The sequence below is a fragment of the Arachis ipaensis genome, chromosome B1 (assembly GCF_059453495.1).
Source record: "Arachis ipaensis isolate K30076 ecotype BB chromosome B1, ASM5945349v1, whole genome shotgun sequence".
NCBI lineage: Eukaryota > Viridiplantae > Streptophyta > Magnoliopsida > Fabales > Fabaceae > Arachis > Arachis ipaensis.
Window position 1 is genome coordinate 75,579,088 of NC_142436.1, and position 72,089 is coordinate 75,651,176.

The 72,089-nt window shown below is 33.1% G+C and overlaps 1 protein-coding gene across 1 annotated transcript; it reads left to right on the top strand.

Moving 5' to 3' along the window:
* Positions 1 to 37,012: 37,012 nt before the first annotated feature.
* Positions 37,013 to 40,732, top strand: LOC107631613 (SWI/SNF complex component SNF12 homolog). The gene is made up of 3 exons (XM_016335106.3): positions 37,013 to 38,988; positions 39,602 to 39,692; positions 40,043 to 40,732. The coding sequence occupies exons 1-2, from the start codon at positions 37,382 to 37,384 to the stop codon at positions 39,669 to 39,671; spliced, it is 1,677 nt and encodes a 558-aa protein (XP_016190592.1). The 5' UTR covers positions 37,013 to 37,381; the 3' UTR covers positions 39,672 to 39,692; positions 40,043 to 40,732.
* Positions 40,733 to 72,089: the final 31,357 nt, after the last annotated feature.

The following is a 72,089-nucleotide window of genomic DNA, read 5'->3' on the forward strand; positions in this document are numbered from 1 at the left end:
AATTATTATTTAAAGAAATTAGAGAATTAAATTTTATTAATCCAAAGAGGTAAAAATGTTAAAAGTACGAATTTCGACACTATTTTAAAGATTTTGGTCCAAAATTGGGCCAACGTCTCGAACCGGTTGAACCGAACCACATTGGGCCCAAGGCCCAATCCAATTCACCTAAAACTTAATAAATTCAGCCTTCTTTCCCCTTCCTCATATGATTCATGCTGAAAATCAAAAAGGGGGAGAACAAATTGTGTTGAGATTTTGTTAAATTTTGGTGTTTAGGATCAAATTAGCTTTGTGGGCTTGCTGGGTCTTATCCCAAGGTTCCGTCGGTAAGGTGAAAATACTCTTACTCTTGTGAAATTATTGGTATATCAAACCCTATGTTTATTTAGTAATATTTATATGGTATTAGATTAAGTTATGAGTTTTTGAGGAAAATTAGTGGTGTTGGGAGCTTGAATTTGGATCTTGGAGGCTAGGTTTCTGTTTGGTGAGCATTTGGTGCTTAGGACATTGGTGGAACGGTGATAGTTGTGGCATTCCAGGCTTAGGAAGAAATTGGCCAAGGTATGATTTTTGTTTCTCGTAGATAATATATAATGTAACGTGAAAACTTAGGCTAGATAATCGTAGGATAGGTTGAACTATGTGAACCTGATAAGGTTTAGTGATATTTGGTAAAAATGTTGAGTTGTCATGAGCCTTTGATGATGATTGATGAGAATGATGATTTTGAGTTGTAAATGTTGATGTGTTGATGAATTGTATGATTTTGATTGAGGATAGTTGGCATAGAATTGCTAAAATTAAGAATTGTTATGTTGTGAAAGGTATTGAATGAACATGAAACTGTGTTAAACATGTTTAATGTTGTTTTGGGGAGAAAAACATTGGGTTGGATTGAGGTTGTTGGTAAAAATAGAGGTTTGGTGATTTTGGTAAAAACTTGATTAACTTGGCTTCCGGACCCTCAAATTTTTTCAAACTTATTTCAAATAAAAATTGGGTCTGTGAAGTTTATGACGTTTGTAGAACGAACTAAAAATAATTTTTAACAAAAAAGTTATGTGCGTTGGAAGTTTGGTGTCCAAAAGTGATTTTTGCATAAATTAACAGCTTTTTACCATTTTTGATGGGCATGCGTACGTGAACACACATGCGATGCGGACCCTGGGATATGTCCAAACGTCCCGCATACGTAGGAGTGTACATACGTAAGTGATAAACCCCATTTTTAGGGTTTATCTTGCGTTGAATTTGGAGCATTTTATATACCTTTTCTCATATTTATTCAATGAAATAGCATGGTTTTGTGATTTTTCCTTAATTTGTGCTTAAGTGTGAAAACATGCTTTTAGACTTTAAATTGGCTAATTTTGATTCACCATTGATTCCACTAGATACCTTGATGTGTTTGCTAGTGATTTCAGGTTGAAAAGGCTAGGAATGGATCAAAGGAGTGAAGAGGAAAGCATGCAAAGTGGAGAACACATGGAAAAGCCAAAGATTTGAGAAGCACCACCCACGCGCACGCGCAGTGTACGCGCACACGTGGATCGCAAAAACTTCAGGGACGCACACGCATGCTGTACGTGTACGCGTCGGTGCTGGCACGTGATTTTTTATTGAAAATGTGCCCAGCGAATTCGGAGAATCTGTGGGGTCCAATCCAAACCAACTTTGGTGCCAAAATACTTAAAAGGACCAAGGATTGAAGGGGAGAGGCATCTTTTGCATCATCATTCACATTAGGAATCATTAGGATTAGTTTTAGAGAGAGAAGCTCTCACTTCTCTCTAGGATTAGAATTAGGCTTAGGATAATAAGTTTAGATCTAGATTTTAATTCATGCTCTCTTCTACCTCTAGCTCTCAATTCTTTGTTGTTACATCTTATTCTTCTATTCTTTTGCTGTAATTTCTTCCATTTTGTTTCCGTACCTTGTTGTTGATCTACTCTTATTCATTTTATTTTCTTTCAATTCAATTTGAGGTAATTCATGTCAATAATATTCTTTTTTGATTGATGTTGTTAATTCTTTGCAATAATTATTGTTAGATTTCATTCTTGTTGTCAATTTACTATGCTTCCCTTTTGTGCCTTCCAAGTGTTTGTCAAAATTCCTGAGAGGATGTTAGAGTAGAATTTTATGCTCTTGGCTTAGGAAGGTAACTTAGGAATTCTTGAGTTACTAATGTCCAAGTGATTGATAGTTGGTAGCCATTGACTCTAGCTCTCATTAACTCAATTAGTGAATAGCTAGGACTTATGGACTTGGATTGATATAGCTCATTTGACTTTCTTTTACTTGTTAGAGGATGACTTAATGGGATTGATCCTTACAATTATCATATTGTGGTTAGTGATAAGGATAGAGATCCTTGACCACCAAACCTTGCCAAGACCTTTTTGTCATTTGATTTCCATTGTCGTTTACTTTTCTTGTTTCTTATCCAAAACCCCAAAATATACATATCCATAGCCAATAACAAAACACTACCCTGCAATTCCTTTAAGAGATGACTCGAGGTTTAAATACTTCAGTTTATAATTTTAGGGGTCTGTACTTGTGACAAACAAATTTTTGTATGAAAGGATTAGTGTTGGTTTAGAAACTATACTTCAACAAGATTTCATTTGAGAATTCTAAACCGTCAAAAATCAATTCATCAAAATAGCGCCGTTGCCGGGGAGTTACAATAGTGTTATGTTATTGGTTATTGTATATATGTGAATAGTGTGAATACCTTGATTTTTGGATTGCTTGTTAGTTTTTGCTAGTTTTAGGACTTTGTTTCATTAATTCTTATTAGCTTTTGTTTCTTATTTTCTCTTTTCACCATGAATTCTCACCCTCTTGGTTATGAGTTTGGTTCTAATTGTGTTGTAGGAAATGTGAACTTCAATGAACACATGTATCAAGGATGGAGCCAACAAAGATGGAAGGAGTCTCAAGGAATTGATCATTCCTATTGGCAACAACCTCCGGATACTCACAGGTATAATCACCATCCTAATGCATGTCAATTCCATGGCTATGGTGAAACTTTTTGTGAAAATCAATTATCACCATCATATGCCTATGACTTTTATCCTCAACATGAACCTCAACCATACTCAAAAGCCTTTCCATACCAAGCACCTTCCTATGACCCATATCCATCATATGACCGATCACCCATACCATATCCTTATGACCATTATGAGCAAGAACCTTTAGAACCGCCACGACCTTATCATGATTACTTCCAAGAACCACCTCAATACACACCATCTTCATACCCTTCTCAAGAAGAACCACCTTCCTATTATGAACCTTTTCTCTAAAATGATGAACCCTCTTATCCACCCCAAGCCCCAATAGACGATCCTCTCACCTTGCTACTTCAAGGACAAGCGGATATGCAAAGGAATACCCTAGAATTTGTTACTAACTTGACCAAGGTAGTGCACACTTTGGCCTACCAATGCTTGAACACTCAAGGTGCTTCTGTGACCACGTGTGAAAGACCAAAAGAAGAGCAAAGCATGAAGAAGAGATTGGAAAATCCGGTAAAAAAGGAGGAGTTGTGTTTTGTGTTAGAACAATTAGAGGAACCTACAATTATTGAAGAAAAGGAAGACGTGGTTGAAGATTTCGGAGATGTGGAACCACCATGGGAGTCTCAACAACCTCCGAAACATGTCAAAATTGAAGAATATGAAGAGGTTGATCAAGAAATGGAGTCAATCATCAACGAATTCCTATCAAAAGTTGAACCATCTCCCATTAGGTGTGAAATTGATGTTATTGAAGACAACTCCACACCAAGTGATATTGGTATCCTTGTTGAAGAAGTTGACAAGCAAGAAAAAATTGAAAGAAGTTGTCAAGAGGTGGAAACAACTAAGGAAGAGCCTAAGGGAATAGACCTCGCATTGTCTAAGTGTGGGGAAGTCTCCCCCTCCCCCAAGTCGCCATCCAACACAACATTCAAGTGGGTAAAATTCTTTCCCTTAAGCTTCACTTTCTCACTTGAATATGGCTTGATTGAAACGGATGGGCAACTTAGAGCTCTTTGCAGAGTTAATAGTAAGAGAGAGTTGTGTAGTAATTGGAGGTCTAGAATTACGCTCATTAGAGTCGAAGCTTTAAGGCATAGGGACCGTGATTGGATGAATGCTATTTTGTGTGGGTCTAGAAGGATGATTTGGCGCACTAAAGAGAATTCAATGTGTCGACCACCCGAATGGAAGAATCATAATAATCAACTTGAAGACGGGTGCGAAAATAAGATATGGAATCTCGGATCGTATTTCGAAGACCAACTTTGGGAACTCATATCTTGGGTTGAACTTCACACAAGCTTGGTGAAGATGGTTGGAATTTCTGTCAACCATTTGAGGAGCAAAGACCCTTGGAGATTCAAGGATGAGTACAAACACAAGCCACCATGACAAAGAGCTTCCCAAATGTCCAACTTAAGGACTTAAACTAAAAGTGCTAGGTAGGAGATACCCCACCATGGTAAACTCTTTCCACTCTCTTGTAGCTTTGATTAATAATTGATTGAGTTACCATTGTAGGTAGTCTTTCTATTCATATAGGCTTGTTTTAATAATTTGGTTGTTAGTTTCTTAACATGCAAGTTATGCTTGTTAGTAGTTGAAAAAGTGTCAACACCAAAAAGATTTTTTGCTAATGTTGCATTTGTATTTTGATGAATTGATTTTTGACGGTTTAGAATTCTCAAATGAAATCTCGTTGCAATATAGTTTCTAAACCAACACTAATCCTTTCATACAAAAATTTGTTTGTCACAAGTACAAACCCCTAAAATTATAAACCGAAGTATTTAAACCTCGAGTCGTCTCTCAAAGGAATTGCAGGGTAGTGTTCTTGTTATTGGCTATGGACATGTATATTTTGGGGTTTTGGATAAGGAACAAGAAAAGTAAACGGCAATGGAAATCAAATGACAAAAAGGTCTTGGCAAGGTTTGGTGGTCAAGGATCTCTATCCTTATCACTAACCACAATATGATAATTGCAAGGATCAATCCCAATAAGTCATCCTCTAACAAGTAGAAGAAAGTCAAATGAGCTATATCAATCCAAATCCATAAGTCCTAGCTATTCACTAATTGAGTTAATGAGAGCTAGAGTCAATGGCTACCAACTATCAATCACTTAGACATTAGTAACTCAAGAATTCCTAAGTTACCTTCCCAAGCCAAGAGCATAAAATTCTACTCTAACATCCTCTTAAGCATTTTGACAAACACTTGGAAGGCACAAAAGGGAAGCATAGTAAATTGACAACAAGAATGAAATCTAACAACAATTATTGCAAAGAATTAACAACATCAATAAAAAAAGAACATTATTGACATGAATTACCTCAAATTAAATTGAAAAAAAATAGAATGAACAAGAGTAGATCAACAACAAGGTACGGAAACAAAATGGAAGAAATTACAACAAAAGAATAGAAGAATAAGATGTAACAACAAAGAATTGAGAGCTAGAGGTAGAAGAGAGCATGAATTAAAACCTAGATCTAAACTTATTATCCTAAATCTAATCCTAATCCTAGAGAGAAGTGAGAGCTTCTCTCTCTAAAACTAATCCTAATGTGAATGATGATGCAAAATATGCCTCTCCCCTTCAATCCTTGGTCCTTTTAAGTGTTTTGGCGCCAAAGTTGGTTTGGATTGGACCCCACAGCTTCTCAGAATTTGCTGGGTACATTTTCACTAAAAAATCACGTGCCAGCACCGACGCGTACGCGTACAGCACGCGTGCACGTCCCTGAAGTTTTTGCAATCCACGTGTGCGCGTACACTGCGCGTGGGTGGTGCTTCTCAAATCTTTGGCTTTTCCATGTGTTCTCCACTTTGCATGCTTTCCTCTTCACTCCTTTGATCCATTCCTAGCCTTTTCAACCTGAAATCACTAGCAAACACATCAAGACATCTAGTGGAATCAATGGTGAATCAAAATTAGCCAATTTAATGTCTAAAAGCATGTTTTCACACTTAAGCACAAATTAAGGAAAAATCACAAAACCATGTTATTTCATTAAATAAATGTGAGAAAAGGTTGATAAAATGCTCCAAATTCAACACAAGATAAACTCTAAAAATTGGGTTTATCAACCTCCCCACACTTAAACCATAGCATGTTCTCATGCTATACCAAGAATGAAGTAAGGGGTATAACATTTATTTAATGCACTAAACTATATGCAAACTATCTAAATGCAACTACCTACATGAATGTAAGTGCTTGGTCAAAACAAATCAACTTCCAAGAGATATATACAAGCACAAGGGCTAAAGTAATAGGAACCAATATCCAACCCACAATTGTATTGAATCATCAAAAAGATTTACAAACTTGCATGAATAAGAATGATTATGGTGAATACATGTAATTGAGCAATCGAACCCTCACCGGATGTGTATCCACTCTAGTCACTCAAGTGTTTAGGGGTTGATTCACTCAATTCCCTCCTAATCATGCTTTCCAAAATTTGTTCTTCATCTAACAATCAACAATTATTCAATGCATGCATACAATTATCATGAGGTCTTTCTCAAAGGTTGTAATGGGGCTAGGGTCAAGGTAGGGTCATTTATGGTTAAGTGGACAAGTATTTGAATCTTTGATTAGCCTAGACTTTTGGTGCATGGAATTGTGATCACACTTTTCACAACTCCGGTACAACTAACCAGCAAGTGCACTGGGTCGTCCAAGTAATAAAACCTTACACGAGTAAGGGTCGAATCCACGGAGATTGTCGGCTTGAAGCAAGCTATGGTTATCCTGTAAATCTTAGTCAGGCGGATTCAAATGGTTATAAGGTTTTGATAATTAAAAGATAAATAAAACATAAAATAAAATAAGATACTTATGTAATTCATTGGTGGGAATTTCAGATAAGCGTTTGGAGATGCTTTGTTGCTTCTGAACCTCTGCTTTCCTATTGTCTTCATCCAATCATGCGTGCTCCCTTCCATGGCAAGCTGTATGATCCTCTCAGTAAAAATGGTCCAAGTACGGTTTCTGCACGGCTAATCAACTGTCAGATTTCTCGTCTCGGATGAAAAATACCAGGTACAGCTACCGCACAGCTAATCATCTGTCGGTTCTCACTTGTGTTGGAATAGGATCTCTCTATCCTTTTGCACACTATCACTGCGCCCAACATTCGCGAGTTTGAAGCTCGTCACAGTCATCCCTTCCCAGATCCTACTCGGAATACCACAGACAAGGTTTAGACTTTTCGGATCTCAGGAATGCTGCCAATTGGTTCTAGCCTCTACCACGAAGGTTCTAATCTCACGGACTCAGTCCGTGGATTAGAGACCCAAGAGATTATACTCCGGCTGTCATCTAATGACTACGTTGAACATCATGTAGACCGCTTGTGGTTGTCAGGCACGCAGATCTTGGCTAAGCGAGTAACGAAGATAGTGGGTGATTGTCACGGGTCACCCCTTCATTCTGACTTAACTAAATTAAGTACGAGAGTATATCTTGGAGAAAAAGTAAGCGTGAATTGAAAGAAAAATAACAGTACTTGCATTAATTCATGAAGAACAGCAGAGCTCCGCACCTTAATCTATGAGGTGTAGAAACTCCACCATAGAAAATACATAAGAGAAAAAGGTCTAGGCATGGCCGAATGGCCAGCCTCCCAATGTGTAACATAAAAGTCAAAAGATCAGGTTTCCAAGTGATGCGAATACAATAGTAAAAAGTGTTATTTATACTAAACTAGTTACTAAGGATTACAGAAAATAAGTAACTAAGTGCAGATAGTGCAGAAATCCATTTCCAGGGACCACTTGGTGTGTGCTTGGGCTAAGCATTGAGCATTACACGTGCATAGGCCTTTTCTAGAGTTAAACGCCAGCTTGGATGCCAGTTTGGGCGTTTAACTTCAGTTCTGGTGCCAGTTCCGGCATTTTATGCCAGAAAAGGGTCTTTGGCTGGATTTTAAACGCCAGTTTGGACCATCAAATATCGGAAAAAATATGGTCTATTATACATTGCTGGAAATCCCAAGATGTCTACTTTCCAACGCAATTGAGAGCGCGCCAATTGGGTTTTTGTAGCTCTAGAAAATCTACTTCGAGTGCAGGAGGGTCAGAATCCAACAGCATCTACAGTCCTTTCTCAGCCTCTGAATCTGACTTTTGCTCAGGTCCCTTAATTTCAGCCAAAATATACCTGAAATTACAGAAAAATACACAAACTTATAGTAAATTCCAGAAATATTATTTTTGCATAAAAACTAATAAAAATATAATAAAAAGTAACTAAAACATACTAAAAACTACCTAAAAACAATACCAAAAAGCGTATAAATTATCCGCTCATCAACTTTCCCACCTAACCTATGATAACCTATACAATTAAGTTCTAACCTAACTACCCATTCTTCATTTTTTTTCACATACTCATGCGTTCCTTTTCAATTCACAACACTTATACATTGATCCTTATTGAACTTCATTTTGGGGCATTTTGTCCCCTTTTTATTTCTTTTTTTTCTTCTTTTTTTTCTCTTTCTTCTTCTATATTTTTTTTTCTTTTTCTTTTATTTTCCAATTTTTTTCTTTTGTTTTTCCCATTCTTTTCATTTCTTTCCAAGAGCATTGATGAGCGGATAATTTATACCTTTTTTGGCATTATTTTTATATAGTTTTTAGTATGATTTCGTTACTTTTTATTATATTTTTATTAGTTTTTATTCAAAAATCATATTTCTGGACTTTATTATGAGTTTGTGTGTTTTTCTGTGATTTCATATATTTTCTGCCTGAAATTGAGGGACCTGAGCAAAAATCTGATTCAGAGGCTGAAAAAGGACTGCAGATGCTGTTGGATTCTGACCCTCCTGCACTCGAAGTAGAGTTTCTGGAGTTACAGAAGTCCAATTGGCACGCTCTCAATTGCGTTGGAAAGTAGACATCTTGGGCTTTCCAGAAATATATAATAGTCCATACTTTTCCCGATATTTGATGGCCCAAACTGGCGTTGAAAGCCAGCCAAAAACTTTCTGGCGTAAAACGCCAGAACTGGCATAATTCTTGGCGTTAAACGCCTATTTTGGCACCCAGGGTGGCGTTTAACTCCAACTTGAGGCATATGCATGTGAAAGCTTGAAAGATCAGCCCAAACACTCACCAAGTGGGTCCTGGAAGTGGATTTTTGCACTATCTGCACTTAGTTACTCATTTCTGTAAACCTAAGTTACGAGTTTAGTATAAAAACTACTTTTAGAGATTCATTTTGTAACTCGTGACATTTTACATCTCATATTGTATCTTCTACGGCATGAGTCTCTAAACCCCATAGGTGGGGGTGAGGAGCTCTGCTGTGTTTCAATGGATTAATGCAATTACTACTGTTTTCTATTCAATCACGCTTGATTCTATTCTAAGATACTTACTCGTACTTCACTATAGAGAATATGATGATCCGTGACACTCATTATTATCCTCAAATTCATGAATGCGTGCCTGACAACCACTCTTGTTCTATCTGAGCTCAACGTAGTCATTGGGCGATAGCTTGAGTGCGTATCTCTTGGGTCTCTAATCTACGAACCGAATCTGTGAGATTAGAACCTTCGTGGTAGAGGCTAGAACCAATTGGCAGCATTCCTGGGATCCAGAAAGTCTAAACCTTGTCTATGGTATTCTGAGTAGGATCTGGGAGGGGATGACTGTGACGAGCTTCAAACTCACGAATATTGGGCGCAGTGACAGTGTGCAAAAGGATAGAGAGATCCTATTCTGACGATAGTGAGAACCGACAGATGATTAGCCGCGCGGTAGCTGTACCTGGTATTTTTTATCCGAGACGAGAAACCTGACAGTTGATTAGCCGTGCAGAGACCGTACCTGGTATTTTTCATCCGAGAGGATCATACAGCTTGCCATTGAAGGAAGCCATGCGTATTTGGAGAAGAAGACATTAGGAAAGTAGAGATTCAGGCGATAGAGCATCTCCGGAACCTCAACCTGTTCCTCATTACTGAATCACAAGTACCATTTATTTCATGTTATTTAATTTTCATAAACAAAATCAATTATATCATTTGAATATCCTGACTAAGAATTGCAAGATAACCATAGCTTGCTTCAAGCCAACAATCTCCGTAGGATCGACCCTTACTCACGTAAGGTATTACTTGGACGACCCAGTGCACTTGTTGGTTAGTTGTGCGGAGTTGTAAAAAGTGTGAATCACAATTTCGTGCACCAAACATCAATGCATCAGGTCTAACATTTGATTAATACATGAGTATGTACCCAATTCCCAAATATAAAAATATAAAGCACTCTTTCATCCCCACTAATGTTCCCAAATCTCCCCAAACTTGAATAATGAACACTCTCACTAGCCTAAACCAATCAAAGATCCAAACAAGGGACTTTTATTATTTTTTTCACTTCAAGGCTTGTAATTTGCTAAAATAAAGAACAATTGGGTTAAGCATAGGCTCAAAATTGGCTAACAATGGAAGGTAAAAGGTAGGCTATTTGGGTAAGTGAGCTAATGAAACAATGGCCTCAATCATATAAATGCAAGAATACAAGGAATAATGGACATATAGAATTAAATAAATCAAGGATCACAATCATAGAAAGAGAACAATTGCACATAAGAAGGAAAATAAGTGGTTATAAGATGTAACCACATCATTAGGCTCAAATCTCACAAGCTTGTGCTCTTAGCTCAAAACATGCTTCACAAAATACATAATTCAAGCAAGTTCCACAAAAATTTTCTCAATCAATTGGGGTGGTGCCCTATAAGTAAATTCTTTTAGAAAATTTTATTGTTTGACTAAACTTATCCTAAATGCAATGTCGTGATTTATAAATTTTAAAATTTCCTTAGTTTATCCCATCTTTTTCCAAATCAAACCAAATTTCTTATGTAAAAAGGGTAAACCAAGCTCTAATAATCCCCAATTTTTAAATCACAACCAAAAACTAAAACAACTACATAAAGCAAATCTAACTAAAAGTATGAAATATCTACTAACTAAGGTGAAAAATGCAACAACTAAAATAAAAGTATCCAAAATAACAAATATATACAACAATCCCAAAAGTGCAGTAAAAATAAAGTGCAAAGTACTAAAAAAATGACATAAAACAAGTGATAAATGTCCGAACTCATCACCCAAATGGCAACTCCACCGACAGCGACAACGGTGACCTCCCCACACTTAGAATGGAGCATCGTCCTCGATGCTACTGCTCGGGCTCGGAGTGAGGGTCGACTGTCGTATCTGGCTGCTGGGGCTGAGGCTGAGCCTCTTCGAGGGGTTGCTGCGCCTCCGGAGTAGCCTGTGTCTGTAGTGGTGTCTCCTGCTCCGCCTCGTGCTCCTCCTCCTCTGAAGAAGAAGGATCAGCAATAGGGGGCAACTCGACGCCCAGTGCGACAAACATCTGATCCACTCTATCAAGAGCTCGCATGATGCGGCGCTCACTGTGCTCCATGAAGCGGAACAGACGTTGTACTAACAGATAGATCGGCTGGGGTGCTGGTGGTGGTATCGATGCTGCTGGTGCTGATGGACTTGCTGCGGCTGAGGAAGAAGACGGGCCAGGTGTCGCTGCTGCTCTGGCTATAGAGCGGCGCCGAGATGGGGTTTCTCATGCACCCATGTCCCCCACGAAATCACTTCCTCCTTTCCATGGTCGGGGGGCGGTGTCTCATCATCTGCTTCCCATGGGGCGCCAGCCAGCTGAATCAACTCGGTGACCAAAGTGGGAAATGGAAGTATGCCACGTACATGTGCTCGCCACATGTATCTCCTGGTCAACCGGGGAAAGTATACCTCCTTCCCCTCCATAACACATCCGATCAGGACGAGCATGTCCACCGGAATTTCAGTAAAGTGGGTGGTCGGCATGACGTAATGGGCAAAGATCTACTTCCACGTCCTAGCCTCCCTCGAAAGATGAGTAAACAGCATCCCCTTGGACTTCCTATTGTCACCATCCATCACCCAAGGGGTATCCAGGGTGGCAATAACATCCCTCAGAGCATCATAATCAAAGGTCATACAATGTATCGCCACCTCTGCCTGCTCAATGGCATCTGTGCCACCGGTCCTAGGTGGACAGCGGAGTCTATCCTCAATGGCAGTCTCTGTAACCAATATCTGACCACCTCGTAGGTAGACTGAATCAAGGGTGTGTCTGAAGGAGTTGCAGTAAAATTCCTTAACCCAGGATGAGTTCACCCTACCTAGCTCCCTATCAATAAAGCCTAGGCCCATCCCCTGAATACGTGTCTGAATGTCTCGCCTCAAGTCAGTTGGGATGACCAGTTTCTTTTCTATATTCAGATTCTTCTTCCGGTATGTCGGGAAGTGGAGCTCGCAGTATAGGTTAGAGAACCTATATCCATCCATAGGTGGCAGCTGCTGGTTAGCTTTATCCTCCTCATTAAGAAGGTTCTTGGCATAGTCGTGGTACGGAGAAAGGGTAGAGGCCTGAGGTTTCTTGCGCTTTCTGGAGGTAACCTTAGATTTTCCTCTATCGGCCATTCTGAAAAACAGAGATACAGGATACAAATAGTTAAGCCACGTAGAGGAAAACAAAGCAAGGCATTAAGCATATACAGAAGGCAAGAGGATTGTCTTATTCATGAAGTGAAGCAAAAAGAATGAAAGCTTGGAATGCAAGCAACCAAAATACAGCATTCAAACCAAACTGCAACCAGGAAATCACGCAATGAGAACAGAATACTTGTTTGTTAGGCAACCATAGTCATCATGCCCAAAAGAATATAAGTGTTAGTGAGAAAACTAAAAAGAGAGTTAGAATGTTAACAAGGTCAAAAGTTAGAAAACTAAGTCATATACTAGTAGCATGACAATTATAAAATTTAACCAAGAGAAGCTCAAATAAGTATATAAAAAACAAGCATGCCCACAATCATGAGGATGATGCAGTCATTGATGATGAAATATGAGTTTGCATAGAAGCATATAATAGGAAAGCAAGTCATCAACAATGCCCATGGTCACCAAATTTGCAATAATTGGCGAGAAAAGATTAGGACATGCACTAGTGTAACCAAAGGCAAGTTGAAAACCGTTTTGAATTAAAGGGTTACACAAGTGGAATGCGCCAATTATTGTAAAAGAATGAACCATATGCAAGAAAAATGCAAGTTAAGAGTGAAAACACATGAAGGTTCAAATAGATTTGCTAGGCAAGGGATTGTTTGACATTAGAAGTCCGACAAACAATTCCTTGAACTAACTATTTCAATGCATGCCACGGGAAACAAAATAAACACGAAAATGCCAGCCAAAATAACCAGTGAATTGAACTTGATGTGAGTCAAGCAAATCTCAATTTCAAAGGTGTCAAGTTCAGTTCTAGGTGGCAGGTCAAAAGCAAAATAATTTCTTGCAATTTGGGCAGTATTTCGGCAGTAAATTGGGTGTTCTCAGATAGCAAGAAGCAGCAAAAACAGGGTATATGAGTCCATCAAACAGGTAGCAAACAAGATGTAAACACGGATTGCATATACAAGTAAACGACACAAATGAAATCAGCAGGGCAGCAGTGAAACAAATCTTAAGAAGCAGAAGCAGCATAGCAGTTACAAGAGTGCATAGAGCATCACACCACATCATTCAGCAAAGTGACAATATTAAGCCAATCAGATAACAGGAACAGAGCACTTATCAGGCCTAAAATCTTCTAACCACATCCTATCTACCTAACAGTATACATATCTATCTAACCTAACAAACAGAATCAATCACTATTCTAACTAAAATAACAACAATAAAATGAATAAAAGAAAATCGAGAAACAGGGAAGAAAGCAGGAGCATAGTGAACCTAGAATGGAGAGCAGACATAATTGAGGAATGGAAGGGGAAGACGATAGCAGCGCCGCCCAAAAATGGTGGCGGCGGTGGGTCTCGCGGGGCGCAGGGAGCAGCGCGGGCAGAGGAGCAGAGTAGATGCGCGAATACAGGGCAGAGGTTCAGTAAGGAAGAGGGGTGAGAAGAAAGGGACGGAGGGAAGAAGAGGAAGAGGAAAAGAGGGAGAGAAGGAGTGGCGGTGGCGGCGGTGAGTCGCCGGTCTGGTGGTTGGCAGTGACGGTTGTGGACAGAGAAGAGATGGAGAAGAAATGGAACATTGGAGGGAGCGAAAGAAATGAGGGACGCGATGTTAGAGTTCTCGCGTTGATGGGTTATTGTTTTTGAATCCACGCGTACACGTCCTGTTCGCGTCCGCGTAGATGGGCAAAAAAGGAATAGATGCGCAAGCGTCATGTACGCTTAGGCGTGGATGGAGAGATTTCGCGTTGATGCGTATGCGTACCGTACGCGTCTGCATGGGTTGGGAGTTGGGCCAGAGGCATAGTGTTGGCCCCATATTTGCGTGACTCTCGGGTTATCAGTATGGGGGCTGCACCAACGCATCGACGCGTACGTGTACCGTACGCATCCGCATGGGTTGCAACTTGTGCGAGAAGCCCAATGTTTGCGCCAAAGCGACACAACTCTCTGGAAAATGTAGGGAGCTGCGCTCAACGATCGACGCGTGCGCGTATAGTGTGCGCACGTGTCCCTGCCCCTTTTTTTTTCAGAAGTACTAAAAACAGCTTAAACTCTCCCTAACACTACCTACAACTCAAAACCAATTAGTACGCAGAATGGGAGGATTTACGGGCTCGGGTACGCGGATAGTACCACGTAATGTAGGAAGGCTTCCCTGTCCAAGGGGTTCATGTACGCGGACAAAAATCGCGTACGCGAGATGGACAAATTACACCTCCGTGTACGCGAAACATGGCGTACGTACACGGAACCCCTGTTTTGAAAAAAGTTATATTTTTATCAACTAAACATATTTTCTACCTTCTAAACCTATATATTTACCTTCTAAGCTCCTGTACGTAGTCCCTAATCATAGGAATAGGGGTAAACTTAGAGAAGGAGTTAACTTGGCAATGAAAAAAGATATTTGAAGTAATGATTTATTTTTAATAAGTGCAGAAATGCTGAATATGTGATGAATGACGGCCGTAATGATAATGATTAATTGAATTTGAATGATTATATGGCTTGCTGCACTTCTGTTATCTGAGATACGAGTTTTCCTAGGTAGATGCAGTGATTAGCCACCACTCACTCCAAGTTGAGACTCGATACTCTATTGACCCTAAGTTGTAAGATGTGACCGGATACTTTAACTCCCCAGAAGTTCTCCTAATGAGATGAAAATTGAATAATTGAGAATTATATGCATAGACTCTTGGGGATGCGTGCACGAAGGGACTGTCTAGGGTTAGCTACTGGACATATCGGGTTTAGCTATATAATCGAAAGATGAGACTCATTAGCCACAGGGCAGGCATACATCATATGCATTTGTCTATTTTGTTTGAGTGTGCATTACTTGGGTTTGCCTATTTGATTAACTATGCCTATATGCTATATGTTGTACCTACTATAACTACAATCTATCTGTATTTTCTTTGTCTGTATTGTATGTCTATGCAACTGGGAGATCCCTTGTCTGGTGAAGGAGTGACGAGAGTAGTTCCACTGGTGTTTCGGAGGATTGGAGGAGGCGAAAAGTGAAGTGTTAAGTTTGGTTAGGCTTAAAACGTAAATATCTTAGATAACCTACCCAATTTATGGATTAGAATATTTCTTTAAGTTTAGTTCTGAGTGTCAGAGTTCTAGATTGCCTCTGGCTTTTTCGGGATCTTATATATTACCTATGTTGGCACCATTACCATGCTGAGAACCCTGGTTCTCATTCCATACATATATTGTTGCTTTTCAGATGCAGGTCGAGAGGCACCTCAATGAGCGTCTGGAGTTCTTGCTGCAAGCAAAGTTGGGATGCTGTATTTTGTTTTGTATATATATATATATTTATAGTTTCTTCTCCGTTTGTGCTTATGTTTGATCCTCCTAGAGGCTATAGAGAAATAGGTGCTTGCTTTATGTATTTTGGAATATTTGGGATGTATATATATGTATGTAAATATTCTCTAGCTGGCTTTGACTTTGCAAGTCGAGCCTAGAGCTTGATATCTTGTATCTTTTAATATTCTTCTCTTTATGTATATATATCTTTACTTTTCTTCCTATCCAAGTTTCTGTTTACATGAGCGATGCGCTTTTCTTTTTGCGACTCTTTGGCTTAAGTTTTTCTTCAAGACTCCTCGATATGAATTTCTTTCAACTATTTATATATTTTGTTTTAGAGGTCATAATACCTCACCACCTCTGTTTTATGACTTGAGCGTAAAGCTCTGTGTGGTAGGGTGTTACAATGAGGCATATGCATAATTGCATAAGGAGTGACAAGAATGTTCTCTTCCTTACAACATGTTTTTAACTTGCATTCTTGAATCATTTGGTGTTGACCTAACCAATGAGACATTTGAAAACAGAAGCTCTTACCTAAAAAGGGGAGGTGTAGTGAAATAGCAAAAGAAAGGACCTACAAGAACTAAAAAAGTGGTCATTAATGATGATGAAGATGAACTTGAACTTGATGACATCCTCCCTCATTCAACCTCTGGAGCATCTGTCTCTATTGGTCACAAATCTCTCCTTTATGGAGTTATTAAAGATATTTTGCAGGAGTTTGTGAATCTGTCTAACCATCTCATTTTCATAAGCCACAAGAACGAAAGCTTGCAGTAAGGAATGAAAATGCCTTGAGGAAATCAAGAGATGGAGTTGTTGTTTTTCTTAAATATGTGGACAATATACATGAGGATGACACCATGGCCACATATCAAGAAGAACCACTGGACTCTAAAGAGGATGGCTCAGATGCCTAGAACTGTCTCTTGATGAAGACTTCTATTTTATTGCTCTTTGTTTCATAAAATAATTTAGTTTTAGACCCTGTTTTATTTTTGGATGACTGTATAACTTAACTTTTTACTTATTTTAAATTCCACTTATGTGAACTTTAAGGATTAACAGCTTTTGTGCAAGCCTGAACTGGAAGCTATTTCCTCCCTTGATGACAAAATAGGGAGTAGTATAAATAGATGATGTGTTGTTGTGGTCTGAACTAAAATAGTGTTGCTTTAGTTTTGAACTTGTGTTTGTCATACACTTGTGTTAAGTGTTATCTTAGTTGTTGATAATGTTTTGTGCTGATATGTCTATTTTGAATATATTGAATCACATTTGCTTGAGCTGCTGACAATGTTGTTATTCAAGATAATTCAATGCAACATATAGCTGTGTTCTCTATGAGTGCAAATAGAAAATTGTAGAAAAGCATACATTAAGGGGGAGCAATCATTATGAAAGAAAGGAAGAGCACACCAAGATTACATGGTATCATCAAAGGGAAGTTTTAAAACTTGTCTATGTTAATTCCTTTGATTATCACCTTAAATATTATGTTTGTCATTAAAGGGGAGATTGTTGAGTTTAGTAAATGAATAATAAAAATGATGATGACAAATATGTTGAATTTGGGTTAATAACCCAAGTGGGTTTGATGATATTGTTAGTATGTAGGCCCAAGTCAAAATCATTAGTGCAACCTAATATGAAGACAAGTAGCCTAAATACAAAAACAAAGTGATTCCAAGTCTATTGAATGAAAATTAAATCATCAATCCAACCCAATGCTAATCAAGCCAAAAGGAAAGAAATCCTAAGCTTTAGCTAAGTTCACTTCGGGTAAAGAATAGAGAAGAAAGGGAGCTTCACTTTTCCATTCAAACACCAAAGTAGAAGAAAGGGAACGCTAATCAGGAAAGCTAATGTCAAATCAAGTTAAGCAAAAGTAAGCTAAGCAGAGTTCAGAAAAGTTAAAAGTAATTTGTTTCCTTTAACATGCAAGTCAATTGCTTCACATTTTCTCTTACTCTCTGCACCACCATTTTGGAAAAAATAAAGAAAGTGGTGGCTAAGTTTCTCTGCTGTGAATCAATAGTTGAAATATTTCTTGGAGTCAAAGCACAAATCTAAGGGTTATGATTTGAAAACCTCACTGATCAAGCAAGTTGCTACTGCACATACCTCCTCAGTTAAGCCCAAAGTTAGACTTCAAATCCTTAATTTTGTGGTCTGAATGAAGAAAAAAAAGGATTACAGCTAGTTCAAAGACCAAGAAGTTGACCTTAGAGAAGGAAATCCTAGCCATGGCTCAAGGAAGATACAAAAAGGAAAATACTTTTCATTTGAAGACAAAGAGAAAGAACCAGAATCTGAGTTTCATTGAGAGCTTCCCTATGAGAGTTCAATATTTTGGACAATATTTCTACATAAAAGAAACATTCCGCCAAGTTGGAGAGTTTCATCAGAGAAAGTTAAATCCAGTTCAACTTATAGCATAAAGGCTGTGAATCATCATCTCCTTCATAGTTTACTATTTATATTTCTGTTTCAATGTTGTATCTTTTTTTGTATTCATTCAGTGGTAAAAGGCAAGAAAGAGAGGTAATGAGAAAAATTCATTGAGAGAAAAGGTTGAGAGAAATACTTGGAGAAAAAAGCCAAGAGTGATTTTAGATTTCTTTTGGTTATAATTCTGTTTTGTATCATGTACCTAAGAGGTATCCCTTGCTAAGTTGGGGAAGCACTTAGGGTGTGTGTAGTTGGAGGAAATACAAGTGTATTTTCAGAAATTTTGAGATGGGAATATCTTATTCCCATGTTTGGTTCAAGATGTAAAAAATTATTCCCGGGTATATTTTATTCCCTAGAATCAAAATCCCACCCATTTCATTCTCATATCTCCCCCGGTTATCTTTAATTCCAATAGGAATGGAATGTGTATAATAAGGTAAAGAAACCAAAATACCCTTGTTAATTTCACTCCAACCCTTCTTTTCAGATTTTTCCCAATTCATTTCAAACAAAACGAAACCCTAGCAGAAACCCCTCCTCCATGAAAACCAATCCCTAGCGAGGCTTTTCTTCAAATTCACAGAGGCTCCACCGGCGTCGGCGCCGCCTCGCCGCCGATTTCGATTTGCACGACCACCGCGCTCCTTATTCTAGAAGGAAATTGTTCGCGTTCGTGTCATCATCACAGCTCACGGTTCCTATTCGTGCTTCCTGTTCGTGTTCATCATCTCGAGTGGTGTTTCCTGTTCGTGTCGTCTCCCTCGCCTCTCTCCCTCCTCACGTCTCAGCAATAACCATCAAAGAGAGTTTAATGTATCTTCTACAACCTTGTTCATATATTTCAAGTACAGAATCTTCTTCTTTAGGTAAAGATCTTTTATTTGTTATTTATTTATTTTTCCTGAACTATGTTTGTGCTATAATTTATTGGCATGAAGGTTTGTGCTAGGTTTAAAAAATTTTGTCAAATAGTTGATTCATTGCTGTTAATCTTATTGTTGATTGGTTTGTGATACTGAATAGAATATATGGTTCTTTGAAATGCAATGCATTAAGGAAGCATAACAAGAGGTTCTTTGATGATTACTGCAACACTCAAAGCCCTTTGAAAAATAAAAGCAATTCTTTTTTGAAATTGGAAAAGGCTTCTTTTACCTTTTGATCAATGTATATATAAGACAAAGGCTATGGTGGATTGAATCAAAGGTTGAATGCTGAGGTTATAAAATAGAGTTGTGTTTTTTTTTTTCTGTTGACTCTGTTTTCAGTCATATGCTATAACTTAAAATTGTTATTGTTTTTAGGTCTGCATTATGAAATTTTGGGTTAGATTCTTGTGGCATAAGGATTCATAAGGACTGTGGAGTAAACACGCCAGTCCTTTTGCTTTGTATTCTCATAGCTTGTTCATAGAACAGAGCAGGATGTGGAGGAACATGAATTGCTCCAGAGAAAGACTAAAAAAGTAGTAGTTACAAGCTAACATGTTAGAAACAAATAATAATTATATAACCTCTTTTCAATATGACATATTTTAGGGTAATTAAAAACTAAAAAGGGTTTGAATAAAAAGTAATAGTTTCGAGCCATTAGGTGGTGATGCCATATATATCTCTATCTATTTGAATTTTGTTAATTGGTGCATGGATATATACATGTTTTAACTTTTTTTTATGTCTGCCTTTGCAACAATTGAAGAGAGAGAGTATTGTATGGCTGCATTGTTTAATTGATTTTCTTGAATACAAAATTCCAGTAGTAAGTAGTTCATCTCTTTATGGTTTGACCAACAACACTATGGAGAGAACGATTAATGTGCCTTAAACAGAACCATTTTATTATTTTAGTCTTCTTGAAACTGCCAAACTGCTTCTGTATCTATATATGTGTGTATGTCCTTATCCCTTCATGAAACTGAAGTATTTGATGATAAAGTTGCCTTCATTTTTTTTAGATAGTTCTTAGACAGAACCATTTTAACTTTTACTACTTATTAATAAAGGCAGAAAAATAAAATATAAAAAATTTTAACATAATAATAAGTCAAATTGAAATTCTAAAATCAAATTAAAGGGAAGTTAAGTGCTGTATGTTTCGTATGATAGTGCAAATTTGTTCAATTATTCGATCTGCATGTTTACAGATTTTGGCATATAACAAGAAGCCCTTTAAGTTTTCCTTCGATGCTTCTTCAACTTATTTCTTCCATTTTACTTGTTTGTTGATATATTTTAGATTGTATTGCTAAGTTTCCATACTTCTATTACTAAATTTGATATGTGATCACCAGTTCTTTTCTTTCTTATTAAGAGTAACTCGGGAGTGGAATGACTCTTGTATGATTCCTATGTGCAGTTAATATTTTGATTCAAGTGATTTGAATAAAGTCTTGAATGAGATTGAAGGATAACTAGGTGAATGAGCATTAGTGCATTACCATTAATGTGCATGTAAAATTCTCTAAACCACCATGAACTTTGATTTATTTTTTCTTGATTTGATAAATCTTAATGTTAGTTTATATATAAAAAAATGAATTCAAAAAGGAAAAATATAAATTTTGGTACTACAATCAATTTCAATGCATTAATCTTTTAGTTGATTGACTTTGGATAAAAAAGAAAATGTAAGGTGATTCTCTTATAATTATACTCTTCATTAAGTGAAGTCTTGAAAGGGTACAAGAGTAAATAGATTAACCAACAAGTTTGTTGTACAAGTAACAAAATTAGGTACATTCCATTTTGTATTAACTGTATGACCCTGTCTTGTCATGTATATATATAGATCAGTGTAAGTTTATGTGAAGATTATATCAATAGTATTCATTCCTCTCTCTTTTATTCATTCTTTCCTTCTTACTCTCTCAAAATTATTAGTTCCACTCTTTCAAGTCTCTTTTTTCTTGTTAGTTAATGAACTTAAATTGTTCAATTATTAAGCTGTTGTCTGATGTTAGAGTTCGATGAAAAAATGTTGAACAGGGGCATCTTTGATTATCAATACTTCATGAAAAAATCTTTTTGGTGAATGGCATATTGGTTACAAATTTGTTTATGAGCTTTTTATAGAAGAATTGACTTCTCGTTTGAAGATAGAATCTTAAAAAATATTGAGTTTTCCTTTTGGTTTTTTACCCTTGATAAATGGATCTAATTTCACTTTTCTTCTTATGAAATATTCACTGGTAGAAAGAAAGAAAGAAAAAGTGAAACAAGAAAAACCAGAAAAAAATTGCTAAGGCTGTAAAACAGCTTCAAGATTTTGATCAGGTTAATCTTCTTACACACGCTAGAATGGTAGAATCTGAATTACATATGATCTACTCATAGCATTGGGTTTAGTAGGTATCACAAGAATACAGTTCATGAGTTGTGTGAAGATTTTCTTATTTCATTTTATGAGCTTAATATATTTTTCTTGAATTCCATTGTATTTGAATTTTGAAAAATATAAAGTGGTAATTCTTACCTTTATTCTTTCCACATTTTAGCCTGCTATAGTAATCATTATATAGAATAAATAAATAGTAAAATTTTTTGGCTAAATATTTTAATATTTTTTTACAGAATAGATTCCAAACAGAAGATGAGAGTTATTACCTGCTTGATTTTATATTTCGAATTAATGAATGACCTTATAGTTAAGTTGTTGATGATTTGTTATGTTTTGATTATATTGGAATTAAGAAAAAAAAAACAAAATGGAATGACAGTTACAGTAGGCAAGTAATAAGGGATGTTAGTGTCGATAGAATTATTTATTTTAGCGATCTAGCATGTATAGAAAACACAAGAATGGATAGGCGTGTCTTTCATGCATTGTGTAACATGCTTAAAGTGGTTGGAAAGTTAGAACCAAGTAGGAATATGGGTGTGGAAGAAATGGTTGCCATATTTTTATATATTATAGCACATGACGTCAAAATTAGAGTAATAAAGAGACAATTTGTGAGATCTGAAGAAACAATTAGTAGGCGATTTAATGATGTATTGCTTGCTATTTTGAGATGTCATAATCTCTTATTGAAGAAACCTCAACCATTTAGTCAGGATAGAATGGATGAACGATGGAAATGGTTCAAGGTAATTTATCTTGCTAATGTTATTAAACCTAATATGCTTGGTGTGCTTTAAGATTGAGTTAATTGATCTCTTTTTTTGGATTTTAGAATTGCCTAGGAGCCTTAGATGGTACTCATATCAAAGTCAATGTCCTTGAGGCTGATAAGCTTAGATATCGAAACAGAAAAAGTGACATAACAACTAATGTGCTTGGAGTGGTTGCTCCCGATATGCAATTTATCTACGTACTGGCGGGTTGGGAGGGTTCAGCTGCGGATTCTAGGGTATTGCGAGATGCACTATTTCGCAATGGGTTTAGTGTTCCCCGAGGTATTTTTATTGAGACTTTAGTATCTTATCAAAGTAATTTGATCTTTCATTAATTTTGTACAATTTTATAGGTCACACTAGGTCATTACTACTTATGTGATGCTGGATACATCAATTGTGAAGGATTTTTGGCACCTTATAGAGGACAAAAATATCATTTGAGTGAGTTTAATCCATATAATCAACCCAGTACAACTCAAGAGTTTTTTAATATGAAACACTCACAAGCTAAGAATGTCTTTGAAAGGACATTTGGAGTATTGAAAGCAAGATGAAAAATTTTAAAGGGAAGATCATTTTATCCTATTAAGACTCAAGGAAGAATTATAACTGCTTGTTGCCTTTTGCATAATCATATTAGAAGAGTGATGGTTGTGGATCCTATTGATGAGATAGAAGATCAAAATACACTCGGAGTAGATGATGAGACGATCCACCATATTGAGACGAGTGATGCTTGCGGTAGATGGAGAGATCAACTTGTACAAGAAATGTGAAACCAATGGAGGAGAAGACATCACACTCGATAATTGTAATAAATTTTCTATGTGTGAGGCTGTCTGTCATAATATTGATTTCTTTTTGTTGATGTGTTTGTGTTCTTGTATAAGAGTTGTGCATGTATGCTTATTAGTGCTAGTAATTTTTTACTTTTGAGACTTCTTTGTAACTTTTATTTGGATAATAGTAATGCTTTTTTTGTAAATTTAATTATGATAATGTTAATTTTAATTAAAGATATTTGTTATTAGGGGTATTTTAGTAAATTTGAAAAGATTAGAATCGATAATAATTTTAATTAAACATATTTTTATTAAGGGTATTTTAGTAAATTTTTTATTAGAAGTATTTTTGTAAATTCAAAATGTAAAAAAATAATAATTTTAATTAAACATATTGTTATTAAGTGAAATTTAGAATCAATAATAATTTAACTAAAGATATTTGATATTGGGGGTATTTTAGTAAATTTAAAAAAATTAGAATCAATAATAGGATATTTTAGTAAATTTAAAAAATTAGAATCAATAATAATTTTAGTTAAACATATTTGATATTGGGGTATTTAAGTAAATTTTAAAAAAATTAGAATCAATAATAATTTTAGTTGAACATATTTGATATTAGGAATATTTTAATAATTTAAAAAAATTTAGAATCAATAATAATTTTAGTTAAACATATTTGATATTAGGGATATTTAAGTAAATTTTAAAAAAAATAGAATCAATAATAATTTTAGTTAAACATATTTGATATTGGGGTATTTGAGTAAACTTAAAAAATAGAATCAATAATAATTTTATTTGAACATATTTGATATTAAAGGTATTTTAGTAAATTTAAAAAAATTAGAATCAATAAATAATTTAACTAAAGATATTTGATATTAGGGGTATTTTAGTAAATTCTAAAAAAATTAGAATCAATAATAATTTTAGCTAAACATATTTATTATTAGGGGTATTTTAATAAATTTATTATTAGAGATATTTTGTAAATTAAAAAAAATTAATTTAAAAAAATATTTAATTAGCTTTATATTTAATTTTAGTCATTAATATTTTAATTTGAATGAGTAAGGATAATTTTGACATATTATATAATATGACCAAGAAATTTAAACTCAACCAAACAAAAATTTATTCATTCTTAGGATTATTACATAACATTCCAAAACATTAAATTTTATAAACAAACATAGGTATCTTATATTCCAAGTAATCTTATTCCTAGGCATTATATTTCTGGGAATGATATTCCTGGTAATAAAATTTAATCTTTGAACCACACACACCCTTAGTGTATTGAGTCTAGCAAGTTACATAGCCAAATCAAGTTTATGTTAAAACTTGATGTGTCTCTAATAGGATTATGTTGAGTCCTTGAGATTGGTGCATGTAATACTTGAAAAGATAGTGAAAATTCTACCAACGTTATGATGGAGACTGGATGTAAGTTGCATTGCACTAGAAAACTGAACCAGAATACATGACTGTGTCATTTTCTTCTTCCCTGCTCTCATTCTGTTTTTGCACAATTCATGAGACAAAATAAAATTGTCTTCTGCATAATCCAATATGCAGACCAAATAGAAGCTAAATTATAAGTTCTTATTTGAGCCTTTATTAATCAAGTTTTAAAAAAAGCCATAGATTCAACCATCTTTCTCTACGCCATCAAGAACCTTCAGGACCGATTCTACTAGTTCAACTAGTAATTTATCGATTAAACTAATAAACCAGTAAATCAATAGTTTGATTGATTTGATCACCGATTCGGTTTTAACAACTATGCCAGATTATTTGGCTTTAGGTGTGTTTTATTCCGGTGTAGAAATTTTTTTATTTTTGGGTAAACTAATAAAAATGCAACCAAATAATTTGTCATTGACAAAACTATATTCGAATTTTGTTATCGACAAAAATACCTTCAAATGATTATTTTTTAAGTGACAAACAACTGTTATATTTGTGACAAACTGCTTTTGCATTTAATCCAAAATTTTATAGAAATATTTAAATAACTATTTAAAAAATACACACAAAAAAATCGGATAAAATTTTGATCTCGATATTTTTTATTTTCTAAAAGTATTATTGGTTGTTGACAAAAAAATCACAAAAAATATATATTTAGTGAAAAATTATCAAATTTTAAGAATAAAAATATTTTATTTTTCTAATCATACTTATAAAAAATTGCATCAAAATTCAGTTTCTAAAACATTTTTTGAGAATACATATTTAATTTTGGACATTTTTGTAACATTTTAAAGTTATTTGAAAGCATTTTTGTCAATAACAAAATTCGAATGTATTTTTATCAGCGATAAATTTATTTAAGTATATTTTTTGTAATTTTTACCCTTTATTTTTTAAAAGACCATTGACATTTTGTCTAAAAAGTTTTTTTTAATTAATTTAGAAAAAACGTCATTGACGTTTTTATTAAAAAATATTTTAAAAATTTTAAAAATTATTTAAGTACAAAACGCACCGTATTTTTGTTTTTATATTTTTTTAATTTATTAAAATAGAGAATGTCATCCCCATTTTTTTTATTTTAAAAATAGAAAATAACGTCATCATTTTTATTATTTTAATAAATAAAAAAATTAAAGTTGCGATACCTCACAGTTAAGTACAACATATATAATGGGTCATTTTAAAAATAGCATCTATCTAAACCGAATATTAAAAAAAAAAGTTCAAACGCTGTGGTGGTGTTGTATGAACCTAATTCTTTTAATTTTAAGTTGATATGATACTAGTAAACTAACTAAAATACTTTTTAGGGTAAAGTATTAAATTAGTCTTTTACGTTTTGGCGTAATTCTATTTTAGTCTTTAAAGTTTAAGGTGTTTATTTGAATCCAAAAAAGTTTTATTTAATTTTAATTTAGTCTCACTGTGAGGTCAAAGATAAATAATTAACAAAATATCCTACATGACAGCATTATAAGAATAAGGTCGATAATTTAGAGAATAAATATAAGTTCCAGAGGTACAAAATTAATTGTGGATGCATCAATACATGTATTTAATATTTTTTTTAGTTTTATAGAAAATATTTTATTTTAATTATAGAAAAAATGATAAATAAATGTATTGATGCATTCACGGTTGATTTTGTGCATGTCATTAGGACATTTCGTTAATTGTTTATCTTTGACTTTCAGTGGGACCAAATTAAAATTAAATAAAACTTTTTTAAATTCAAATAGAACACTTTAAACCTTAAAGATCAAAACAGAATTACGTCCGAACGTAGAGACCAATTTAATATTTTACTCTACTTTTTAAAACAACAACACAAAGCAAAGATAATATTCCTGACCCGCCAAAACTCGTGTCTTTGGTAGTTTTTGAAAAGGGCAATGCTATGATGCGGAAGAGGTATTTTTTCAGCAAGTGCTGAAAAGACGTGGTAAAGGTGGATTTTACGCGTGTCAAGTTAGGTTTCCTGTGCCAGATATGTTATGTGAATATGCAGAGATGCTATAGAAATTGTCCAATGCATGGAAGTTATTAATGTTAAATTAATTGAAAAATTAATGTAGTAATTAGTTGTTGGACGTTTTTGGAGTTGACCAATAAATTTTTAGAAACCCTTAAAATCTTAAATGATTGGGCTGGGATCTGAAATAATAATAATAATAATAATAATAATAATAATAATAATAATAATAATAATAGAAGCAAGAGAAAGGGTATTATTTTTGAAACGTCCGAGAGAGACTTAAACTCGATTCACCAACTCACGAGTTTAACTTATCAAATTTAGAATGAAAGTGTAATAATCTAAAAACTTTTAATTGAATAAATGAGTTATTTTTTTGTAGCAAAAAAAGAAGAAAAATCGATATGCTAGAATTTAGATAGTATGCTTTAGATTTTAAGATTTACAATATATTGTATCTGATTTAGGTTGTGAATGTTAGTTGTGTAGAGGTTTAGTAATTAGGTACATTAGGATTTACGGTTTAAATTTGAGGGTTTATGATTAAATTATTAAGATTTTAGGTTTTAAATTTGAGGGTTTATGGTTAAATTATTAAAATTTTAGAATTCGTGGTGAGGATTTAGTGTTTATGACGTAGGGTTTAAAATAGAGGATAAAGAGTTTTTACAAAATTTTAAATTTTGTTTTAATAACAAATGAGATGGAAAAATCTTTTCAGCCATATTAAAATTTAGTATTATAAATATTTGAATTAATTTGAAAAATAAAAATCCAAATATTTATTGATAAAAAATCTTTAAAATTATTATTATTATTAAAATTTATAATGGATGAGTTAGTCGAAATAGAATTTTATCACACTTTTAGAAAAATAATTATATATGTTCACATAATGTGAGCGTATGCTTAAATGAACGTTCAGCCAGATTCATTATTATTATTATTATTAGGAAAAAATTTGGTAACCAAAATTTTTCAGCCATAGTCAGCCAAAACTTTTCATATTTTACTTCATTTATATCACTTAATAACAGTTTTATTTTTTACTTCACTCTCTTATCATTCTACTTATCACTGTTCAATTTACTTATCACCGTTCTTATCAAATCTGCTAATTAATGATATTAATTAGAAAATCATATCCCTTTTTATTAGGCACTATTGTAATCAATACTTAATATTCCTTTTTATAATTTGATTTTTATATATAAAAATACAATAAAGATTAATAATAATTATATTTAAGAACGTTAATTATAATATCAATTACATTAAATAATTGCAATTGATTCTTTGTCCGTTATGATATTTATCATCAAATCAATTATTTAAACTATATTTTATTATGTAGTTCAAATTATTTTACATATATACTAATAAATCATGATTCAAAATATTTTAATATTTTATTTTTGAAGACATTATACATTTAAATCAATGTATAATTTTTTTAAATCACCGTCTTTTGATAATTTAAAAATTTATTTCATGTTTTTCAAAGTGAAAATGATTTATTTTAATTCACGTATATTTTTAAACTTTACTATAATTAGATTTGGAAAAAAAATGTTAAATACCTAAATTAATTTATTCAATTGACAAATTTATTCATAACATCCACAAGTTCATACACATAACATCCATAATTAAGTAAGATACACATAACATCCAAAATTTTATATTAATAACATCCATAATTTCATACTCATAACATTCATAATTTTATACGTATAATATTTATAATTAACAAATTTTTACAATTAATATTACCAAATTTTAAACTATGTGTCTTGTTATATATTTCAAATTATCTTACATGTACACCAAAGGGTCATAATTTTAATATTTTTTATTTACTATTCATATGTATACTTATTTTTTGATTTTAATACGACGAGTTAATAATTATTTTTAAAATTTTATTTTTTAATTTTAATTTTAATTTTTTTATTTTATAAAAGCCTATATGTAAAATATGAGTTGTATATCAGAAGTTGTTAACATAATGAAGGAGAAATTTTCGCAATCTGATTCACATTAAATTTGAAATTAACTTTTAGTATAATTAAATAAGGAAAGATAATTAATGATTTTCCTATGCCCAAACCCATGAAAATAAGATAAAAATCAAAACTTTCTCTTGTAAGATTAAAAAAAAACGTAATCTTTTTGTAGCTATTCCCTTTTCCATTTTTCCAAACCCATGAAAACAAGATAAAAATCAAAATCTTTCATCCTTATAATCAACTCCAACCACATGCAACAACATATAATGTACTCTCCATATCTATACCAATATATAAAACCAATACCAGAGTTTGGTGTCCAATTTTTATAGACACCATTTGCCCTCAAATAATTCATTTTACAAATTAAATTTATGGACAAAATAGTAATAATATATTTTTGTTTATAATTAAAAAAAAGTCATTAACCCATTAAATAACTGCTGCAATCGTGAGGAAATTAAATAACTGCTCCACTTATAAATATTCCTCACTATCGTCGATCATTTTTTCTGCATCTTGCTATCTTTTGGTTCTGACATGCATTTACTAAGAAAGGGATACCTGCAAATCATCGTGAGAGGATTTGACAAGGAAGTTGATACAATTTTTATGCCAATTCCATTGCCAAATACAGGTACTTTTTTGAAAAATAATAATAGACGTCATGATAATACAAGTGATTGGTATTTTATATTTACCGTTTATTTTATTTTTGAGTACTAATTTTTAATTTTTTAAAAAAAATTCAAAGAACAAGTACTCTTTATCTTATTCTATTTTTACATCTAAAGTTTGTATTTTTTTTGTATAATTATAGATCGAGCACTACTACTCAAATATATTCTATAGTACTAAAATTTATCTATAAATATATTCTATATTTATTAAAATTTATCAATATTTTTTTTTTGCATTGTTTGATACGTGTTATCAAAGTCTATGTTTATTAATTGATACGTATTATTAAAGTCTATGTTTATAATTTCCTAAACTATCTAAACTATTAATTATGTAGAGTATTGAATTTGACATTTATTTATAAAGAGTACTAAAATTGACCTTTACTAATTTTTTAAATTATTGTAAAAAGATTAATTAATTTAATATTATTCATTGTCATATGATTGGCATATAAAAGATGTAAAAAAATTTATACTTACCAATGGTAGAATGAAAAATCTCTACGTATATTTTGTTAATTTTTTTCTTTATTTTTAATATATTTTATATTAAAAAATATTATTTTTTATTAATTATTAGATTGACATATAACACAATAAATATAATAAATATAGTAAGATACGAACTTTGTTAATTGATTTTTTAAATAATCTGGCAATTTAAGATAAGAACTTTGTTAATTGATTTTGTTAATCTCTTTCTTATTTTTAATCTATTTTATATTGGATAATATTATTTTTTATTAATTACATTTAAATGTCTTAAAGATAAGAACTGTGTTATATATTTTTAGTTATTTCAACTTTCATGATTATTTCGTTCTCTTTATTTTTCTATGTCATAGGCGAAGTAAGTTTTAATTTATTATTTTTCTTATATATATATTCTATTTTAAAAATTATTTTATTTTTTTATGTTTTCTAATATGTTTTATTGTATTTTTCTTTTACTTTAAAAATTTTATGGTCTGAAGATCTTCTGTTAAACGATTCTAACCATATGATCAAGGAAGAAGTTCAAGATAATAAGTTTGAATTTTGGTAATTTATTGAGTCTAATTGAAATAAACACATTGAAATATAATAAACAGAATTGTTAATTCAACATTTATTAATGAATAATTACTAAAAAAATATTATCTATACCAATATATGATGGGATATGGAATTGTGGTATCCAATTTTTTCTTTTCTCCTTATTTTACCCCTGTTTTCTTTTTATTAAAAATTGACTTTATCCTATGACAGGACTTAAAAACATATTTCAATCAAAAAAATTGCTACTACGTACTCAATTCTTTTTATTTTATTTTATTTTTTTAAAAACTGGCTTTAACCCACGACAGATTTAAAACTGATTCACTTTCAACCCACGACAGAATTTAAAGTTGATTCACTTTCAATAAAAAAAACTATTAATACGTACTCAATTTAAATACCAATTCACTTTCAATAACAAAAACTTCTGCGCCTTCAATCGTATTTTACTCAAGAGAGTTAAATATTTGTTTCACTTTCAATCATGCTCTTGCAATCATTCTTTTTCTTTGTGTCTTGCTACCTTATGTTCTGACAAATATAATTGAAAAATTCAACGAATCAGCAATCATATTATATCAACTAATATAATTCCTATTCCAAATCCATTGTCAAGTACAGAATTAACTACAATTAGACAAATGGTAAGAGCCACCCATCATCATCATCGTTTTGTTTCAGGTAACATAAAACTTAATATGTATTATGATAATTTAATTTTTTCGGCTATAAATTCAATTTTTGCTTAATATCTGTATTCTATTCTTTGAAAAATCTAGAATTGAAAGCGCATGATAATGGAGTTGGTCCAAATAACAGAAGTCATAGTAACATAATTGGTTGGTATTCTATAACAAAATTGATTAAATTAATATACACTATTTATATATTTCTTATGCTTATTATTTAACTTAAAAAAAATTACATATATAACAGAGCACTCCTTAATAAAAAATACAAAAAGTTACTAAAATTTGGTGTCCAATTTTTTTTAGACTTCGTATATCCTTACATAATTTATTTCATAAAATAAATTTAGTGGACAAAATAATAATTTTTTAATATTTCATCTTTATCATATAGTATATAAATAATTAAAAAATTAAAATAAACAATGTATTCATAAAACTAATAATAACAAATAGAATAAAGAGAAAAAATATTAACATATCGCTTATTTTTTTGTCATGTGTATTTTTTAATTTGAGTGATTAAATATATTTTACAAAGTAATAACTATAAAATGAAAATAAATTTATTGCTCTAAATTATTAAAAGAAGTATTGAGTACTCTTTAACTAAAACTTTTATTATAAATTTATTACAAAAAAAATATATTTATGTTTCAAATTAATATAGATGCTTGGGATAAAATATTAAAAATAAAAAAATATGCATTTGTATTCTCATATTAAAAAAATAAATGAAGTCATTTTAAACACAAAAATACTACGTTATAAGATAATTATAAAAAGTTGTCAAACATAATAATTTTACTATCAAAATAATATTTATATATTGTGTTAAATTAATGTAACATAATGATTTTTAATATACTTTAATTTAATTTTTTTAGTTTTTATTTTAATTTATATATTTTCATATTTTAAAATTTTGGTAATAATATATATATTTTATAATTTTAAAATAAAACCAGGAGAATTCTGACTTAAATACAAACATAATGATAGAAGAAGAATACAAGAATATTGATATTTCATCTCATGTATTTAAATACATGGCATAAATAAAAATTAATCCTTCTTATTAAAAAATTATTTTCCATTTAAAAATTTAACAAATACCAAAATTTGATCACAGTAAAATGGATCATAACTTTATAAAAAATTTAAATACTATATTAAATATTACAAACAATGATTGGATAAATAATTTTCAAATTCTAAAATTAAAAACATAGATAACGCTTTACATATTTATATGAGTTACTGAATCAATTTTTATTGAATAACTATCTTAAATATCAATTATCAAAAAATGCTACTATATCAGCCAATAGTAATAATAATCATGAGACACGTAACATTATTTATTATTAAAAAATATATTAATTTAATAATATTAAATATGTAATAAATTCCTAATGTGAAATGTTAAAATATAAACACAAAAAATAAAGATAAATTAGAGTATAACAAATAAACTATTTTTTAAAAAATATTTCTGCAATCTTAACGGACAAAATACTCATCATATTGTTAATTTATCATAATAAATTAAAAAAAATAAATTTAAAAATGTCACAAATTAATGGACGATATTCAAACTTTGAAAAAAATCAATGAAAAAAATATAATAGAAGAATATTATTTTTAAAATATTCTCTGTTTCGGAATAAAATTAAACAAATTTAAAATAATTAAAATCACCTTTATACGCGACATAAAAGTTAACTTTAATCATGATAACTAATTTTAATCTTATGAATTCAAATTATGCTTGTTATCTGTATTGCTCTTTAAAAATATAGGTCTGGAATCACATTATAATGAAGTTGTTCAAGTAAAAGATGTGGTGATGTCCTAACTGGTTAGTACCCTATACACTCAAAACATGTAATAACGTCGTTTTAAGTCATTTTGCCTACACATTAAATCTTAATATAGAAGATTAACAAAATTAATTAACTTAATTTACGCGATTTGATTTGGTTTCTGAGAACTAATTTTTAATTCTTTTAAGATAATCTAAAACATATTAAGTTTGTATTTTTTTTTTTTGTATTAGTGTAGGTCGAGACATACACCACGGCTACTAATTCAATGCCTCAATCAATCTCTTATAATGAACCAGTTACAAACAATACTAAAAGCCATGCAAATATGAAGTTAGTACTCATTTACTCTACTTATATTTTTAATATTTTATCTTCATCGCATAATATTCATTTAAAATATTTTTTGTATTGAATAAATTAAGAGGTTTGATATTATGCACTACTATATAAAATGCCTAATGTTAAACAAAATGATGAATTCTATAATAACAAAAATAAAACAAATAATTAACAAATACTATAAATTTTAAATAGGCAATACATTCATAAGACTAATAATAACAATAACTTTGTAAAAAAATTTGGTAACAACATATATCTTTTAAAATTAAATAGTAAAATTAGAAAAGATCTACCTTAAACACAAAATAACAATTATTGTAAAATAGTACAAAAATATGTCTTATTTTATCTCATGTATTTATTAATGTATTGTATAAATTATATGGATCCTTTTTATTATAGAATCTTTACCAATTAAAAATTTAATAGATAGTAAAATTTGGTCATGGCACAATGTGTTCTAATTTTTTAAAAAATATCAAAATACTATATTAAATATTATAAGTCAATAGGTAACTAAACTAAAAATCCTCAAATTAAAAATATAGATAACATTGTATATATTTTTATGAGTTACCGGACAAATTTTTATTGAATACCTAATCTAAGTACAAACTAAAAAAATGCTACTACAAATATTATTTAATATTATTTAATGGCAATAACTGTAATACACATAACATCATTTAGTGATGAAAAATAAATCTTAATTAAATTACAGTAACTAAATAATAAGTCCTTGATGATAAAAAAATTATCAAATTAAAATTTAATAATGTATGAGAATATAACATAAACACAAAAAAAAAAACAAAATAAAGTACAATGAATAAACTAATTTTTAAAAATATTTTCGCAATTTTAGCGGACAAAAACTTCATCATATCGTTATTTTGTCATAATAAATTTAAAAAATTAAATTAAAAATATTATAAATTAATAGACGACAGTCAAAATTTTTAAAGAAATAAAATAGAAGCATTATCATTCTGAAAATACTTTTTGTATATTTTAGAATAGTTGAGAATAAAAATTTACTCTATCGAATATTTCACCTCATATATTACCTAAAACTTTAAACTATGACGATTTTATATTACCTCTTTAAATAAGATCACGTCAATATTAAAATAAAAAAATATTTATCTAATAAATTTGAGAAGTAAATAATATATTAACAGAAAAATAAAATTAATTTCTTAAAAACAATAGAAAAGCGGCTGAACAGGCACGTAAGTGCCTGTTGAGCCGCTAGTATTAATAAAGAAATAAAATTAATTTCTTAAAAACAATAGAAAAGCGGCTGAACAGGCACGTTAGTGCCTGTTGAGCCGCTAGTGCCAATAAACGAAAAAATGAAACTAAATAACATACCAACATGAATTAGATACAATGCTATGGCATGCTCCAATGACCAAGGTGGGTTTTTTCTTTCTGCATTTTTTGTCTTCCTGATTTCTGGGGTAGTGGATGGAATGAGATGGGGGAGAAAAATCTTGATATCTCACTCTATGTAATTTCTTCTTCTTCTCGGATGTTAACTCACTGGATTGAAATTGCATTTTATTTGAATTAAATGTTAATAGATATTTTTAGGGATTTGAATGAAATGAAACAGAAATTAATTTTGAAAATGGAATTAATTACTCTAGGAATAAAGAAAGAGGAAGAGTGATATGTATGTTATTGATAAGCAAGTGGAGTACACTCTTTTATCATGAGACTGGCATTTAGTTTCTACTATATTTATACTATACTCTTTTTTTATTATTATTATTCAACGAGTTGTTGCATGTATAAAGTAAGATTCGAATTCCCAATACTTATTTAAAGTAATTTGACCAATCGACCAACCCAAATTAATTTTTTATTATTATTATTATTATTATTATTTGAACTTTAAGTATTTGATGGCCCAAAAATTTATTAAGTAAATAATACAAAAATTTACAATCAATCCCACTATTGCACCAAAAAGCGTCAATAGATAAAAAAAAAGTCCAACAAAATAATTAGCATTATTAACAGGAAATTAATCTAATATTGTTAAGTTATTTTTGAGACAAATTCTGCAGGATCTATCTTTTTGCAGATCCTATCTATGCATGTCTAATCAACATTAACACGCGTAAAATTTATCTTTTACCACGTCTCTTCAGCACCTGCTGAAAAAAAATCTCTTCCGCACTATAGCATTGCCCTTTTGAAAATTGGGGGTCCAAAATATCATTCTGACTCGTCTTTTTTGATAGTTTACCACCTCTCCTCCTAGTTAAGTCTGTGGCTGTAAAACTTTGTTTGGAGCTACTGCGTTCATGACTAGCTCAGCCTTCTTGAAAAATATACCTATTATCACATTGCAATTAAAATTTTATTATGAAAATTTTAAGTCAACATCGAAAAACACATCAAAAGAATGTCCATGCATTGCTTAATTTCACTATGTAACCAACAAGGAATCTTTAACCTCCCAAAGCGAATGGTTGTTAAATATGAGCAATTTGGCTCCAAAGTGGTTTATAAGTATTATTACAAGCGACAATCAATCCAAAAAAGAAACAAAATTGTCACCAATCAGCCCACTATCAACAAAGCGCAGCAAATAAAATGATGTTTCTTTTATTCTTTTTTTTTTGTTGTCTTATTTTGTAGAGAGAGATGTATCTTATGAGAATGAGATTTTATATTAAATTATATTTATGAAAGAATATATTTAATAACTATTGTATTTATAGTTATTATCATTAATTTTTATTAAAATATATCTAATAAATAAATTATAATAATTAATTTTACATAACTATAAAAATATAGCAAAATTATAGTATCAAAAATAGAGTAAAATATTAAATTGGTTCTTTATGTTTGAGTGTAATTATGTTTTGGTCTTTAAAATTTAAAGTATCCTATTTGAATTCAAAAAAGTTTCATTTAACTTCAATGTAGTCCCACTGTAAGGTCAACGTTAAATAATTAACGGAATGTCGTACATGACAGCAGTACAAGAACAAGTTCGATAATTTGGAGAACAAGTACAAGTTCTAAAGACACAAAATCAACTGTAAATGCATCAATACATTTATTTATCATTTTTCTTAGTTCTATAAAAAATATTTTATTTTAATAATAAGAAGAATGATAAATAAATATACTTTTTCCTTGCTTTTTCATTTATCCATGCACCTCTTATAATTTTAATTTTAATAATTTTTGGATCATTAATTCAGAAGCTATAAATCATATTGCATTTAATTTATCTTAGTGTTTTTTATTTTTAATTAAATTTATTGTTGTTCATATGCCTAATTGTTCAGGTGATTGCTTATTATAAAAGCATTGTAAAATTATTTTTTTTAGTTATTCATGATGTTGTTTTTTTTTTTTTTTTGGGTGACTATGATGTTGTTTTATATTAGTTTGACTTTATTTTTTTTATTATAATGCAATTTAATTCAAAATTTTAAATGATTGCGATTTACATCGTATTAAATTGCTTTATTTTTTAATTTAAGTTGATTTAAATTATTGTGATTTGAATTGGATTGAATTATATCTTATAAAAATTTATCCAATTCAAATTAGAATCATATTGAATTAAATAAATTAAATTAAAATATAAAATCAATCTGATATTGTTTTGGTGATTAAAATTAACCTGATATAAAATCCAAAATACAAGCCTACAACTAAGTACTAACAACTAACAAGTAACATTAGACATCATTGTCGTCCAAGCGAATTGGTGAGAGGATTGAAGCTTTCATTGATTCCGCCAATACACCAACAACATTACTGTTAGTAGGCCGACATTGGAACAATGATCTCTAAATCCTTCACACAACTACACTCTAACGCTGAACGTACAATCCCATTCCGGTTTCCCGGTGTCGTTTCCCTCCTCCCATTGTCGTTTTTAAACTAGGGTTTTCATTCTCCGCATCGAGACGGGAAGCTCAGGTCAATCATCCAGGAGATTTCGACTCAAAATTTTCTCTTTGCAGATTTTCGCCCTTTAATTTAGTTCGAGCTTTAGGTTTTCGTGTTTAAGGAACGATGAACAGTAACAATCCAGGTAGGAACGTTGCGGCACCGTCGTTTTTAGGGAATTCCGGAGCTGCCCCTCACCCCATCGCCGGTACCGCCGCCACCACCACCGCTGCTTCCACTTCGTTACCCGCGACCCACCCACAACCCCATCTTTTGTCCCAATCACAGCCTCCTCAAACCCAAGGTGGTTCTCACTTCCCCGGGCACTTTCAGCTCTCACAACCCCAAACCCAGTTACTTGCACAATCACAGTTTTCACAACCCCATTCCCATGTTCAATCCATCCCTCAACACCAGCAGCAGCCACCGCCGCGCCAGCCGCAGGCTCATCCTGCTAGCCAATCTCATGGTTCAAGTGGTAGTAGTGCGGCGGCAGCGGCAACTCCTGCTTCAACTGCCAAGCGCTCCGGGCAGAGGCCGCCTACTAGGCCGGCCGGTTCTTCAAATACTAACCAGTCTTCGGCTTTTAAGACCATGGAATTGACGCCGGCTCCTCTAAGGAGGAAGAGGAGCTTGCCAGAGAAGGATAAGAGGATTCCAGATAAGGTGGCCGCAGTTCTGCCTGAGTCTGCTGTTTATACTCAATTGCTTGAGCTTGAGGGACAGGTTGATGCTGCTTTGTCTAGGAAGAAGATTGATATACAGGAGGCTGTGAGAAGCCCCAGATGTGTTCAGAAGACTCTTCGTGTTTATGTGTATAATACCTTTTCGAATCAGAATAGAATCGATACTGAGAAGAAAATGGCAGAGGAGCCTTCTTGGTCACTTAGGATTACTGGGAGGATATTGGAAGATGGAAGAGATCCTGTGTTGGCTGGAGTCTCGCAGGGGTTGAACCCTTCATATCCCAAGTTTTCGGCTTTCTTCAAGAAAATTACCATATACTTGGACCAGGGGTTCTATCCGGATAATCATCTTATAATATGGGATCCTGCTCGTTCACCTGCCCAGCAGGACGGTTTTGAGGTGAAGAGGAAAGGAGACAAGGAATTCACGGTGGTGATGAGACTAGCAATGAATTATATACCTGAAAAGTTTGTGGTTTCAACAGCACTGTCCAAAGTTTTAGGGATTGAGTTTGATACTCGGCCTAGAATAATAGCTGCTCTATGGCAATATGTGAAGTCTAGAAAACTACAAAGCCCAAATGACCCTTCATTCTTCATGTGTGATCCTTCTCTCCAAAGGGTGTTTGGGGAAGAGAAAATAAAATTCTCCACAATTTTACAGAAGATATCACAGCAGTTATCACAACCACAGCCTATACACGTGGAGCATAAAATCAAGCTTTCTGGAAATTGTCCGGTTGGAACTACATGTTATGATGTGCTGGTTGATGTGCCTCTTCCACTGGAGAAGGATATGTCTGCATACTTGGCAAGCATTGAGAGGCACAAAGAGATTGATGCGCTTGATGAAGTGATTTGTAGTTCTATGAAGAAGATCCATGAGCATCGCAGAAGACGGGCCTTCTTTCTGGGATTTAGCCAGTCTCCAGCAGAGTTTATTAATGCTTTGATTGCATCACAGAGCAAGGATCTAAAGCTTATTGCTGGAGATGCCTGCCAAGATGAGGAAAAGGAAAGACGATCTGAATTCTACAAACAACCATGGTAAGCAGTTTACTACTTTTTTACCTTGTACTTTGAGTCTCTGATGCAATAGGCATACCTGAAAATTTTACATTATGGTTGGCTGGAACCTTAATATTTGTTAACTCAAACTTGGACATGGAAGAGTATAGCAACCCTATGAACAAGCACTCTCACAAGAGAAGTTTGTTCTATCAATGGGAAACAAGCAATACTATGAAAGAACTGCTTTTACACTTAGTGCAGGACTCACACAGTACTTGAATACTTTTTGCTATGGCATTGTCTTGCAGTGTCGCTGTCTGATCCAAGCTTATTTAGATTGCAACTAATAGAATAGTGTATTACTACCATTTTATGGTTTCTACTGAGTTCCGTTTGCGTTCTTAGTGATGCATAGGTTATTCAGAGATCAACTGTTTAAAATTAGATTGGGGCTTAAGGCAGTAGAGGATATAGTCCAGATGAAATATTACGGTAGTGGAGATAAAACTGATCCGTAAATCCATAATAGCTGAGCAACAATAGAGAGTAAAAATGGAAGATATGACTAGGATGTTCTGTGCCTTCTGTTCATTAGATTAACATATTGCCTAAAACTGTGATTGGGTTGTGTTCCTTTTTTTCCCCTCAGGGCTGAGGATGCTGTCATTCGCTACCTGAACCGGAAAAGTGCTCGAAGTGATATTCCTGGAAGCACCTAACAACAGAAAGTTGTGAAATAGGTTTGCTTGTTTGATTTTTTTTTAACCTAATGCTTTGTATATCAGTCTTATGCTTTTCTTCCAACATAGCTAAATTTCATGCTCATTTATTTTATTTTATTTATTCCTTTTTTTTTTCGGTGTTATGATCAAACTAGCAGTAATAAAATAAGGTTTTACTGACTCATGGATTTTTAACAATGCGCCCAACGGTTATGAACTGATATTTCTTTTTCTTTTAATTAAAAAATATCAATTAACATGTTTAAGAGACTTGTAGCCTTGGGAAGTATGGTCTTGCCCTCGCTTTTAAAATCATACTGAGTTCAGAATAAGTGACACCCGTCCGGTGCTTGTTTTGATTATTGCAGCTTGTTCCTCGCTGGTCCTCGACGGATTTTGCTAGTTCATAATAGAGCTGTTTTTCTAGGGGAGGACATACCAGCTTTGCTTTGCTTCATGCTAGACTTAGGCGACTCATGCAAGGTGAGTTGGTGACATGTGTGCGGCCTTAGCCAGAATAACATGCTATCTCCTATGATTCGGAGACCTGGAATCTGCCGGAGCTAGGATATGTTGATGTTCCATGCAGATGGGAGTTTTGGGATAAAAATCGGGGCTATTTTTGCCGCAATCTTTCAAGATGACCATGGCAGGTGGATGTAGGTAGTACAGTGCACTGAGCTGTTGGGAATTTTCTAGTGGCCGGTCTGTGATCATCATTGGGAAGATCTAGAGGCTTCTTTTCCCTGCTGATGGTCTTGTAAACTTGTACTGTAATTTGGTGGTTCTTTTTTGGTTCTTGTTTTTATTTTTTGCCTTCTTAGTTACCAAAAGGAGAATGAAAATTTTTTTCCCGGCCTTTATTTTGCAATTGGCAACCTTCCGTTAACTCAATCCCCCTACTCTACCAAAAACCGTTATTTTGCTAGAGATCACGTCCAAATGCATCCATATAACTATGATTTTGTGTTTTTTGTTTTAGTACAATAATGAACAATGTCTTTTTCGATCATCATTTGAGTAATAAAGATTTTATTTTAACAGTTTCTATACGCAAATGGTGGGATTTTTTTGGACTTGAATAGTTGAATGATTCTTCAAATTTCGGTGTTCTTCAGTGGTAGTCTGGTAGACCCTTTAAATTTTTTTTTTCTTTTCTTCTAAGACCCTTTACTTTTCTAATAAGTAATAAGGGAAGATGCCCAACAAATAGTGGGGAGGAACAAGGTCAGGGCACAGCAAAGCTTTTTTTCCAATATGCTATTGTTCTAACCCTTTATTATTAAAAATATTATTTTTGTTTTCAAATTATTTATCTAGATGTTACCGTTTTGAGCTATTTTTTTTTTGTTATGGAAGTAAAAGTAGTGATATATAACATTGTAAGTTTTGGTGTTTTTTAAAATTGTGAAAAGTATACAAATCACACAGTCCAATTTCTGTACCTTTACAAATTGGACGGTCCGATTTGTGTATCTCTAGAAATCGGACGGTCCGATTTTTGTATCTTTAATAAATCGAATTGTCTGATTTTTACTTCTTTAATTAAACGATTCGTCGATTCCACATTTGAAAATAATACATCAACAATCCACATTTTAAAAAAATGCTATTACCACTCCAATATTATATATACTAGCGGCTCAACAGGCACTAACGTGCCTGTTCAGCCGCTTTTCTATTGTTTTTAAGAAATTAATTTTATTTCTTTATTAATACTAGCGGCTCAACAGGCACTTACGTGCCTGTTCAGCCGCTTTTCTATTGTTTTTAAGAAATTAATTTTATTTTTCTGTTAATATATTATTTACTTCTCAAATTTATTAGATAAATATTTTTTTATTTTAATATTGACGTGATCTTATTTAAAGAGGTAATATAAAATCGTCATAGTTTAAAGTTTTAGGTAATATATGAGGTGAAATATTCGATAGAGTAAATTTTTATTCTCAACTATTCTAAAATATACAAAAAGTATTTTCAGAATGATAATGCTTCTATTTTATTTCTTTAAAAATTTTGACTGTCGTCTATTAATTTATAATATTTTTAATTTAATTTTTTAAATTTATTATGACAAAATAACGATATGATGAAGTTTTTGTCCGCTAAAATTGCGAAAATATTTTTAAAAATTAGTTTATTCATTGTACTTTATTTTGTTTTTTTTTTGTGTTTATGTTATATTCTCATACATTATTAAATTTTAATTTGATAATTTTTTTATCATCAAGGACTTATTATTTAGTTACTGTAATTTAATTAAGATTTATTTTTCATCACTAAATGATGTTATGTGTATTACAGTTATTGCCATTAAATAATATTAAATAATATTTGTAGTAGCATTTTTTTAGTTTGTACTTAGATTAGGTATTCAATAAAAATTTGTCCGGTAACTCATAAAAATATATACAATGTTATCTATATTTTTAATTTGAGGATTTTTAGTTTAGTTACCTATTGACTTATAATATTTAATATAGTATTTTGATATTTTTTAAAAAATTAGAACACATTGTGCCATGACCAAATTTTACTATCTATTAAATTTTTAATTGGTAAAGATTCTATAATAAAAAGGATCCATATAATTTATACAATACATTAATAAATACATGAGATAAAATAAGACATATTTTTGTACTATTTTACAATAATTGTTATTTTGTGTTTAAGGTAGATCTTTTCTAATTTTACTATTTAATTTTAAAAGATATATGTTGTTACCAAATTTTTTTACAAAGTTATTGTTATTATTAGTCTTATGAATGTATTGCCTATTTAAAATTTATAGTATTTGTTAATTATTTGTTTTATTTTTGTTATTATAGAATTCATCATTTTGTTTAACATTAGGCATTTTATATAGTAGTGCATAATATCAAACCTCTTAATTTATTCAATACAAAAAATATTTTAAATGAATATTATGCGATGAAGATAAAATATTAAAAATATAAGTAGAGTAAATGAGTACTAACTTCATATTTGCATGGCTTTTAGTATTGTTTGTAACTGGTTCATTATAAGAGATTGATTGAGGCATTGAATTAGTAGCCGTGGTGTATGTCTCGACCTACACTAATACAAAAAAAAAAAAAAATACAAACTTAATATGTTTTAGATTATCTTAAAAGAATTAAAAATTAGTTCTCAGAAACCAAATCAAATCGCGTAAATTAAGTTAATTAATTTTGTTAATCTTCTATATTAAGATTTAATGTGTAGGCAAAATGACTTAAAACGACGTTATTACATGTTTTGAGTATATAGGGTACTAACCAGTTAGGACATCACCACATCTTTTACTTGAACAACTTCATTATAATGTGATTCCAGACCTATATTTTTAAAGAGCAATACAGATAACAAGCATAATTTGAATTCATAAGATTAAAATTAGTTATCATGATTAAAGTTAACTTTTATGTCGCGTATAAAGGTGATTTTAATTATTTTAAATTTGTTTAATTTTATTCCGAAACAGAGAATATTTTAAAAATAATATTCTTCTATTATATTTTTTTCATTGATTTTTTTCAAAGTTTGAATATCGTCCATTAATTTGTGACATTTTTAAATTTATTTTTTTTAATTTATTATGATAAATTAACAATATGATGAGTATTTTGTCCGTTAAGATTGCAGAAATATTTTTTAAAAAATAGTTTATTTGTTATACTCTAATTTATCTTTATTTTTTGTGTTTATATTTTAACATTTCACATTAGGAATTTATTACATATTTAATATTATTAAATTAATATATTTTTTAATAATAAATAATGTTACGTGTCTCATGATTATTATTATTATTGGCTGATATAGTAGCATTTTTTGATAATTGATATTTAAGATAGTTATTCAATAAAAATTGATTCAGTAACTCATATAAATATGTAAAGCGTTATCTATGTTTTTAATTTTAGAATTTGAAAATTATTTATCCAATCATTGTTTGTAATATTTAATATAGTATTTAAATTTTTTATAAAGTTATGATCCATTTTACTGTGATCAAATTTTGGTATTTGTTAAATTTTTAAATGGAAAATAATTTTTTAATAAGAAGGATTAATTTTTATTTATGCCATGTATTTAAATACATGAGATGAAATATCAATATTCTTGTATTCTTCTTCTATCATTATGTTTGTATTTAAGTCAGAATTCTCCTGGTTTTATTTTAAAATTATAAAATATATATATTATTACCAAAATTTTAAAATATGAAAATATATAAATTAAAATAAAAACTAAAAAAATTAAATTAAAGTATATTAAAAATCATTATGTTACATTAATTTAACACAATATATAAATATTATTTTGATAATAAAATTATTATGTTTGACAACTTTTTATAATTATCTTATAACGTAGTATTTTTGTGTTTAAAATGACTTCATTTATTTTTTTAATATGAGAATACAAATGCATATTTTTTTATTTTTAATATTTTATCCCAAGCATCTATATTAATTTGAAACATAAATATATTTTTTTTGTAATAAATTTATAATAAAAGTTTTAGTTAAAGAGTACTCAATACTTCTTTTAATAATTTAGAGCAATAAATTTATTTTCATTTTATAGTTATTACTTTGTAAAATATATTTAATCACTCAAATTAAAAAATACACATGACAAAAAAATAAGCGATATGTTAATATTTTTTCTCTTTATTCTATTTGTTATTATTAGTTTTATGAATACATTGTTTATTTTAATTTTTTAATTATTTATATACTATATGATAAAGATGAAATATTAAAAAATTATTATTTTGTCCACTAAATTTATTTTATGAAATAAATTATGTAAGGATATACGAAGTCTAAAAAAAATTGGACACCAAATTTTAGTAACTTTTTGTATTTTTTATTAAGGAGTGCTCTGTTATATATGTAATTTTTTTTAAGTTAAATAATAAGCATAAGAAATATATAAATAGTGTATATTAATTTAATCAATTTTGTTATAGAATACCAACCAATTATGTTACTATGACTTCTGTTATTTGGACCAACTCCATTATCATGCGCTTTCAATTCTAGATTTTTCAAAGAATAGAATACAGATATTAAGCAAAAATTGAATTTATAGCCGAAAAAATTAAATTATCATAATACATATTAAGTTTTATGTTACCTGAAACAAAACGATGATGATGATGGGTGGCTCTTACCATTTGTCTAATTGTAGTTAATTCTGTACTTGACAATGGATTTGGAATAGGAATTATATTAGTTGATATAATATGATTGCTGATTCGTTGAATTTTTCAATTATATTTGTCAGAACATAAGGTAGCAAGACACAAAGAAAAAGAATGATTGTAAGAGCATGATTGAAAGTGAAACAAATATTTAACTCTCTTGAGTAAAATACGATTGAAGGCGCAGAAGTTTTTGTTATTGAAAGTGAATCGGTATTTAAATTGAGTACGTATTAATAGTTTTTTTTATTGAAAGTGAATCAACTTTAAATTCTGTCGTGGGTTGAAAGTGAATCAGTTTTAAATCTGTCGTGGGTTAAAGCCAGTTTTTAAAAAAATAAAATAAAATAAAAAGAATTGAGTACGTAGTAGCAATTTTTTTGATTGAAATATGTTTTTAAGTCCTGTCATAGGATAAAGTCAATTTTTAATAAAAAGAAAACAGGGGTAAAATAAGGAGAAAAGAAAAAATTGGATACCACAATTCCATATCCCATCATATATTGGTATAGATAATATTTTTTTAGTAATTATTCATTAATAAATGTTGAATTAACAATTCTGTTTATTATATTTCAATGTGTTTATTTCAATTAGACTCAATAAATTACCAAAATTCAAACTTATTATCTTGAACTTCTTCCTTGATCATATGGTTAGAATCGTTTAACAGAAGATCTTCAGACCATAAAATTTTTAAAGTAAAAGAAAAATACAATAAAACATATTAGAAAACATAAAAAAATAAAATAATTTTTAAAATAGAATATATATATAAGAAAAATAATAAATTAAAACTTACTTCGCCTATGACATAGAAAAATAAAGAGAACGAAATAATCATGAAAGTTGAAATAACTAAAAATATATAACACAGTTCTTATCTTTAAGACATTTAAATGTAATTAATAAAAAATAATATTATCCAATATAAAATAGATTAAAAATAAGAAAGAGATTAACAAAATCAATTAACAAAGTTCTTATCTTAAATTGCCAGATTATTTAAAAAATCAATTAACAAAGTTCGTATCTTACTATATTTATTATATTTATTGTGTTATATGTCAATCTAATAATTAATAAAAAATAATATTTTTTAATATAAAATATATTAAAAATAAAGAAAAAAATTAACAAAATATACGTAGAGATTTTTCATTTTACCATTGGTAAGTATAAATTTTTTTACATCTTTTATATGCCAATCATATGACAATGAATAATATTAAATTAATTAATCTTTTTACAATAATTTAAAAAATTAGTAAAGGTCAATTTTAGTACTCTTTATAAATAAATGTCAAATTCAATACTCTACATAATTAATAGTTTAGATAGTTTAGGAAATTATAAACATAGACTTTAATAATACGTATCAATTAATAAACATAGACTTTGATAACACGTATCAAACAATGCAAAAAAAAAATATTGATAAATTTTAATAAATATAGAATATATTTATAGATAAATTTTAGTACTATAGAATATATTTGAGTAGTAGTGCTCGATCTATAATTATACAAAAAAAATACAAACTTTAGATGTAAAAATAGAATAAGATAAAGAGTACTTGTTCTTTGAATTTTTTTTAAAAAATTAAAAATTAGTACTCAAAAATAAAATAAACGGTAAATATAAAATACCAATCACTTGTATTATCATGACGTCTATTATTATTTTTCAAAAAAGTACCTGTATTTGGCAATGGAATTGGCATAAAAATTGTATCAACTTCCTTGTCAAATCCTCTCACGATGATTTGCAGGTATCCCTTTCTTAGTAAATGCATGTCAGAACCAAAAGATAGCAAGATGCAGAAAAAATGATCGACGATAGTGAGGAATATTTATAAGTGGAGCAGTTATTTAATTTCCTCACGATTGCAGCAGTTATTTAATGGGTTAATGACTTTTTTTTAATTATAAACAAAAATATATTATTACTATTTTGTCCATAAATTTAATTTGTAAAATGAATTATTTGAGGGCAAATGGTGTCTATAAAAATTGGACACCAAACTCTGGTATTGGTTTTATATATTGGTATAGATATATTTTGACGTGTTGATTAGGAGGCAGGAAGAAAAAGTGCTGATGTAGAACATGTCTTCGTTGCTCTGTGTTTATCCACCTAATTTCCTTCTCTTACTTCACTAATTCCAAAATGAGTACAATATTTTTCATCATCAAAGAAATAGAGAGAATTCATATGTAAGTATGATACTGTTAGTAATTTTTTAGAGAAATTGAAATGAAAAATCAAATTTGCATTTTTTTTTCATTTATTTTATAATTTGGTTCATTTATTTTATTTCAATTGATATTTGATTATCTAAACATGATCCAATCCGATTTTATTTATTTATTATTTTCATTTTATTTTATTTCAGTTTCTATCTACTTTTCTAGAAATTTAGGTAGTGTTTGGAACAGAGAGATGGAAAGACAGACACCGAAATAAATCTCAGTATTGTATTTAGTGTAAAGTAAGATAGAAAGAATGAAGTTCTAATTTAATTTGTACAAAGAGTAAAGTTGAAATTAATTAATTAAAATGAAAGTATTTTAGATATAAAATATTATTAGAGTTTCAGTATCTGTTTCTAAAAATTTTAGTTTCCTATATCCCTTATTTTTAGAAGTATAAAATACTAAAATTTTAGAAATTGAAATTAATACCAGTTTCTATATCAACAAATATGATACTAAATCTCAATTTTTTGTCTCTATTTCAATACATGAAAACAAATACTACCTTATAGATAGGTACCATACGTATATGAGTACCACTTATTTCCTTGAAGAACATTAGTTTGTATGATAAATATGATACTCATTTTGGAATTAGTGTGGCCATAGAAGAAAATTAGATGTCAATATGAAATTAACATAAGAACTAGAATTGTGTATTACTGAAGTATCTAATGTTGCATTTGTTTCCCAGGATTGAGACTGAAACTGAGGATTAGGATAAAGTATTGTGTTTGGTGATCAGAGATTGAAATTAAAATTTTAGTTTAAAATATAAAATTTTAGTTTCTTTTGTATTTTAAAAAAGTGAAGATATAGGGGACTAAAATATTTTAAAATGGAAATTTTATAACATTTCTTTTTAAAAATACTTTCATTTAACTTTTTAAATTCTAAATCTATCCCTTAATTTCTATATTTATCTTAAACCAAAAATAAAATTAAAACATACCTCAATCCAATACATTTTATACCAAATACAATAAAAAAAATTTAATTCAATCTTTATCTTTCAGTCTCCGTCTCCTTTCTAAACGTCACTTTAATTGTTCTACCAATACACTAAGGATTTTGCTATATATAGATAGCAAATAATCGGCACAAGAATGCACTCTATTACAACTATCAAAGATAATACATATAAAAGGAAACTAACAAGATAAACTCACTTGCAGAATGACTAAAAGTGAATTTAAGCTAACTAAGACCCTTTGGCACTAGATTCACACTACACGACTCTGCATGAGGTGCAAGTTCAATATGAAATTAACATAGGAGGCTTACTTACTTCGCATTTACAAGTTCCATGTTTCCACAATTTTAGGCATTTTCTATTTTGAATACAATATCAACCTTTTCCTCCTTACATTTTCATTCTAGTTTATATATAAATTTACATACTTTACATACATATGAGTGCCATTTATTTCGTTTATCAACGCTAATCTTTATGATAATATGGTACTCAATACTCATTTTAGAATTATATAGAACTAGTATTTTTACTCATAATTACATTACGAGAATATAAATCTTTTAAAATTACGTTGATTTTGTCTTGACATTATATATTATGGCATAAAATATTTATAGAATCAAACTACTTTTACAAAAAAATCATAGAGGATAAAAGTCTCTATTGACTAAGAAGACCAAAAGGTCACCGTAAATAAAAAATCAAACAATAAGATTTTTAGTTATTATTTTCATGTCAAAGAGTTTAATTTATTACTAATATATAATTTTAATATTCGTTATCCAAAATTTGAAACGATTTAACTTGTATACTTTTAATTAGGTGTTAAACCTGTTACACAAATAAAAATAATTAATTTTTATGCTTGCTATTTAAAAATAATATTCTTTTTCTCTATGCATATAAAAATATAAAAAAATATTAGCATAAAAAAATTATATTGATAGTTATAAAATTAACTCAAAATCAATTTCTTTTAAACAATTAAATCTTGATTTTAACTTTTAATCATAACATTAGTATTCTCTCCAAATTATATTTAATAAATATTTGAAAGAAGAGAAATAAAAATATAGATTAGAAAGATAAGCAGTGAAAATTTAAAATTAAATAAAAAACCAAAAAATATGTATATAGTTTTTATTTGAATTATATAATTTTGTTAATTTTATTTTTTTTAAGAATAAAAAGATAGAAAAAATAGAGAATGAGAAAAAAGAGAGAAAAAGATAAAGATGAAGACTGAAAGAAGGAGTTTGTTAATTTTAAAAGAAAAAATTTATTTTAATTATAATAAAAAATATCGGATTACACATTTTAATTTCTCAAATTACTAATATAAAATATAAATTATAAATTATATATAGAGTGGGAAGGGTAGAGAGAAATAAAAAAAGGGAGAGAGATAGATGAGAGAATTTAGGAAGTCTATTAATTTTTGAGAAAAATATTTTCTCTCAATTTTAATAAGATAATGTCATGTGAGACATTTGGTTATTAAATTAGATAATAATATATAAATATATAAATATATAATAAATTATATATAGAGTGAGAAGGGTAGAGAAAAATAGAAAAAAGAGGGGAGTGGTAGATGAGAGAATTTAGAAAGCGAGTTTATTAATTTTGGAGGAAAATATTTTCTCTCAAGTTTAATAAGAGTGTCATGTGACACATTTTGTTATTAAATTAGATAGTAATATATAATATAATATAATATATAATATAGCTATATTTCAATTTCAATTTCAATATTTTAATTTTAATTTTAATTAAAGAATATCATGTTGCACATTTTAGTTGTCAAATTTGTAATTAGTCATTAATAATGATATATAAAAGAGATATAATGGTTAAAAGAATAAGAGGGATAGATAAAGAGAGAGGGAAGAGGAGAGAATTCTTTAATTTTGAAGAGAAAGGTTTGATTTCAATTGCAATGAGAGAATGACATGTGCTCATTTTAGTTGCAAAATTAGTAGAAAAAAATTCTTTAATTTTAGAAGAAAATATTTGATTTTAATTGTAAAGAATGAGTAATATATGTCATATTATGGTTATAAAATTAGTAAAAAGATGGATAGAATTCTTTAATTTTAAAAAAATATTTAATTTTAATTATAATAAAAAAAATAACATGTGAGACATTTTGATTATAAAATTAATAATATATAATAGATAAAATATATAATAAATATAAGAATAAATGTTCTTTCCGGTCCTTAATTATTTGTTCGATGGACTTCTCACTCCCTAAAAAATCTAAAAATCCAAATCGATCCCTATCTACTTTGATATATGTACGTTCCAGTCCCTATTTACTTTGAATAAATGCCTTTTTCAGTCCCTAACCAAAAACTATAACGTAGATATACCAAAGTAAATAAAAATCGATTTGGATATTTAAATTTGTTAAGGGGTGAAAAGTTAAGGACCGGAAATATGATTTACTCTAAATATAATAGATTAGATAGAGACGGAAGAATGAAATTAGATGTCCCGCGTTTTCATATTCCTGTTTCCACAATTTTATGTAGGAAAAGTATAGGGTACCAATATATTATCTGCTATTTTTTTTTTACCAAAGAAAGGAGACTCGAATCCGCAACCTCTTAATTGAGTATGGGGAGATTATGCCATTTGAGCTATTACTCATTGGCAAAAATTTGGAAAGATAGAAGACTCGAATCCGCAACCTCTTAATTGAGTATGGGGAGTTTATGCCATTTGAGCTATTACAGAACTTGGCAGAAATGTTGTTGGTAACATAGCGAGATTCTTTAATGTACCTTACACTACCAAAAATTATATAAAGTGCCATGATAGCAAATTGGTGACATCTAAATAATTAATTCGAAAAAAGGTAAATTTTATTCAATCTTATTAATAGTAAAAGATAAATTATTTCTTATTACATGTCAAATTATTATTAGTTAAAATGAGTTAGTTTATCATGGTTAATTTTAATCCTTCATTTAACCTAACTAATTAACCATAATATAACTATTTTTATAATTTATAAAAAATTATTGGAGAAACTTTATTATCAAAATAGTCCGATTATATAATAAATTATTGTCCATTTGATTGAAATAAAAGTTTTATTTTCTTCTTTCTTTTATTTGCAATAAACATCAATTTTAGTTTTAACTGAGTTTCAACCGTAAATACACAATTCATTGCAATGAAGGTAAAATGCATATATAAACTAAACATGTAAGAACTGCGATTAATTAGCCGCTTAATTGAATTAAATTAATTGTTCTAAAATAGGTTTCAAATATTTAGAATATTAATTAGAAAATATAAATATGATAATTGGATTCAATAGATTTTTTTGTGTTAAAAAATGTAATTTTTTTTGAAAAATTACGTGAAAATGTGTACCGGTAAATTTACCGGCAGTACCGGTTTAAATCTGTTTGGTACTATGTGAGAATAATAAAAACAGTAGAAAACTTTAGGAAATATATTAAAGTTGAAAACCGAGCGCTAATTTTAAAGGTTTGACCCAAAGTTGGGCCAAACAGGCCAAAAACGCTAATAGGTTGAACCGGACCCAAATTGGGCCCAAACCCAACATATATAACACTTATTAATGAATCATTTCAGCCACAAACACACACACATAAGGGTTTGAGCAGCTGCATGAATTGAGAGGAGAAGAGAGAAGTGTTACTATTCACATACAACTTCCGGTGGCCATAATTCGAACTACAGTGCTCCGATTCGCGTGCTGTCAGCGGCTACGTGAAGCTCTTGCTGAGCCCGTTACTCTCATCTAACTCTTATAGGTAAGATTTCAAGATTTTCTTCCCTTCCTGCAGCCCTAAGAATTTCGAATTTGTGGATTTTGGTTTTGAATAGATTTTGTGTTTTTAATTGTTTAGGTGGTACTTAAGGTTTGGCAATTGGTGGTTTATGCCCCAAACACCATCGAAAAAGGTATGGAAGCTCTTTACCTTGTGAAATTATGATTATGATGAATCCTAAGTTGATTGGTTATAAATTATGTGTATATATAGATTGAAGTTGTGATTGTTGGCATTTATTTGGAGCTTTGTATTGATTGTTGGTGATTGGAGGCTTGAGTTGGACTCAATTTTGGGATTTTGGGCATATTGAGAATCGACCAAGGTATGGTTTCGGTTTTTTCTATGTAATATATAATATTTCAGGATATATAGGCTAGTGACTCATAGGATAGGTTGGATTGAATTGGTTGTTGAACTTGGTTGATTGATGATGTATGATGAATTGATGACTTGATGATTTGGATAAATAACGTTATTGAGGTTAATGAATAGTATTGAATAGTGATATTGTGAATGATTAAGGTTGATTACTATGATAACTATAGAATGATGATGTATGATTGTGTTGGTTGAGAAATGATTCTAGAACGATATATTTGATGATTGGGGTTGAGAAGTGTATAATGTGAGTGCAAAATTTGGTAAGAGTGGTGAATTATGACATAAAAGGTAGAAATTGATGTGAATTGGAGTTTGGTTTGGTTTTGAATTGATTTTGGTTGTGAATTTTGGAAAGTTGAGGACCTTGTTGTTTTTGGTAAAAACTACTTTTTGGTGAACTTTGATAGAGTATAACTCAAGCCTCAAAACTTAAAATTAAATGAACTTTATTTTAAATTAAAGATGGCTTTGAGAAATTTAAATTGATATAAAGTTTGAAGAAAATGGATTTTTGTAGAGAAAGTTATGACTGTTCAAAGTTTGGTACCAAAAATTGAATTTTGCAACATTTAAAATTTTTCTAAGTTTTGGACTGGCTGCGTACGCGACAGGGACATGTGACGCGACCAACCTATTCAGGTTGGGAAACTCGCGTACGCAAATGTTGCCTGGGTACATGAGCAAGTGGATTTTTAACCCTTGCATACACGAACTTCAACACGCGACGCGAGCAACCCATTCGGGGGAAAAATCGTTGGTAAAGAATTTCACAAAAGTAATCGCGTTGCAAGTATAGATTTAAACCGACAATTAAACCTCAATCAAATTTAATTTGTTTGTCACTTAAGCAAACCCAATAAAATTAACCGAAGTATTAAACCTCAGGTCGTCTCTCAAGGAATTGCAGGGAAGTGTACTTATAATTGGTTATGAGATTGTATCTTTTTGGGTTTTTAAATGTTGAACAAGGAGTAAATGACAAGAAAACAAACTAATGATTAAGAAAAGTCCTAGCAAGGATTCATAATTGGAATTTCTATCCCCATTATCATAATCACCTGTGATGGTAATTGCCTTTTGCTATCACTTAGTTAACCTCTAACAATCGAAGGTAAGTCAAGTGAGAGAATCAACTTGAGTTCACAAGTCCTAATCAAAGACTAGAGTTAGTGAAGCTCAAGCCGACTAGCAAGTTTCAATCACCAATCAACATGAGACTTTGACAATTCAAGAGTCTCCAATTTACTCAATCTAAGCTAAGAACATAAAAAGCTAATTTAAAATCTAACCAAGCATTTTATCAAACACTTGGTGGGTACAAAATGAAAGCATAGAATAACAATAAGAGAATGTAAAATCTAAAACCAACAATTGCAAAATCAATGATAACAATTAACGGAAGAAGCAATAAACATGAAATACCTCAAATTGCATTAAAAGGGAAATAAAATCTAACATGAGAATTCATAAACTAAATTGGCAACATAAAGAGATCAACAAGAGAGATAGATAAACTAAAGTACTAGGACAATTAAAAGTAGAAGAGAAACTAAATTAAAACAAGATAAAATTTTGAATCAGAAAAGAATTAAAACTAAGAAACCTAAAACCTAGAGAGAGGAGAACTACATCTAAAACCTAATGTGTGAATAATGAGAAGTGTCTCCCTGATTTCCCCACTCTGCAGCCTCTAATCTGTGTTTTCGGGCTTGGAACTAGGCCAAAAACAGCCCAGAAATCGCCCCCAGCATCTTCTGTGCAATGCAGCATGTGACGCTCTGTCACGCGTACACGTCGCCCATGCGTACGTGTCGCTGCGCAATTTTTTGGTCATGTGTACACGTTGCCCACGCGTACGCGTCGCCACGTGTATGCGTCGCTTGTCTGCCACACCAGTCACACGTGTGCGTCCCCTAACTGTAAAGCAACTATAGCAAATTTTATATCATTCCGAAGCCTCGGATGTTAGCTTTCCAACGCAACTGAAACCGCCTCATTCGGACCTCTGTAGCTCAAGTGATGATCGATTTAGTACGAAGAGGTCAGGATTGACAACTTAGCAATTCCTTCAATTTCTTGTATTCCTTCCATTTTTGCATGCTTCCTTTCCATCCTCTAAGCCATTCATACCCTATAAACCCTGAAAACACTTAACAAACATATCACGGCATTGAATGGTAATAAGAGAGGATTAAACATAGCAAATTTAAGACCAAAGAAGCATGTTTTCCATCATACCACAAAATTAGGAAGGAAAATGTAAAACATGCGAATTCTATGAATAAGTGTGAGAATAGTGGATAAAATCCACTCAATTAAGCATAAGATAAACCCTAAAAATGGGGTTTATAAATCTCCCCACACTTGAACATTAGCATGTCCTCATGCTAAGCTCAAGAGAACCAAAAGAGTGAAGAGGATTGCATTAGGAAGATGACTTTAATGAGAGATACTCACGGGGGTACCATTAGCAAAGGTTGTGGAAAGTATTTTTCACCAAGGGACCAGATCTTCCAAAGGGACGGACATGCCAGTCAACATCCTCATGGTCAAAGAAACTTCCGAAGAAACAACAATGCCCAGTTTTACCAGGCGAAAGGAAATGGTCGATGCTACTCTTGTGGACTATTTGAACACATTGCCAAGGATTACCGTCGTGGGAAAAACCAGGATGCGAGTCAGAACCAACAGTGAGGTCGTGTATTCGTTGTGAACACCCTACGTGGGAGCCTGATGAAAAAGAGTAGGTGTATAATTGGTTATAAAGCTTTAACTGCATTGTGTGAATTTGAAACACTGCGTTACACCTAGCTTGTGACGGAGAGAAAGGTTTGAGGATAGAGGTGTCATACTTAGTATCAAATTTAGGATCAAACTTACTTGTGCTGCGTAGAGTATTACTGCTAGAGCTGACAGAATTTAGGGACGTTTTTGGTTGACGTGGGCAAATAACCCAATTCTTAGAGATCAACGAGTCAGAGTAATGCTGCGGAAGTACGGTGATCTTAATAACGGTATGAGGTTTTGTACGAATGAGAGCACTAATACATCCTTATGAACCGACCTATATTTTCCCTTGTAAATTGCATTAGAGCTCTTTATTTCGGAATCCCACTTGGTGAATAAATTGAACCTTGCCCAATCCTATTCCTTGTTTTCACATATCCTCATGCGAACCTTGTACTCCTTGATGTAAGCCTGAACGTGTATGGTTGGGTTGAACCACCTTTATTGAAGCACTCGTAATCCTCTTAAAATCAGTACATACATATTTTGATTCAATTTGCCTTATTGTTTCCACCAAAGATTCTTAATTTGGAATCCTTCTTTGAGGTGCACTCTAATTCTCTTTCTAGTGCATTTTCTTATTTTCTACAATCTTGTCTGATCACAACATAATGTATCATTTCAATTTCTTACAGATACCATTTGAAATTGTTTGCTCTCTTTTGAGTTTGATATCCCTTCAGATAACTTGAGCTCATTTCGACATTGTATGCAATCTCTAGATGCAACCATCGATATGTTAGATCCATAGGACACAACTTATGAACACAAAGGATGAAATTGGTGAGCGTGCGACCTTACGAGGAGTTGTGAAGCTTCGGTTTTGCAAATGGTGTTACCGATGACTGAGTCGACACACAAAGGTGTCCGTTGGTGCCAATGTCAGATTATTGGGGGAAATTCTTCAAAACTTAAAAGGAAAGATTAACTACAGAACCAATGTCTGTGTTAAAGGAATCCCGTGAACCAGTTGGGATCTACGATGACTGATAAACCCCAATTTTATGTTTATCTTGTTTAGAATTTAGGGGATTTTATCAATATTTTCTGCACTTATTCATATAAATTGCATGGTTTTGTGTTTCCTTCCAAATTTTGCTTCATGGTTTAAAACATGCTTCTTTTACCCTAAAAATACCATATTTTAATCCTCTTCCATTACCATTCGATGTCGTGATGTGTTTGTTAAGTGGATTCAGGATTTATAGGGCAAAAATGGTCTAAAAGATGAAAAGGAAGCATGTACAAGTGGAAGGAACATGAAGAATGGAGCTTTGGAGAACTAGAGACGACGCGCATGCGTGGCTGAAGCGCACGCGTGGATTGGCGCAGCAGTGACCGACGCGTACGCATGCTCAACGCGTACGCGTGGCTCGCAGAACTCAGATGACGCGCACGCGTGGCTGATGTGCACGCGTGACGCTCAGCACGTGACTTCATTAATGAAATCGTGGCTGGAGATTTTTTGGAGGCTCCAGGCCCAAATCCAACTTGATTCTGCATGGAAAAGACCCGGAATTGAGGGAGGAAGAGGGAGATCCAATCATACACACATGACACATAATTTTAGCTAGTTTTTTATTCTTGTTTTCTAGAGAGAGAAACTCTTACTTCTCTCTAGATTTAGTTTGTTTTTTATCCTCCCTTATTGAAATTCTGAATTGGGTTTTGTTAATTTTAGTTTCAATTACTTAATTTGAGTTCTCTAGTTATGATTTTGGTTTAGATCTTGTGTTGAATTCATGTTTTCTTGTTATTTCCCTTTTTCTTCTTATTTTATGAACTTTGTGGATCTTGGATTTCTATTAGTGCATTGATGTTTTCTATGATTGATAGTGTTAATTGAGTTATTTTCTATTGATAATTGTTAGTGGGTATTTGTGATTCTCAATTAATTTGCAATTTGAACATGTCTTTTATTAATGCATACCATGTGTTTGATGAAATGTTTCCTTTGATTATGGAGTAGTTTCCTATACTCTTGGCCTAGGCTAAGGGAATTAGGTGACCTTGAGTCATTGGGTCTGATTGAATTGGTGATGTGAGAACTCTTAGTGGTCAATTTGATAACCATTGACACTAGCCTATTACTAAGTCAATTAGTAGCTAGGTTAGAACTTATAGATTGATGTTGATCAAGCCATTTGACATACTTCAAGCATAGAAGTAGACTTAATAAGCTTGGTTCCTCATAATTGTCAAGATATGGTTATTAGACAAGGATGGTGACCCCAATTCCTATGCCTAGCCAAGAGTTCCTTTTATTATTCATATTTGAAACCCAAAAATCCAAATTGCTTGATTCTTGTTATAGTTAGTTTAGTTGTTTACTTAGTTCTAGCATAGCGGTAGATTTATACGTTCCCTTACTAGATTGAAAGTGCTTATACTTAGCTTTGGTTGCTTTGATTTAATTCCTTTCCCTTTAAGATTTCTTGCATGTTAAGTTTAGTAGTTTAAATTCTTGCTTATGATTCCTAACCCCGGAATTCTAACCAATATTGATGCACATGTTTGCCCATTCTCTTGAGGATGACTCGAGACTAATACTCTCGGTTACTTTATATTGGGGTTAACTTTGTAACAACCATATTCTAAATTTGATTGAGGGAACTATTTGTTGGTCTAGGACTATACTATGACAATGACATTGGTTTTCTATTGATGAAAATTCTAGACCAACCATAATTTCTTCATCAAATTTTTGGCGCCGTTGCCGGGGAATGGTTGCAACGTGTGCTTTGATATTGGTTATGTGAATATGTGAATATTGTAGATAGTTTACTTGCTTTGATTACTTTGTTTTTAGTTTAGATTTCCTTTAATACATGAGCTATGACTTCTAAGTTGAATGACTCGGTCTCAACCGAATTCTAGCTTAGTCGAGCTTGATCCCGAAATTGAAAGAACTTTGTTACACACTCGGCAAGCTAGGCGGCGGTTGGATTACATGGCTAGTGCTTCGGCCTCTCTTGAGGAACCCTCCGAAGTACTAGACGGAACCAAGAGTGACTTAGAGTCCATAATTTCCGATTCTTCTATTGGCACTACTGATACATCTTTGCATACTACAGGTGAAAACCACATGGCGGAGCCACGTAGGATTACCTTGTACGAACAAGGAGCACCGGATCTCATTCTTCAACCGTTGCAAGCTAGGTATCCAAATTTTGATCCGAATTTTGAGTTGAAGAATAGTCTGATTAACTTTATTCTTAAGTACCATGGACTACCGGGCCAAGACCCCATTAGGCACTTGAGAAACTTCCAAGTTGATTGTTCTACAGCTCGAAGGCATGGTGCCGATGAGATTGCTATCATGGTTTTTGCTTTCCCCTTCTCTCTTGAGGGGTCGGCAAAAGAGTGGTTCTACTCCCAACCGGATGAAGTGGTGACTGAATGGGATATATTGAGAAGAGAGTTCTTAGATAAGTTCTTTCCTCCGGAGAAGACCGACTATATTCGAAAGAAAATTTCTGGTATAATGCAAAAAGACCAAGAGACACTCTTTGAATATTGGACTCGATTTAAAAGGTTGTTGGAATCTTGTCCACATCATGGGTTAGACACTCACTTGCTCATTAGCTATTTCACTGGAGGTCTTTGTGCAATGGATAAGGGATTGCTCACTGCCTCTAGTGGTGGTTCCCTTTCTAAGAACAAGACGGCGGCGGAAGCATGGAGTTTGATCAATGATGTCGCCGAGGCTACCCAACATGTGAGAGTGAGGAACAATCCTTCCAAGAGTGTGGTGGAAGCACCTCCCTTCCACATCGGCTTTGACTAAAGTGCTTGAAGACATGACCACTCTCCTCACGGAGATTCGCAAAGAACAAAAGGCATTTCAATCAATCTAAGCCATCCAAGTCCCACCTCAAATCCTCCAACTTGAAGGACCTCTTAGAGTATGTGGTTTATGCTCTAGTACCGCACATTACACCAACCAATGCCATCAAGTCCAAGAGGATTACACTTTTGCGGTAGCCAATTTGAACTATAACAACCGTCCACCCTATCAATCTCAAGGTCAAAACAATTACTCTCATGGTAATAGTTATAATCAAGGGTGGAGGGACAATGCTCAAGGGAAAACCACAATCAAAGATGGAACCAAGGCAATTCATCTTCTCATTACCACAACAACAACCAACCTTCTTCCCAATACCACAACCAAAACCACCATAACCAACCATACCAACAATTACAACAAAACCAAAACAACAACCATAGATACTAAACGCCTTACCAAAGATAACAACCTAATCAACCCTCTTCTTCTCCCACAAACCAAGGTGATGACTCTAACCGTGCATTTTACCAAGAGCAAGAGAGACTTAGGGCTATGATGGAGAAACATGAAGAGAACAATAGGACTCTCAATGCACAAGTTAGCACTATGAGTGCTCAAATGTCTTTCATAGTCGAGATTCTCTCAAGGTTGACCTTACCTCCTACCAACAACACCAACACCAACCAAGCCTCTAGCTCATCGAACCTTCCTTCCCAACAAGGGGTGTGCAAAAAAACTGGTTTCACTGAACTGAATTGAAACTGAACTGAAACTGTTTTAAATAAACCAGTTTTTTTAAATAAAAAACTGAACTGAAACCATAGTTTTTATGAAAACCAGTTTTTATGGTTCAGTTTAGTTTTAATCCAAATTAAAACTGGTTTTATTTAAACTCTAAAATTAGTTTTTACATACTCTTTCTCTCTCTCTCCCTTCACTCTCTCTCTCCTCCTCTCTCCCTTCTCTCTCTCTTTTCCCTTTCTTCCTTCTCTCCCTCTCTCTCTCTGTCTCCCTCCTTCTCTCTCTCCCCCTTTCCTCCTCTCTCTCTCTCCCTTCTCTCTCTCTCTCTCTCTCTCTCTCTCTCTTTCTCTCTCTCTCCCCTTCTCTCTCATTTCCCTCTCTCTCTCCTCCTCTCTCTCCCTCTCCTCTCTCTCCCTCCTTTCCCTCTCTCTTCCCCTTTCTTTCTCTCTCTCCTCTCCCTCCTCTCTCTCCCCCTCCCATCTCTCTTCGTCTCTCTCTCTCTCTCTCATCTCCCTCTCTCTCCCCCTTCCTTCCTCTCTCTCTCCTCCTTTCTCTCTTCCTCTCTCTCTCTCTCTCTCTCTCTCTCTCTCTCTCCCTCCTTTTCCTCGCTCTCCCCTTTTCTTTCTCTCTCCCTCCTCTCTCTCTCTCTCCCCTCTTTCTTCCTCTCTCTCTCTCTCTCCTTCTCCTCTTTCTTCCCCTCCTCTCTCTCTCTCTCTCTCCATTTCCTCTCCCTTTCTATCCTTTTTCTCCCATTTCCCTCGCTCCCCCTCGCTCCCCCTCCTCTCTCTCTCTCTCTCTCCCTTCCTTCCTCTCTCTCTCTCTCCCTCCTTTTCCTCGCTCTCCCCTTTTCTTTCTCTCTCTCTCTCTCTCTCTCTCTATTTCATCTGCCTCTCTTTCCTTTTTCTTCCCCTTTCCCTCGCTCCTCCTTCCTTCCTCTCTCTCTCCTCCCTTCTCTCTTCCTCTCTCTCTCTCTCTCTCTCCCTCATTTTCCTCGCTCTCCCCTTTTCTTTCTCTCTCTCTCTCTCCTCTCCCTCCTCTCTCTCCTTCTCTTCTTTCTTCCTCTCTCTCCTTCTCTTCTTTCTTCCCTTCCCCCCTCTCTCTCTCTCTCTCTCTCCAATTTATCTCCCTCTCTCTCCCTCTCTTTCCTTTTTATCCCCTCTCCCTCGCTCCCTTCCCTTCCCATTCTCTCTCTCTCTCTCTCTCTCTCTCTCTCTCTCCCCCTTCCTCCTTCTCTCTCTTTCTCTCCCCTTTTGTTTCTCTCTCTCTCCCTCCCTTCTCTCTTCCTCTTTCTCTCTCTCTTTTTTTCCTTTTTTCTCTTTCTCTCTCCTATTTCTCTCTCTCTCTCTCTCCCTTCCCTTCTGTCTCTCTCTTTCTTCTCCCTCCTCTCTCTCTTTCTCCTCTTTCTTTCCTTTCTTTCTCTCTTTTCTCTTTCTCTCTCAACCTTTTCTCACTCTATATTCCTCTTCTCTCTCTCCCCTTTTTTTCTTCAAAACAAGAGAGAGAAAGAGGGAGAGAGAAAAGAGGAAAAAAGAGGGAAGAAGGAGAGATAGAAAAAAGAGAGAGATGAGGAGGAGGAGAGAGAAAGAGAGAGAAGAGAGGGGGAGAAAGAGCGCAAAAGAAAGAGAAAGGAAGAGAGAGGAAGAGAAAGTGAGAGAGACAGAGAGAAAGAGAGAGGGAGAGAGGGAGAAAGGGGAGGGAGGGGAAGAGGGAAGGAGAGAAGGAGAGAGATAGAGAGGAAGAGGGATATGGGAGAGAGTGAGAGAAAGGGATAGAGGTAGAAAAGGGAGAGAGAAAGAATGGGGAAGGGGAGAAAGAGGGGTAGGAGAGAGAGAGGAGGGAAAGAGAGAGGGAGAGAAAGAGAAAAGGAAAAGGGAGAGAGAGAGAGAGGAAGACAAAGAGAGTGGAAGGGGAGAGAGAGAAGAGGAAGAGTGAGAGCGGAAGGAGAGAGAGAAAAGGAGAGAAGGAGAGAGAGAGAAAGAAGGGAGAGAGAGGGAGAGAAGAGGAGAAAGAGAGGAAGAGGAGAAGAAAAGAGAGAAAGGGAGAGAGAGAAAAAGAGGGAGAGAGAGGGGGAAAAAGAGAGAGAGAGGAAGAGGGAGAAAAAGAGGGGGAGAAAGAGTGAGAGAGGGGGGTAAGAAAGAGAATATAAAATCTAATTTTATATATGTTAAAAGAGAGAGAGGGAGAGAAAGAGAGAGAGGAGGAGGAGAGAAAAGGAGAAGAGGGAGAGAGAAGAAGAGGGATAGGGGAGAGAGAATGAGAGAAAGGGATAAAGAGGGAGAAAAGGGGGAGAGAGAGAGGGGAGGGAGAGAGGAGGGGGAGAGAGAGAAAGACAAAGAGAGGGGATGGGAGAAAGAGGGGAAGGGGGAGAGAGAGAGAAAAAAGGAAAAGAGAGAAAGGAGGGAGAGAGAGAAAGGAGGGGGAGAGAGGGAGAGAAGAAGAGAGAAAGAGGGGAAGGAGAGAGAGAGAGAGAAGGGAGATAGAGAGAGGAGGGGGAGAGAGAGAGGGAGAGAAGGAGAGAGAGAGTGGGAGAGAGAGAGAGAGAAGGAGAGAGAGGGGGAGAGGGAGAGAGAGAGGAGGGGGAGAGAAGGAGAGAGAGAGAGAGAGGAAGAGAGAGAAAGGAGGGGGAGAGAGGGAGAGAAGAAGACAGAGAGAGAATGAAAGGAGAGAGAGAGGGAGAGAAGGGAGAGAGATAGAGAGAGGGAGATGGGGAGAGAGAGAGGGAGAGAAGGGAGAGATATAGAGAGAGGGAGATGGGGAGAGAGATGTGGGAGAGGGAGATGGGGAGAGAGAGAGAGGGGGGAGAGGGAAAGAGAGGGAGAGAGAGAGAGGGAGAGAGAGAGAAAATGTAAAAACTAATTTTATATATGTTAAAAGTTAAAACTAGTTTTAACCTATAAACCAGTTTAAACTGGTTTTTTCTATTAAAACTGGTTTTATTTTTATGAACTGGTTTAAACTAGTGCACTGTATTGTAAACTGGTTTAAAACCAGTTTCTTATTTGACAAAGTAGTTTGGTTCAGTTTCTAAACCATTTAAAATGGTTTAGTGCAGTTTCAGTTCAGTTTATGAAAAAACTGAACCATGAACACCCCTATTCCCAACCTATTCTAAACCCAAGGGGTAGCATCAATGCAATCACCTTGAGGAGTGGTAACGCTTGAGGAAGTTGAACCCAAGCCTATCAAGTTGGCAGAGGATGTTCCTAATGTAGAAGTTGGTAAAACAATAGAGATAGATAAAGATGAAAAGGAGGAAGAAGTTGCAAAGGAAGAAGAAGAACAATTAAGGACCAAGGAACCGAAGCAGAAGAGCAACTTAGAGGAACAAATTCCCATACCTTTCCCTACGTTAGCCAAGAAGGCCAAGAAACATGAGAAGCTTGATCCCAACATAGTTCAAATCTTCAATAATGTGGATGTAACTATTCTACTCTTTGACGCCATACATCAAGTTCCGAAATATGCTAAGTTCCTTAAGGATGTGTGCACTCATAAAGAGAAGATTGGTGGACTAGGGATGAATCTATTAGGTAGCTCTGTTTCTTCTGTGATGGATGATTTTCCTAAAAAGTATAGTGATCCCGGTCCGTGCTTGGTATCTTGTATGATTGGTGAGATTCAACTTAAGGATTGCATATGCGACTTAGGGTCGTGTGTGAGCATTATGCCACTCTCGATTTATGAGAAGTTGAACCTTGCACCATTGAGGTGATCCGGAGCTAGGTTTGTGCTTGCGGACAAGAGTATAATTTCAGTTGTGGGTATCACTGAGAATGTATTGGTGAGAATTCAAGACTTAATCTTTCCGGTGGATTTCCATATCCTAGAGACACCTCCCATTGATTCAGATAGGCCATCCTCCATCTTACTTGGGAGGCCATTCTTAAAGACATCCCGGTTTAAATTAGATGCATTTTCTGAGGATTACTCATTTGAAGCCAAAGGGAAGGTGGTGAAGTTCAAATTGGAGGGAAAATAATGAGGCAACCTCTAGAGGTACATCCAATTTTTGGTTGTGACATTGTTGAAGATGATGTAATTGAAGAACACTTTGGGAGTGATGATGAGATAAGCGTTAGTAGGAATTTGGGTATAAGAGGAGTTAGCAAAGAAAAGGGGAAGGAGTCACGACTTCCATATCGTCAAGTAAACAAGGCACCCAATCATGGTTCAATTGACAAGTGGGATCATCTCCCCTTGAAGGACAATCTTACCAAAGCCAACAAGAAGGACAACATGGATGCTCTTGAGGATGTGCTAAAAATATGATCTCAAGCTCATGACCGTCCAACTTAAGGACGTTAAAGAAAAGTGCTAGGTGGGAGACACCCCACCATGGTATGATCTTCCTTGTATATAGTTTCTTGCATGTAGTTTTAGAGCCTTTGTTTGATTTTGTGATTGTTTGATTTTTTTGAGTTGATTTTGTTTGATTTTGTTGTGCTTGTTAGAGTCTTCACGAGGATTTCATTGGTCTTGGTATTGGTTAAATTGGCAATTTTGAAGAAAAATGTTTGATTTTGAGTATTGCCTGAAATTCTAAGTGTTTTTGAAGTATCTAGCTTGAATGAATGCCAAGAGTGTGCTATAATTGTCACCCTCATGTTTTTAAGAAAAAAAAGTCATCCCACGCGTGGGTGTAGACGACGCGTACGCGTCGGTTGCATTTCCACAACTCCTGGTACAAAAATCAGAGAGTTGTGATGGAACTATGCGAATTTCATGCTGGGAGCACAATGCTTCCCACGCGTGCGCATCGGTGACACGTACGCGTCACTTGTCCATCTCGCACTCTCACGCATGAGCGTGGGCGACGCGCCATGTCGTTTGCTGAGATTGCAACTCCTAGTACAAAAACCAGAGAGTTGCGCGGGTTTTGTGCTGCCTTTGTGCGAGGAGCACAATCTCGCTCCATGCGTGCGTGTCAGCTGACGCGTACGCATCCTCTCTTTCTTTTGCTGGCCACGCGTAGGCGTGGTCGACGCTTATGCGTCCCTTCTATTTCCTGCTCACGTCGCATGCCTGACGCAACTAGCAGGGCACGTTGCCCTGTTCTCTCAATTTTCTTTTTCTTTCTTCTTCTCTTTCTTCCCTTCTTCTTCTTTCTCCTTACTACCTCTTCTCCGCCCACCACCACTGGCGACTTCAACCATCGGCGACCACCACCTCCGGTGGTCCCACATTTCTCCCTCTTCTCTTCTCTCTTTTTCTCTTCTCCTTTTCTCACTTATACTCAACCTCACTTTTCCCTCCTTTCAAGGTTGCATTTCTCTCCCCTCTCTTTTGTTTCTTTTTAAAATTTTTCTTTACCATTGCATTTAACTACTCTACTCTCTCTGTTTTGGTTGCATTTTTAATTTTGTTGTTTGTTTGTTTGTTTGCTCACTCTTGTTTCTTTTATTTTCTTTTATTTTCTTGTATGGGTGTTGAATCTCATTTACTTTTGAATTGGTGGATTCTTTCATATCTCTTAGCTTGTTGTGCTATGATAAATGACATTCTATTTTGGTGCATATTCCCCTTGAACTCATCAATCTTGCTTGTTATTTACACTTTGCACACCAAGTGTTTGTGAAAAAGAGCCAACGACATCTTTGTTCATTGTTGACCTTTATCTTTCAACTCAGTGCCTCTTTTTTGCAACACTTGTGCTACATGAGCATTGAGCGTCATTTTCATGATTTTTCGTCATCAATTGCTCATTATTTATGGTTGCTATGCTTGTAGCATCATGTAATAATGAGTGGTTCAATGTTCTCTAACCCCACATTCTTCCATTTCTAAACTTCTTTGTCTTGGAGTAGTTGAGTGAAAGGTTTTCCTATGACCCCACCATTCTTTCATGTGTTTGTCATTGTTGTTATCGATGCTTGAGTTTATTCTTCTCATGCTTTGTATTTGCATGCTTCTTCGACTCTTGCATATCATGATAGTGATATGCCTCCATGATTATATTGTTGTCTTGCTTACATGTTGCAGCTGTCATGTCTTCAGGACACTTCACTCTTTTGTGGAATTAATCGTCACTTGCATTATATTAATTCCGGTTCTTGTCTCTCCGGGCTTAATGTTTTTTTCTCTTTTCTTTCTTTTTAGGATGGCCACTAAAAAGAAAGGAAAAGACCTCCAAAAAGCCATCTACAAAAGGAGCAACTCAAAGAACCACCGTCAAGGCGCAACTTCCTCGAAGGCTAAACCACTTGCTAAGCGGTTGAAGAGCTCTAGCCGCATTGATAAGGCAGAAAAGGAAGTTCCCGCAAGATTCACCAACCCACCTACGGCGGAAACCGACAATCTGGAGTCCACCTCGGATCATGGCAAATAAGTAATCAAGAGGTGAAAAAGGAGACGTCATTGTCTCACCATCCTATGGCCATTGAGAGTGACACTCCCGGACCCACTCTGTTCATCATTAATAGCACGGATGATCGTGCAAATTTCTAAGTGTGGGAGGTCGTTTACCGACTTTCGTAGGTAACAACCCTTCTTTTCAACACCCAAATCTTTATTTTTCTTTTGTCAATTAGGATAATTTGCATTGCATGGCTAGTTTTCGCATTTAAACACTTTTTGCATTGTAGCTGTTTCTTGTTAGGACTACTTGGTTAGGGTGATAATTTCTTTTCCAAGAAACTATTTTTTTAGGGCACCCTACCAATTTGAAAAAAAAAATTTGTGTTTAACTTGCTTGAAAGAATTAATTTTGGAAAAGGTTTTGAGCTAAGAACACACAAGCATGTGAGTTTTGAGCCTAATTGCGTGGTTACATCACATAACCACTTATTTCCATTCTTGTGTGCATTGTTTTCTTTCTATGATTGCAATCCTTGATTTGTTTGATTCTATATGTCCATTATTTTGTGTATGAATGCATTTACATGATTGAGGCCGTTATTTCAATAGCTCACTTATCCAAATAGCCTTAACCCTTTTATCTACCATTGTTAACCAATTTTGAGCCTATGTTAAACCCCTTTGTTCTTTAATTTAGCACATCAATACCCCAAAGTGAAAAATAATAAATGTCCTCTAATTTGGATTCTTAATTAGCTTAGGTGAGTGAGGGTGTGTGTCATTTAAGCGGGAGGAAAGCTTGGGAATATTGATAGAGGTAAAAGTGCATTTTTGTAGTTTTTAGTGAAAATATAGGGATTGGGTGATACTCATGTATTGAATGTTTGGACCATATGCATTGGCGCTATTGTATACGTTTCACCAAAAGAGAAAAACAAAAGAAAAACAAAAGAAAAAAATGTACAAAAAAATATAGAAAAAGAAATAGAAAAATAAAAGAAAGAAAAAAAAATATATAGAAAAAGAAAGCAATAAAAAGGGGACAAAATGCCCCAAGGCGAAGCCAATAATAACCAATGCATTTGGGTTGTGAATTGAAAGAAAATGCATGAGTGTGTGAAAAGTGAATGAATATGTAGTTAGGTTGTGTATTAGAATTGTATAGGTTGTTGTGTGTGTTAGGTGAGAGCTTAGGTTAATCAAGGATTTAAATTTCAAGCTCACTTGGCCATATATGCATCCCTACCTTTACCCTAGCCCCATTACAACCTAAAGATAAGCCCTCATGATGAATGTACCCATGCACCGACTAATTGTCGATTGTTAGATGAAAAATAAATCTTGGAAAGCATGATTAGAGGAGAATTGAATGATCAACCCTATACACTTGAGTGAATAGAGCGGATACACTTCCGGTGAGGGTTCGATGATCAACTCCTTGTTCCCTGATTTCACAAGCTTTCTTCTTGCAAGTTGTTTACACCCTATTTTGATATTTGAATTGGTAGAGTTCATGAATGATCATATCACCTTAGCCCTACTTGTTCATGTATGTGTTCTAGGAAGTTGATTCACTTTTGACCAAGTAGATAGAAGCATTTGCATTAGTTACATCCATGTAGATAAATCCCATTTCATAAACCCCATTCTCTTATGTTCTTTGGTCTTTTGATTTTTAACATGAGGACATGCTTGGTTTAAGTGTGGGGAGGTTTGATAAACTCCAATTTTGTTATTTATCTTGTGTAGAATTTGCGAGGTTTTATCAATATTTTCTGCACTTATTCATATAAATTACATGGTTTTGTGTTTCCTTCCTAATTTTACTTCATGGTTTAAAACATGCTTCTTTTATCCTAAAAATGCTATATTTTAATCATCTTCTATTACCATTCGATGTCATAATGTGTTTGTTAAGTGGATTCAAGATTTATAGGGCAAGAATGGTCTAGAAGATGGAAAGGAAGCATGCACAAGTGGAAGGAACATGAAGAATAGAGCTTTGGAGAACTGGAAGTGACGTGCACGCGTGGCTGACGCGCATGTGTGGATTGGCGCAACAGTGACGGACGCGTACGCATGCACGACGCATACACGTGGCTCGCAGAACTCAGATTACGCGCACACGTGGCTGACGTGCACGCGTGATTCTCATCACGTGACTTCATTAATGAAATCGTGGTTGGCAATTTTTGGGAGGCTCCAGGCCCAAATCCAACTTGATTCTGCATGGAAAAGACCCAGGAATTGAGGGAGGAAGGGAGGAAGGGGGGATCCAATCATACATGATGCGAGCGGAAATTGGCGAGTTAAGAATGATTATAAAATATGCATTGCAAGTATAGTTCTCAACCAACCATAAATCTGCTTATCAATTTAGAAGGGTGTCACAGAAGTTAAAATCAAAATACTGGGAGTATGAGTCCCAGGTCGTCTCCCAACGAGTTGCAGAAAAGTGTGCTATTTTATTAATCAGATGTTTTCAAAAAAAAGGGTTTGAGTTGAATGGCAGAAAATTAAATTAGAGAATTTATATAAATTTAAATAAAAGCCTTGACTGGGAGTTGATTAGTTGGAAGCCCTATTCTTGTTGCAATACTCTCAAGACTAATTGATAATTGGGGATTATTCTGTTTAGTTGTCCCTCACTAAGTAAGGGAAAGTTAGACAAGTTGGAATGCTATCTCTATCCACAAGTCCCAATCCGCTCTTGGGAGGATTGGTGTGAGTGACTAGAGAGCAATCCAACAATAAAACCAATTACAATCTTTCTCTTGAGCATCCCAACTTCAAGGGTTTCTTTCAATCAACTCCCCATCAAGTTAGGGAACTACTCACTCATTGTAAATGAAGAATTCATAACATAAGAAAGGGAATTAAAGAAAGACATGATAAATAATGATCAAAAGATTAATTAAAAATAAAAGTAATTCTTGTATTAATAAATGCTAAAATAATCTGATAGTAAAATTAAGTAAATTAAGGAACATGGAAGAGTAAGAGACAAGTAAAGAGAACGAACTAGAATGTCGAAGTCTTGGTGAGGCAATAACTCTTCTCAATATCCCAATGCAAAACAATGAATATAACAAATCCTAAAAACTATGAATGTGTAGAGAGAAAAACCTAGAGGAGAGGAGAACTAGATCTCAAAAAACTAAAACTATGCGGAATGAATGTTGTTGTTGGTTTCTGCATGTTCTCTGGCTCTAGTATGCTTTTCTGGGCCGAAAACTGGGTCAAAATAAGGCCCGAAATCGCCCCCAGCGATTCTGCAGATTATGCAGATCGCACATGTCACGCGGTCGCGTCATCCATGCGGCCGCGTCACTCGTGCTATTCCATGCCGCACGGTCGCGTCATCCATGCAGTCGCGTCACTGCGATTTCCTTTCTTTCGCGCGGTCGCATCATCCATGCGGCTGCGTCACTTCTCGCTGATCATCTCTTCAATTCCTTGTGTTCCTTCCATTTTTGCAAGCTTCCTCTCTAATCTCTAACTCATTCATGCCCTATAAAGCCTGAAACACTTAACAAACAGATCACGGCATTGAATGGAATAAAGGAGAAATAAAATACATAATTAAAAGTCTCTAGGAAGCAAGTTTTCGATCATGCAATAACTTTAGGAAGGAATTATAAATGCATGCTTATTTAATGAATAAGTGGGTAAAGATCATGATAAAACCACATAAATAAATACAATATAAACCATAAAATAGTGGTTTATCAACCTCCCCACACTTAAACATTAGCATGTCCTCATGCTTAGTTGAAGGAGATAAAATGAATGAGTAAGAACATGTAAAACTTATGAAATGCAACGCAACCTATATATATGAATGCAACTATATGATTTTTGTCCACTTGATCTAAAGTAAATAAGCTCTTCAAAACAATTACAAATCAAGTTCCACTAACTCAATTTTTATACAGTAAGAACAGATAAAAATGCAAGAAGATAGCTCATGAAAGTAGGGAACATAGAAATTCAAGCATGGAACCCTCACTGATAATGTATGTACACTCTAGTCTCTCTAGTGTATAGGGTCATCACTCTATCCTTCTCTAATCATGCTTTCTAATTTTTGTTCTTTTCCTAATCAATCAACAACATTTAATATACCAATGCAAACATCATGAGGTCTTTTCAAGGTTGTAATGGGGCCAAGGTGAGGGTAAGGATACATATATGGCTAAGTAAGCTTATAAATTGAATCTTTAATTAACCCAAGCTTTAACATAACCTATATATATTCTATATAACTTTAGAATTCATACCTAGCTACCCAGAAATCTCTTTCACATCCATACTCATGTATCAACCTTTTATCTTGATTTTATCATACATGCATTGATCTTTGAATGCTTGACTTAGCATTGGGATAATTTTGTCCCCTTATTTATTTATTGAGTATTTTTGGATTTTTTTTAAACATAGAAACATAAAAATAACATAGCTTATCAATGCACATAGAGTTTTAATTCTTATAGTTTCACATGAGTAGGTATCCAAATTCCCATAATATTATCATGACTCATTCCCTTATTATCCTTTGTTCCCACAATTTCCCATACTTAAATAACACACACAATTCTATCTTAAGCTAACCAAAGATTCAATTTGGGATATATAATTGTTTTTCGGCTTAAGGCTAGTAATGTGGTAAAATATAGAACAAATGGGATTTAAAGGCTCAAAGTGGCTAACAAAGGTAATTGAAAGGGTAGGCTTAATTTGGATAAGTAAGCTCAACAAATAATGGCATCAATCATATGTAAATATATAAATATAATAAATATTGGACATATAGGATGAAACAAAATATAGATTACAATCATAGAGAAGTAAACACACAAGAATAAAATAATTATGGTTAAATAATGTAACCATTCATAAAGGCTCACTTCTCACAGGTTGTGTGTTCTTTAGCTTAAAAATCATGTTCCAAATACAACTTCAAGCAAATTTAACATAAAAGTTTTAATTAAAATTAGTGAAATTTTGTTCCAAAGATAGGGTCTTTGAAGAAACTTATTGTCTTTTCAATCAAGCAGAACATGCATGCAACTAATCTATTACTATGCAATTTATCCTATCCTACAAAAGAAAAATCTAACTAAATATCCTAATTTATTGGTGCTAGGGAAGAGAAATTACCTCCGGAAGTCAGGTACTGACCGACCTCCCCACACTAAAGGCTTTGCACCGTCCTCGGTGCCATCTGTCAAGAACAAAGGTGGGCTGGTAGCAGTATCTCCACAGTCGGGACCATCATGGCTCCCTGTACTGGTAAAAGAAGTAGAGTCCGAGGTATCTGAGTCCTTGAATTTTCCCATGATCAGCTCCTTGAGGTATGTGAATCGGCACTTGTTACGACGCTCTCTCATCTTAGCTTTGTGTTCTTGCTGATCCAACTTTTCAAGTATCTGATGGAGCAGCTGATCAGTAGTGGGTGCTTGTGGTGTTAAAGAAGGAATATCTTCAACTGGTTCAGTAGGCTGGCTGATAGTGGCTGTTGGAAGTCTAAGGTATTTCCCGTTGGGGACATACTGATCATCTCGTGGAAGCATGGCTTTGGTGTCCCCGGCTCTGTAGGAGACTCTGGCTCCTGAGACAAGATCTGAGACCAGGGCTGGAAAAGGTAAGTTGCCAGCGATTTGTACGTGTCCCATGGCATTCCGGATATGTATTGGTAGATTCAGAGGTTGGTCTGTAAGGATGCACCATAGTAGAACGGCCATGTCCGCAGTGAAGGAGGACTCGTGAGTGCTCGAAAAGACGTAATGGGACATGATCTGTGCCCATACGCGAGCCTCCAAGGTAAGTGCTAAAGCCGAAATTCCCTTAGGGCGGGTAAGATGGTATCCGTAGATCCATCGGCTGCCAGGTAGTGCGATAACTCTGAGAACGGTGTCCCAGTCAAATTGGTACGTCTGGCGCTTGAGTGCGGCTTCTTGAAAGGCATCCAATCCTTCTGGAATAGGGGGAAGACTTAGAACTTTTTGAATGGCCTCTTCTGTAATGGGGACTTGCTTTTGACGGACATAGACAGACTGGAGGGTCGGCAGGTGGAAGTTGGAGTAGAACTCGACTACCCAAGAAAGATTGACCTGCCTTGGCTGTCTCTGTAGGAAATCCCATTGTCTTCGGGT

Bases quoted from the DNA above. Each gene is read 5' to 3' on its own strand.
- LOC107631613 (XM_016335106.3), top strand. From the start codon at position 37,382: ATGAACAGTAACAATCCAGGTAGGAACGTTGCGGCACCGTCGTTTTTA. The intron at 38,989-39,601 runs GTAAGCAGTTTA...TTTTCCCCTCAG, and splicing joins GAATTCTACAAACAACCATG to GGCTGAGGATGCTGTCATTC.